The sequence below is a fragment of the Pan troglodytes genome, chromosome 11 (assembly GCF_028858775.2).
Source record: "Pan troglodytes isolate AG18354 chromosome 11, NHGRI_mPanTro3-v2.0_pri, whole genome shotgun sequence".
NCBI classification, from domain to species: Eukaryota; Metazoa; Chordata; class Mammalia; order Primates; family Hominidae; genus Pan; species Pan troglodytes.
Window position 1 is genome coordinate 90,461,776 of NC_072409.2, and position 72,089 is coordinate 90,533,864.

The 72,089-nt window shown below is 35.6% G+C and overlaps 1 long non-coding RNA gene across 2 annotated transcripts; it reads left to right on the forward strand.

The window, feature by feature from the left end:
- The first annotated feature begins 2,846 nt into the window (after positions 1 to 2,846).
- On the forward strand, positions 2,847 to 48,147 carry LOC104007833 (uncharacterized). Of its 2 annotated transcripts, none has more exons than XR_010148744.1 (4): positions 2,847 to 2,969; positions 44,794 to 44,870; positions 47,629 to 47,680; positions 48,014 to 48,147. It is a non-coding gene; the product is annotated as an uncharacterized LOC104007833 (long non-coding RNA). The 2 variants fall into 2 exon arrangements; XR_010148743.1 differs by lacking the exon at positions 2,847 to 2,969 and adding an exon at positions 4,789 to 4,916.
- Positions 48,148 to 72,089: the final 23,942 nt, after the last annotated feature.

Sequence of the window (72,089 nt, forward strand, 5' to 3'; positions counted from 1 at the left end):
GGAAGCAAAAAAGATCCCGAATAGCCAAACAACCTTAAGCCAAAAGAACAAAGCTGGAGCTCTCATTCTACCTGACTTCAAACCATAACACAAGGCTACAGTAACCAAAACAGCATGGTACTGGTACAAGAATAGACACATAGACCAATAGAACAGAATAGAACCCAGAAATAAAACTATACACTTACAACACTCTGATCTTCAACAAACCTGACAAAAACAAGCAATGGGGAAAGGATTCCTTATTTAATAAATGGTGCTGGGAGAACCGGCTAGCCATATGCAGAAAATTGAAACTGGACCCCTCCCTTGCACCATATACAAAAATCAACTCAAGATGGGTTAAATACTTAAATGTAAAACACAAAACTATATAAACCATAGAAGAAAACCTAGGCAATACCATTCAGGACATAAGCATGAACAAAGATTTCATGACAGAGATGCCAAAAGCAATTGTAACAAAAGCAAAAATTGACAAATGGGATCTAATGAAATGAAACAGCTTCCACACAACAAAAGAAACTATCATCAGAGTAAACAGACAACCTACAAAATGGGAGAAAATATTTGTAGTCTATCCATCTGACAAAGGTTTAATAACTAGCATCTACAAAGAACTTAAACAAATTTACAAGAAAACCAAACAACCCCATTGAAAAGTAGGCAAAGGCCATGAACAGACACTTCTTAAAAGAGGACATACATGCGGCCAACAGACATATAAAAAAAAGCTCAACATCACTGATCATTACAGAAATGCAAATCAAAACCACAACGGGATACCATCTCACACCAGTTAGAATGGCTATTATTAAAAAGTGTAAAAACAACAGACACTGGCAAGGTTATGGAGACAAAGGAACACTTTTACGCTGTTGATGGGAGTGTAAGTTAGTTCAACCATTGTGGAAGACAGTGTAGCAATTCTTCAAAGACTTGGAGAAACAACACTTGACCCAGCAATCTCATTACTGGGTATATACCCAAAGGAACATAAATCATTCTATTATAAAGATACATGTACACATATGTTCATTGCAGCAATATTCACAATAACAAAGACATAGAATCAACCTAAATGTCCATCAATGACAGACTGGATAAAGAAAATGTGGTGGGTATACACCATGGAATACTATGCAGCCATAAAAAGAAACAAAATCCTGTCCTTTGCAGGTTCATAGATGGAGCTGAAAGCCATTATCTTCAGCAAACAAAAGCAAGAAGAGAAAATCAAATTCCTCATATTCTCACTTATATTAATAATTAGGAACTGAATTATGAGAACAAATGGACACATAGGAGGGAGCAAGGGGGGTGAGAAGAGGGAGAGCATCAGGAACAATAGCTAATAGATGCTGTGCCTAATACATAGGTAGTGAAATGATCTGTGCAGCAAACCACTGAGGCAAACGTTTACCTGTGTAACAAATCTGCACATCCTGCACATGTACTCTGAACCTAAAATAAAAGTTGGAAATTAAAAAAAAGAAAAGAAAAATCAACTCAAGCTATTTAGAGGCAAAGAGAAAGCATCTATGCTTTCTATAGCTATTTTTGTGCATTTAAAGGTAACTAACAGAAAAAAATAAGAGTTAATAAATGATTGTGCAACATGAAATAAGCATATGATCTTAGTAATGCAAGAGCCCAGTAAAGAAAATATCTTTGTGTAAAAAGTTTTACAATAAAAAACCAAAGTAAATTTTGGACATTATGCTTACTACTCTCAAGGACGTTTAAAACAAAAACAAAATAGGATGTGATGTTGGGTAAGAAAGGTAAAATGACATGACAATTAGCTCATCAAAAGGAGTAAACAAAGTCAAAGAAAGAACATGAGGAAACAAAAGCAGAACAGTCATGAAAACACTTTTCAATGAATAAAGAACAGAAATGATGGTGTCGAGCAGGAGCTTCAAAGCTTAAGCAGAAACCATATGGAGTAGTAGAAAATGCAACTGGATAATACTGACCTGGACTGCAGATAGACTTCTAAGCTGGATAGCAAAGTCAATAACTTTGCAGAAAGAAAATCACAAGTTTAGCTGGATAACACTGAAAGGTGTTCAGTATAAAAGAAAAGTAATTAAAAGGCAAAACACCTGGGAAACATGATCTTATTTTGTATGAGGTTAATGTTTCTTGGCATGTTACTAAAAATCTCTAAGCAAATTTAGAGTCCCAGCAATCAAATTACATTATTTGTTTATACAGATTCATTTTATTGCACGGTGTATCACATGAAAAGATAAAACATTTACTAGCTTTTATAGTTTCCTAGGACTGCTGTAACAAATTACCATAAACTTTGTGGCTTATAAACAAAGGAAATTTATTTTCTTAAAATTTTGGAGGCCAAATGTCTGAATTCAAGGTGACATCCAGGCCATAGTACTGAAATCTCTAGGGGAAAATTCCACCTTATCTTTTCCGGCTTCTGGTGGCGTCAGGCACCACCTGCCACGTTGGCTTGTGGCTGCTTAACTCTTAATTTGTCACTCCTTTGCCTTCATACGGACTTCTCCTCCGTATCTCTCCTTTGTCTCTTATTCAGACATTTATCATTATATTTAGAGCTTGCCCAGATATCCAGAATCATCTCGTCTACAGATCCTTCATTTAATCAACAAAGGCTCTCTTTAAAAAATGAGGTCATATTCACAGATACAGTTGTTAATCTTTCTAGCTACTGACATGCTTTGGCTCTGTGTCCCCATCCAAATTGCACCTCAAATTTTAATCCTCACATTTTGAGAGAAGGACCTGGTGGTTGATCTGCTGATGAGGGTGGTTTCCCCTATGCTGTTCTCATGATAGTGAGGGAGTTCTCGTGAGATCTGGTGGTTTAGAAGTGGCAATTTCCCCTGTCCTCTCCCCTGCTGCCTTGTGAAAAAGGTACCTTCTCTTCTTTTGCCTTCTGCCATGATTGCAAGTTTCCTGAGACCTCCCCAGAATGCAGAATGGTGAGTCAATTAAACCTTTTTTGTTTATATATTACCCAGTCTCAGGCAGTTCTTTATAGTAGTGTGAAAACAGACTAGTACAGGAAATTGGTACTGGAAGTGGGGCACTGCTATAAAGATACTTGAAAATGTGGAAGCAACTTTGGAACTGGGTAATGGAGAGAGGATGGAATAGTCTGAAGGGCTCAGATGACAGGAAGATGTGGGAAAGTTTGGAACTTTCTAGAGATTTGTTGAATGGTTTTGACCAAAATGCTGATAGTGATTTGAATAATGAAGTCCAGGCTGAGGTGGTCTCAGACGGAGATGAGGAACTTATTGGGAACTGGAGTAAAAATCAATCTTGTTGGGCTTTAGCAAAAAGACTGGCAGCATTTTGTTCATGCTCTAGAGATCTGTGGAACACTGAACTTGGGAGAGATGATTTAGGATATCCAGCCGAAGAAATTTCTAAGTAGCCAAGCATTCAAGATGTGTGTTGGCTTTTTCTAAAAGTGTGCAGTCATATGCCTTCAAAGAGATTATCTGATATTAGAGCTTATATTTAAAAGAGAAGTAGAGCATAAAAGTTTGGAAAATTTTCAGCCTGACCATGAGGTAGAAAAGAAAAACCCATTTTCTGGGGAGAAATTCAAGCTGACTGTAGAAATTTGCATAAGTAATGAGGAGCTGAATGTTAAGTCAAGACAATGGGGAAAATGTCTCCAGGGCATGTAAGAAAAATTTGCAGCAGCCCCTCCCATCACAGACCCAGAGGGAGGGAAAAAATGGTTTCCTGGGCTGGCCCAGGGTCTTGCTGCTCTGTGCAGCCTCAGGACTTGGTGCTCTGAATTCCAGCTGCTCCTGCTCCAGCCATAGCTAAAAGGGGCCAAGGTACAGCACAGGCCATTGCTTCAGAGGGGGCAAGCCCCAAGTCTTGGCAGCTTCCACCTGATGTTAAGCCTGTGGGTGTGCAGAAGACAAGAGTTGAGCTTTGGGAACCTTAGCCTAGATTTTAGAGGTTGTATGGACATGCCTGGATGTCCAACAGAGGTCTGCTGCAGGGGCACAGCTCTTGTGGAGAACCTCTACTAGGGCAATGCAGAGGGGAAATGTGGGGTTGTAGGCCCCACTGGGGCATTGCCTAGTGGAGCTATGAGAAGAGTGCCACTGGCCTTCAGACCCCAGAATGGTAGACCCATCGACAACTTGCACTGTGTGCCTCAAAAAGCCACAGGCACTCAATGCCAGCCTGTGAAAACAGCCATGGGGTCTGTACCCTGCAGAACCACATTGGCATAGCTGCCCAAGGCTGTGGGAGCCTACCTCTTGCATCAGCATGGCCTACATGTGAGACATGGAATAAAAGGAGATTTTGGAGTTTTAAGATTTAATGACTGCCCAGTCAGGTTTTGGACTTGGCCAATATCTCCTATTTGGAATGGAAACATTTACCTAGTGCCTGTACCCCTGTTGTTTCTTGGAAGTAACTAACTTGTTTTTGATTTTACAGGATCATAGGTGGAAGAGACTTGCCTTGTCTCAGATGAGACTTTGGACTTGGACTTTTGATGCTCATTCCAGTTAATGCTGGAATGAGTTAAGACTTTCGGGGACTGTCAGGAAGGCATGATTGGTTTTGAAATGTGGAAAGCACATGAAATTTGGGAGGGGCCAGATGCAGAATCATATGGTTTGGCTCTGTGTCCTCACCCATATCTCATCTTGAATTGTAATCCCTACCTGTCAAGGGAGGAACCTGGTGAGAGGTGATTGGCTGATGGGGGCAGTTTCCCCCATGCCGTTCTCATGATAGTGAGGGAGTTCTCATGAGATATGATGCTTTAAATGTGGCAGTTTCCCCTGTGCCCTCTTTCTTTCCTGCTGCCTTGTGAAGAAGGTACTTGCTTCTCCTTCGCCTTCTGCCATGATTGTAAGTTTCCTGAGGCCTCCCCAGCCACGCGAACTGTGAGTCAATTAAACCTCTTTTATAAATTACCCAGTCTCATACAGTTATTTACAGCAGTGTGAAAACAGGCTAATACAGCTACCATTCAACTCACTACACCAGCTTCACTCTCTTAAACATCTAGGGTAAATATTCTATCCCATACTGTTATTTATCCAACAAGAGGTAATTTTTTTATTATGATAGGTTATGCTATATAGTAAAAGGACCCTGAGGTTTTGAACCCTAAGCTTAGAGTATTCTCCTTTTTTCTTTGTTGTCTAGGTAACTAAAATTTATTCTGAATGTCTGTGTGTGTGTGTGCATATATGTGTGTGCATTTTTTTTGTAGTGGGGAGAAAGATAGGAGTATTAGTTCTATTATATTTTATAATTCAAAATTACTTCCAGTAAAGGAGAATTGTTAACTGTTTGCCTGCGACATTCATGTTACTCTATGAGTCTCCTTGTGTACTAGCATTTGTAATAAATCACAGCTAGATTACTTTATTCATGCAGAAAATTTAACGCAATATTGTACTGGTAAGAAATTTTCTTTATGAACGTTTCCTCCAAAATAAACATATTTTAGTGTTTAAAATCTCATTCTTGCTCTGAGGATCATATTGTTTACATGCTAGCCTATGTTCTATATCTCATATCTATGTCCAATAATTAGACCCTGATGTCAAAAGCAATAAAATCTGACTTCATCTGTGTTAATAACATAGTACAAAATAATATTTATTGAATGTATGACAAATGAATGAATTATTTATTATAGGTTTGGGTAAATAATCAAAAAAGTCCAGGTAAGAGGTGCTTCAAAAAAGATCCAAATTTTCCACTCCCAGAGGAGAAACAAAGCAGATTCTAGTGTAGACTTTAAAAAGCTCAGAAATTCTAACACAATTATGATTAAGAAGACAAATGTCAGTGACAAGTCAGAACAACATTGTTGCAAGAGTCCTATGGTGAGCTGCTTAGTCATTTTGGAAACTTCTAGGAATTGCCCTGCAGATGCTACTCTCAGGTGTTGCAAGGGCTTTTTTTCTATATAAACTCTCAAATTCTATACTTCTATCCTCTCTACCTTCAACAGTCTTTAGGCAAAAACAGAAAATGTTTATTATATCACCTGTCTCCAGGAAAGAAGTCCATTTTGTTTAGAAAGGGAAGTAAACACAGATACATTGTTAGTCAAAGCCACACAGCAGGCTGGCACTGAATTATGACTCCGAACTATATCTTGTAGTTTCCAATAATTTCTACAGAAAATAATAGTGAAACCAACCATAAATGCAATGTGAATTTGTGCCTAATGATAACTGCTGCTGTACTGAAAATTTCCTTTCTCCCATAATGCACAGAATTGGCAAATGTACAGTCAGACCACAAAATATATTAAGGCCAGCGATTCATTAAGTGATGCCGCAGACTGAAGGAAAGATTATATTAAAGTTTATGAGAGGCTTGGGTCCAAGAAGATGCACACATCTAAATTCTGATGGTGCTCAAATGTTTCAGTGCCTTATTAATCTGCTCAGTCTATACTGTCTTTGAGACTGCAGCAAAGAAAAAATATGATTGATTGTCCCGCAAGATACGTGCTTTTTGCATTTCTGTTAACTATAAAACAAGCACCATTTTAATTAAGCTTCTTCCAAGCAATTCAGGTGCTCTATAAAAATATAATGAAGCAATTAAGATGTGTTAAAAGTGACTGAGATATCTTTTTCACTTGAAAATGTGCAAGTGGAAGTCAAGCGGGCTTTTTTTTTTTTTTTTTTTTTTGTCTTCCTCTACCCTCAAAGCAAGGCCATTTAACCTCAAGAAAAGGAACACTGGATTTAAGTAAAATGTAGGTTGATTTAATATATTAACCTTTCCTAAATTTAGTGCAAATCTAAGTACAAAATAACTTTTTATTATTATTCAAGGTTTGAAGATGTGTAGGTGCTGCAAATTATGTTAGGGCTATGAAAACACCCTATAAAAGTTTTATAGAAATATTGTGGCGCCTAAATAGAGAATCGTGAAATTTTTAAAAATCATGTATAAGAATTAAATTGAGACAATGACCCAGAGATTCTATTTACTTGAAAACTTAAGATAGTGAAGAAAACAGATGGGTTGGGATGTTTCTTATCTGATCCATTAATTTATTTGGGTGTGTCAGTATGACGTATGTATAGGATGATGTACTCTCTGCTTCCACAGAAACACATGAGCTTTCTGTTTCCATTGTAAAACTATTATTTATTAGGTGTTTCCTAATTTCATGTATTATGTCTGCCTCTCATTCAGTCAGTGGGCATCTGTTGTGCCAGATATGACGTTAGGTTCTAGGGATATAAAGGTGGTCAAAAAGCACTAAAATTGCCAATAGGAGGCTTATATTCTAGTGTGCAAGAACTACTAAAAGCAACAAAAAAGTGAAACAATTAAATAAAATAATAACACATTATGGTAACTCTTGAAAAATCAAATCATAGGCCTGTCACGGTGGCTCAATCCTGTAATCCCAGCACTCCGGGAGGCCAAGGTGGGAGCATCACTTGAGGTCAGAAGTTTGAGACCAGCCTGTCCAACATGGTGAAAACCTGTCTCCACTAAAAATACAAAAATTAGCTGGGCGTGGTTGCACATGCCTGCAGTCCCAGCTACTTAGGAGGCTAAGACATGGGAATTGCTTGAACCTGGGAGGCAGAGGTTGCATGAGCCAAAATCATGCCACTGCACTTCAGTCTGGGCAACAGAGTGAGACTCTGTCTCAAAAAAAAAAATAGTAATAACGATAAAAACATCAATACTGACTCTAGGATGCTAGTCAGGGAGGTCACGCTGAGGAGCGGATATTATATAGTCCTGGAAGAAATATCTTTATAGAGAAACTAGAAGAAAGATCAGGAAAAGTTGATATTTAAAATGATATGCAATGAAAAATGTATAATATGTGAAAAAAATCGCTACTTCATTTTGAAAATGTCACTATTATCAAACTCACCTATTTCCCTAGACTAAATGTACTATGCTGCAGGTTTAGGCTATTTCCATCTCAATGGAACTAGATAATTTTGTGTGATTTCCAAAGTATGCCATTTTTGTTGCAAGTCAGAGGAAATGAAGACTGAAACAAATACTGGGAACAATGTAAAGCCGGAAATTAGAAACACTACCACTGGTACAACAGATATTGTTCTTACAGATAAAAATATAGAAAGTGGTAAATTTAATTGAATTGTGTATTTTTTCAATGGTAGAAAGTAGCAGAATCAAGACAGAAAACTCCATGTAACTGACTACAAATCTTAGGTAGGGCGATATGAAGGTAGTTGGATAGATAGATAAACAGGTAGATTGACATTCAGTAGTTATATTGCCCTCTCTCATTCTTGTTATTTTTCTATTAGTGGCCCAGCATGAATGATAGCTCTAAAAACTAGAGTTGTTAATTACTGTTGTTCTATAATGCTTTACTTATAATTAATGTGCTAATTTTTTGGTTTATTCCCTGGGCATTTTTATAATGGATGCAATTTTATAAAGCAACCGAATAACTAAATATATGTTAAAGCTGCCTTCTAGCTAGCAGGCTGGTTCAGACAGAATTGAATATCATGTTCCTGAGTAACTTCTACGTGCCCAATGACAAGAAACTAAGCAAAGGCAGACTGAGATTTTAGTAACTTCATTTCAAGAATCCCCTAAAGGACCATTAGCTATGAAGATGACAAAGGCAGAGTAATGGCCAGTGGAGAGCAACACATCGGTTATTCTCCTGAAGAGGTCAAATGTGTAAACTCATAAGACTGGAATGTTCTATCCTGGATGAACAAGAGCCCTGTAGAATGGACTGCTGAAGGGGGCATTATGAATTGTGTAGGATGCTGGTGCTCTATTATTTAAATTCTACTACTACGGATTTTTTCCTCTAGCTGAGTTAAATTTTAACTATTGGATGAGAGGAACCAAAGAAAGAAGAAAAGTCATTGGCAAAGTGTGCGTGTGCGTGTGTGTGTGTGTGTGTGTGTGTGTTTGTAACAGAGAGAGGCTGCGAAGACCAAGAATAGGCTTCACCAAGAATTCAAGAATAATGGAAAAGAAGAGTAATATTATGCTGCCTCGCTCTATTAGTACTGTAGAAAAGAGGAAAAATTGAGATTTTCCTTTGTAGGTTCCTGTTTCCTACCTTCCTGTGCTACACTCTTTCATGCTGATCTCCTTTGTTGCTTATTATTGTTTATTTATTGTGTACATAGAACTATGCTAGTGTAAATATATTTATATAAGCTACCTCTTAAAATGAGCAAGAGCCAATTGTTAAAACATTAAGAAATTTTGCAAGGTAGTTATTAAACTGCTGGTAGCTTGAAATTGTCCAGGGAAGAGTATTTACACCACTAAAATAGTCCAACCACTAAAATAGTCAAACACACACACACAAAATCACTACTCTTTCTGTCTTTGTTTTTTTTTGTGGGGGGCAGAGCCAGTCCCCTAGCACACCACATGTATATTTACTCATGCAAGAGTGAGAGTGTGATGAGGGGAGCAGAGCATATAGGAGCTTCAAAAGTTCATGGAAGATGCATATTGTGGAAAAATTATGCATACATTTCAAATTTTTTTCCACCAAAATAAACTTGAACTAACTTGTTATGACATGTCTGCAAAGGGCCTAGCTTGAGGCACTAAGAAAGATAAGACATAAGTTTGAAAAGAGTCCCTGTTAGAGCAACATGAATTCTGCTAAAATTGAAACAATAACAAACATCAAATTTATGGTGAAGCTTAGATGGAAAAATGGTGAAATCACTGATGATTTATGAAAAGTTTATGGGGTCAAATTGCTTCAAATAAAATAGCAATTTACAATTGAATAACTTGTTTTGAGAAGGGACAAAATGATGTTGAAGATGAAGCCTGCAGCGGCAAACTATCCACACCAGTCTGTGAGGAAAAAATTTACCTTGTTTGTGCCCTAACTGAAGAAAACTGATTATTAACAATACAAACAATAGCTGATGCCACAGGTACCTCAGTTGGTTCAGCTTACACAATTTCGATGGGAAAACTTGAGCAAACTTCCCATTTGGTGACTGCCCAAACCATTGCACCCAGATCAAATTCAGACAAGAGCAGAGTTTTCAATGGAAATTGTACACAAGTGAGATAAATATCCTGAAGTATTTCTATGAAGAATTGTAACAAAAGATAAAACATAGCTTTACCAGTATAATCCTGAAGACAAAGCACATTCAAAACAATGGCAACCAGGAGGCAACCAGGAGGTGAAACTGGTCCAGTCAAAGCAAAAGTTAACTGGTCAAGATCAAAGCTCATAATAATAGTGTGTTGGTACACTTAATGTATTTTACTTGTTGACTTTCTGGAGGGCTCAAGCATATTAACATTTGCTTATTATGATAGTATTTGGAGAAACTTGGTTAAATCTTTAGCAGAAGAAAAGCCAGGACAGCTTCAACAGAGTTTTTCTTCACCATTACAAAGTTTCTGTTCATTCTTCTCATCAAACAAGAACAATTTTGTGAGAGATTTTTTTTTTTTTTGAAAGTCATTTGGCACCCACCTTACAGTCCTAATTTGGCTCCTTCTGAATTATTTTTGTTTCCTAATCTTAAAAACTATTGTAGAGGGCACCCATTTTTTTAGGTCGTAATGTAAAATGACTACATTGGCATGGTTAAATTACCAAGACTCTCAGTTCTTTAGGGATGGATTAAATGGTTGATTTCATTGCTTACAAAAATGTCTTGAACCTGATGAAGCTTATGTTGAAAAGTAAAGTTTATATTTTTTATTTTTATCTTTTAATTCAATTTTTTTCTTGAATTTTTTTAAGTTTCCACATATTTCCTTTACATTTGGATAGTTATAACCTAGGAGGTAAACTAAGTTGAGATTAAGGAGAACTACAGTATAAGACTGTGTAAGGTAACTTCTGTTTAGGGGTAAACTGTGAGTAAGGGAATGCAGCACATGGAGAATTTACATTCATTTGGTAAACAGGATATTAGAGAGTAGCTAATCGCTGAATTTGACCCTTTAGGACTAGTAGGATTTCAGTCTGTGGAGGCTTAGGAAGGAAGAAGCAGTGGGAGCAGTGACTGTCCACCAGGGTAAGAACAAATGAACAGAGTCCCTGAGGCAGGAAAAGAACCATTGAACTGGCTATTCATTTGGCTGGAGCATACATGATAAAGAGGGGATTTATGGTAGGATAGAGAGGTAGTTGGAAGGACTTAACTCATAATAGCTATGTAACAAGGTGATAATATTTTATAGTATTGGCTAAATCATTCATCTCAAAAAAAAGCAAAGTGGAAATCCATGACTCCACTAGATGGCTGATCCCCGTCACTATTTTTTTAAACTTCAGAGTCTGTATCTTCAGGTGTAAAACATTGATTACTTGTCTTATAGTTTTCCTAAAGAGTTACAAAGAAAATCTTAGCTTTAGTTTGGAAAGTAAGTTTCAAGCTTTAAATGCCATGATGTAGAAATAACTATGGCATTTATTGAGCACTCTCTGGGTTCCTCTAACTCTCAAGAAGGAACCATGTGCAAACGTTAACAGTGTAGAGAAGACCTGGTTTCTGTATTTATTTAGGGTATGTGATGACCTTAAGAAATATTATGGTCACTAGTTCAAATCTCTAACCCTTCCAAAATAAAACGATAATACACATGTGTGACAGAGTGTGTGTGTATTTTTTATATTTTGAAGAGTGGGGAAAGATAGGTAATCAGTAGAAATGCTGTTATTCAACAATTTAGAAAGAAGAAAAATATTCATTTTGTAAGGTTTCTTTACTTGACATAAGTTTGAGGCTTTCCTTCTGATGTAATGTTATTTGGATTTATATAGACAGTCCAATTAAATTAAGAGGTGCATGAACTAGTAAATACTGTTAAATGAGGAAATTCCTAATGAGGAAATCAGCTTTAATCTTAGCACTAAAACCATAAGTGATGTAGTTTGGAAGATAGAATGTGCAAAGAATTAACTGTTGATAAAGTCAGTGATGTAGGAACGATATTCCTTGAAGTGAAGTTACTCCCATTGACTCAAATTGGTTTTGGCAAGGAGTTGAAACTTCTTGTAATTTATATAGTGCCATTATGGATCCAGATTACAGCTAAGTGTAAAAATGCCCTCATAAATGTGCAAAGATCATCTACTAAACTTAATTTTGGATGTCTTCATCAGAATAAAATTGTGAGTGTGCTTCCTGAGGGTAGGAAGAGGCAATAAGATAATTTTCAAAGAACAGTCACTGGAATCAGACTCTGGCTTCAATACATGATTGGCTATTATCAGACAAGATGTTGGAAGAGTAATTTAACATATTTTTGCATTAATTTCCTCATATGAAAAATAGTATCTACCACTAGAGACATCTTAAAAGTTCCATGAGAATATGCAAGTGGAACACACAGTAAGTGCTATTCCACAAATATTTACTGAACTCCTCTTATGTTTCAGGTGCATCTTAGTCACTTGGAGCACACATGTGAATTAAGATAGATCTCTACCCTAGTGGGTCTTGTATTATACCACATTTTAGTTTATATTGTCATTATTTCTATTGCTATCTTTATTTTTATAAAACCTAGCACAGTGCCTGATTAGTAGATGCTAAAAAAATTTGCTTGAATGAATATTCAACTAAAACTGTGCTGATGATAAACAGCACCTGTGAGTGAACAGAATAAGGGTAAATGCTTTGGAAAGTTAGAAAATTCTACAAAAGAGACTAAACACAGGCAGAGCAGAGTTCTTCACTGTGAAGTACACCAGAAGAATCTGTTAGAATGAAAATTCTAGTTGTCGCTATAGGCAAATCCTACCTTCAAATCTTTCTTTTCTTAATGGTAAAAAATCTGACTAAAGGAAATTTCACATTGTTTATGAATAATTGTAGAAATATGTTGTCCTTTTAGCTTTATTGGTCTTTGAAATTTATCCAAACCATTCAAGAGTCACAGTTAGTAATTCCAATATCCGATACAGTAACAAATGAGACATTGGTTTATTTTTCACTAAACCACAGCTGATAGAAGCAGCTAAATAGATAAAACCCTAAATTTAAAAATATATTGGTATTAGTCATGTCAAAGCAGATATTTCAGGATGAATTAAGAAACTGTAGCTCATAGAGTTAAGTATGTCTAATACTATTAGGCAAAAGAGAGAAGCACTGCTTAATGGATCAATTCCATTAAGGAAAAGAAAAGCAAAAATTGCACGTGATTTCAGTTTAGAAAGATAACTATAAAAGTCAGTTACCTGACCACTGAAGTTCTTTTCTCCTCTTCAAATGCCATTTCTGTTCTGTCAGCATTGTCAGTTTATGCAGCTACGGTACTGTGGAAAGTAATTATATTATATGGCAGATAAAACAAGGAGGTATGCATCAGATTATAAATAACTTAATTTTGCAAAGGAATTTTACATCTTAATCTGCTGGACTATCACTTTCACTTAGGCTCTGAAACCAAATTATGTTATTGTGTTCTGTGATATAATTTAATAACTCACCCATAAGGAAATGTCAGGTCGCATTTGCAACAATCCAGGGGCCATTAAGCCAGATGGAAGGTCATTCTGTTTGGGGATTGTAAATGAACCTGTCCAACAAAGTTTTGGTTAGGAACAGCCAAGGACTCATTATGTAGTCAATTTACCCAACTGCTTGCAAGAACCACGCCAATGCCAAGGCTGTTCTGTCCTTTGAAGTTTGAAATGAATTTGAACATACAGGGATTTTTTACTTTCATCAAGCCAGAAAGAAAATTGCTTTTATAAAAGGCAGTCATTTCCATATATTGCTTAGAACATTAGAATAAAAATTAAATGTATTGTTGAAATATCACTGTGAAATTTTTGTTTCTTTCTTATTCATTTTCCTGTTTACCTTCTAAATTCTGCCTTTCCTTGGTAGTGAAAGACACACACACATCCACATACACACACATTAATAAAAAATAAACCACTCAAACAAGATAACAAAAAAGAAATTTATGCTTCTGGAAATAAAAATATTCACTTAAAATAATAATGTCTTCATTTAATGTTTTAGTTCCTTTAGTTTACAATGAAGTTAACAACTTTTGATTATCCATACTATGTGATTTAATATGAATACTCCAAAGTGGATAATTAAATGTCAGCTTTATTTAGTTTAAAAAAATGCAGTTTGAAGATCTGGATCCTTCTAATGATGTTTAAGTTATTCTCTAGAGCAGAGAATCAAAACTGCTTATTCTCGTAAAGCATTATTTTACAGTCAGTATATTTTCATTTTAGAAAATATCAGGTAGTTAACACATTTATTCATAATCCCATATTTATTATAAATTTTGACATTTCTGTCTATTTACATCTTTCAAAGCATGATATTTTACTAATTTGAATTTACTGACTTGTGTTTACTGACCATATATACAACTGATCCTCATTATTTGCAGATTCTATATTTGTGAATTTGCCTACTTGCTAAAATTTATTTATAATGTCAAAATCAATACTAGCAGTGCTTTTGCAGTCATTTGTGGACATGTACAGAAACAGAGAAACATTTGAGTCAGCTATTGGGCAAGTTCCAGCTAAGGAGGACCAAGGCCTTCTTGTCTCAGCTTTCATATAAAGATGACAAAAGGATGGAGAAGGTCACAGGTGGTGCAGTGTAGTGCACAAAGCTTTGGTCTCTGACCAGTTGGTCAGTGTTTAGATCCCCATTCTGGCACCTGTTAAGGGGCATGGTTTTATGCAAGTCACTTCATACTTTTGAATCTTGTTTTCTCCTTGGTAAAATAAAGAAAATAAACTATTCCATTTTTTTTTTTTTTTTGAGGCAGAGTTTCGCTGTTCTTGTTGCCCAGGCTGGAGTGCAATAGTGCAATCTCGGCTCACTGCAACCTCCGCCTCCCGGGTTCAGGTGACTCTCCTGCCTCAGCCTCCCAAATAGCTAGGATTACAGGTATGCACTACCCTGCCTGGCTACTTTTGTAGAGATGGGGTTTCACCATGTTGGCCAGGCTGGTCTTGAACTCCTGACCTCATGTGATCTGCCCGCCTCGGCCTCCCAAATGTTGGCATTTCAGGCAGGAGCCACCATGCCTGGCCGGGATTTGTTGTTTTTAAGATTTAAGATGATAATCTATGAGAAATGAGTGTGTATATACATACATACATGTATATATATATGCAGATATATATATATATACACACATACAATTTCTCCTAGGAACAAAAATTTAGTATTTAATTTAGTGTTCATAATGGCTTTATAAAACATGATTACCATGAATAATGAAGATCAGCTGTATATGTGTATTTATATACATATATATAAATTGCCAATCTAAATTGTGATAAATATCCATATGCTTAAATTATTGCATTTTTAAACTCATTTGAAGAAGCAAACATTTTACTCTGTTGGATATATCATAATTATTTAGTAGGTTAGATGATATAATCATAGTATTTTTCTATTTCCAAATTTATGAACACTGTTTTTAGGCATATTTTCCCTGCAGATCAGGAAGAAGGTAACATGATTCTTCTTTTGGTGCGGAACCAGAGTTCAGCTGGAGTTCAGTGTAATAATGCAAGGAGAACCTTGGGATTTTATCTAGAACAACTGTGTGTGTGTGTGTGTGTGTGTGTGTGTGTGTGTGTGTGCACGCGCCTTGTATCAGAGAATGGAAAAAACAAGAAATGCATAGGCTTTCCAATCTGGTCTAAGAAGAGCAGCAAGGATGGATGAGGAAAGCTCCTCCCTACTTTGGGAATTCGGAGCTCTGCTGCAAACTAGCTAATGGGGATCTTTACTATGACATACTTATTCATACACCTGTAAGGGATTGGTCTTAGAAAATCAACTAGAGTTAATGCTTGCATAGGATGCAGGCCAGTCATTTCACACTCTCAGAACCTGGAACAGCACCTAGAAGGTAGGCACATCAGCTAGATGCCCTAGTAAAAGGAAACCCAACATTGTATTGTAGCCCAAAAACTGGCCAGTTAGTCCTGGGTTCTGTTCCTAATTCTGAAAATTGCTAATTGGCTGAAGTTGAGCTGAATGACTGAATATTTGGATTTAATGTTAATTTTAGAGATTTCCTTTATGTTATTTTTAAAAGTATATTTCTTTGTAAAGTGTGAGATAATGCACGTCTTTAATCGAAAAGGGCTTAAAACAAAATTTATCTCAATGTGAGTTAGTCAACTATTTTATCTTGTTTTCTTATTTCATTTATCCCTTACACCATGAAACAAAGAGCAGTATCTTCATGTCAAAGCAGTTAAGGTTAATATGCCCTCTTACTATGTAGCTTGCTGCATGTTTTTTCCCCTGGTTCCCATCTTAGCCATTTGAGAGAGGTCACTAAATCGTCCTGGATCAAATACTTCCTGCGGAGTCTGTACAGTGGAGTCAAATAAAATAAGATAATTAATAGATTGATAATGTCACAAGGACCTTGAAAGCATGGTTGGTAGTTACCATGCCTGCAGAAAATGGAAATATAAGTATATAATCAAATTAGTATTCGGCTCTATTATGTTATTTATAGTGTTCAATACATAAATTGACAATTCCCTCCTAAATTATGAAATGAAACAATAAACCTGCACTATTACAATGTAAACAATAACAAAATAATTATCTTTCTGATTAATGATAGATAATATTTTGTAACAGAAACAAGCAATGTGTTAAATATATGTTGAAACTTAGATACTAACTCCATCTAGGATTTGAAACTATGATATTGAAAGATGCATTTATTGAAAAATAGTTGATGGGTTAACAGGCTGTATGTTGTTGTTAATGCTATCACCTTTGTTATATATATGATAACAAAGATATCTCTTGACTAGAAATCTTTCTTAACAATGCTTATATTTGTCAGGGTTTGATCGGAGAAGCAGAATTAGTAGGATGGATATATCTATCTATCTCCGCATATTTACCCAAACATATATATTTTGGGGTAAATATGTGAGGATATATACATGTAAACAAATCTGAAATCTTTAGAGCAGACAACCGAGATGGGAAATTACAAGTGGGATGGAGTCCCAATCTAAAATGTGTTGTTTACAGGCAGTGTTCTCTTAACTCAGAGAAGGCCTAAGCCCTCTTTTAAAGCCTGCACAACTGATTAACTTATAGTTAATTGATCAAATACTTTAATCACATCTGCAAAACTCTCTTTAAAGTAGCAACTAGTTTATTGTTTTATTGAATAACTAGAAGAAGGTATATGCATGCTACAAAATGACGGCTTCCTTCCAATATTCAACTTTTGCAAGAGAACATCCCTTGAAGCTCAGTTTAACTGTAAAAGTAGTAGAAAGGGAACTCTGGAAACTATAGTATAGAAGAGCAAATTTGATACATCAAAAGCCACTGCAGTTCACCTTTTCTCAACTTGACATCTATAAACATATCTTAAAACCTCACTGAATCTCCAAATACAGACAGTAACAGAGTTATACTTCTGCAAAATATGATACAACTATCTCATGTTCAGTCAAAAATAGGCTAAGCTGTTCTCCAGAAAAGTATATGAAGTCTTTGAGTGGTTACTACTCTTCTCCTTTGATATCCTGTAAATTAAATACTGAGATAAATAATAAGAAAATCAGAGAGGTGATAAAACAACAATATTTTGTATATATATATATATACGCACACACGTATATATATATATATAAACATATTCATGTCAAAACAAACAAAAAATACTCATGACTATTACAGTCCTCTTTCCTGAAACTGGTCACATGGTTGCACCTTGTAAATAACTATCTTCTTTCAATCTATTTCATATTTCCTTCACACTCAGCACACACCTCAGCTGGTTGTGGTTCTTTGCTCAGTGGAATGACTCAAACATTCATTCCTGAAGGGTCTGAGTCATTAGTACTGCTGAACATGTAGGAGAATGAAGAGCACTCACATTTCTTTCCTTGGGAGATACTCTTCCCTCGTGTATATTTTGTCACTATATAACCTGTAGTGATAATCTGCATATTTATTTATTTTCACATAAATAAGAACTTAGACCAGGTCTATACTATTGTAGGAAAATAAATACTGAAAACAATTGAGCTGATTATACTTCCTAATACCAGGTTTTATTTCTTATTTTCACAAACTTAAAACATGACTAATTACACAAACGACGATAGGAGTTACCATTAATTCTACTATGTAGTATACAGTATAATTTAGTATATAAACTATTTAGTATATTGCCTCCTAATTTTTGTATGAACTTGTATATATATCTTTTCATAACTAAAACCATATAAATATAAATGTTTTATATACTAATTTTTCTCACATGAAGTATTGGTGGGGTCATATGAAATTAACGTTTGGCCACATACTGAAATTCTAAATAACTTTTACAGAATAACCTGTTGTTCTCTGTAAAGTTTATGAGGGTAAGACATATGATAGAGAAAAGTGACCAGCAAAAGCACAGTCTTTATTCCTACGAGGCTGTTGGCCTCAAGACTGTGTGAACTCATTTGGGCCAGGTAGAGATTGCCCTTTGCCAAGCTAATGATAGAGCAGTAGTCAGACAATATAAATTGCAAAAAATGTACCACAGCATATGTATATTTATTAACATGTACTTTAAAGATATACTATTGTACTGACATTAAAAATGCTAAAGCATTTAATAACAGAAATTTAAATGTAACAATGAAATACTATTTTAAAATTTTTGTCTCTACAAAATTGTTAATATATTATAAATTATAACAGTACCATTAAATAGCAATGAAATTATTGCTTCAATATTTTGTGATATAGCAATCTGCTTCTAAGTTGTTTATTTAACTACATTGTTTGAATGGCTATCATAGCCAAAATAGGTATTTTACAAAGAAATATGGTTCCAGAAGGGAGGCTTGCATCACTGACTGCATTTCTAAATCATAACACTCACTACTCAAATCCATTGTCCAGTTATTCAATTGTTCAGGCATACTGTACAGTTTTTTAAAAAAATATTAATTGTTTGTGTTTTTAAATAAATCTGAAAGTGTCATGTTTTTATATGTGATGAACAAGTTCATGACTCCATAAAATCATTTAATTTAAAGGATACTAAAATTTCAAAAATCATATTTCCTATTTCTAATGTACAGATATGACTATATAAGGCTAGTCTATTAGTTTGAGCATCAAATCATATAATGGCAGAAAAACTTCAAAATGCTAGTCTTCAAAATGTACAGTCCATAATATGATATTCTTTCAAAAACAATTACTACTTGCTTACTATTAAAATATTGCCTTTATCTGTTAAGTGGCTAGCATATTACTGGCAGTGCTTGTCATCAGAGAAAAGTAAATTTGAAACACTTGATTTTTGAAAAAGAACACATACCTTATTCTAAAGATCAGCAACTCTTTTAAGATCTCTGCTGTTTGAATAGATCTGTTTTGATAATTATGTTGTTGATCTGTTTTGATAATTATGTTGACTTTTGATAATTATGTTGAATTTTATAATACACTTATTTAAAGAGTTAACTACATTTAAAGCACCTTATTTTGATTAAAGAATTAAAACTAATGATAGTTTGTAGCACTTTATATTTCTGGCTTAAAATCTCTGCTACGAAAGTTTTCCTGGGCATGATACAGTGAATGAATTCAACTGAAGTGCTAACTCTGCAACATATCACAATGGTTTTCTTTTATTTTTAGTCATATAAAAGCAGCTACAGCACAGTTTTACTATTGTTTTCATTAAGTTATTTCTTAGGGAAATAGTATCTTTCTTTGAGTGCTCATAAAGAGTAGTTTATTTATGTTATAATTGAAAAAAATAATATCTAGCGTAATTCAAAGTGTGTAGAAACTTCCTTACTTTGATCCTGCTGTACTGCAAACCTTTCACCCTACATAATTCGCTGTAAGACTGGTTTCTTTAAATCTTCAGCAATAAGGCTTCCACCTCTTTCAACATTATTTACTGACAAAGAACACATCACAATACACTACCATATTGTTTTCCATACATTATTTTAGCCATTTTCAGCATACCAAGATGGATGAATATTTCTCACATGGTATGTGGCTTTAGCCTTCTGCTTTCATAAACCCTCACAAAGTCTTTTAAAAACTTAATCAACTTCAATGTTATTTATAAAGTACTTGATTAAATTTTAGATGACTTAAAACATTAATTAAAACATTGAAGAGGTTTCACTTCATGAAAGCTTGGCAAGGCATATAATACAGTAATCACTAATTTACAATTTTGATTAGTTTTTACTTATTTCTTTTAAAGCGTGGTTAGTTTTTGCTGCTATGTTAATTGTTAATAAACAGATTTTTTTCTGTTGTTTTTACTAAGATTGCAAACTTTTTATATTCCTTGAAAACACTGTTTTTAATAACTGGATAATGTTCATTTTAGTGAACATGCCATTGTTTACTTTGCTGTTGTAATTTTTTTAACATTTAAATATTTTATTTAAAATAGAAACAGAATAAAATTGGAATAAATGCCTCATACTAAATTTTAGTGCAATATTTTTTAGTACATCTTTAGGATAAAGGCAAGATTTCTGTAGAGTTATGGATAGTCTTGTCAAATTATATCCCAGACAATTTATGCCAACTTGTATTTCCACCAACAGTGAATAAATGGAGTGTTTTGTTTAATGTTTTCTAATAATATATATTTCTTATTTAAAAAAATTTACTGAATTAATGTTTGAAAATGATATTTCATGGTTAAAATTATCATTCATTTGGTTATTAGTGAGGTTGATTTTTTTGTGTTATTTTCCTTTTGTTTTGACTATTCTTTTCTTATAATCTTATTTTTAATCTGTTTGTTTTAATTTTTTGTACAGTAAGGCTATTAATTTCTTATTATATTTGTCACATATAGTTCTCCCAGACTTTTGTCTTTTTCTCTTTGGATATTTTTGATTAAAAGAAATTTTTTACTTTTTATGAATGCAAATGCAACAATTTATGTTTTCTTTGTATGATGAGATAAGCCTCATTGGCTTTATTATTAAATTAAAATTACTCTTTTAAAATGTCAAAAAGTAAAAAAATAGAAATGACCAAAAACAACTATTAGCAATTTGACATATCCTTGGGTATATCTTCTATGTAATATTTACCAATTTGAAAGTATATTAATAATTTCATATCCTATCCCATTCACAAAATATTATGACCACATCGTATGTCTGTAAGAAGTCTTTGAACCTCTTTGTTTATATGATGAGGAGAGAGTATAATTTATAAAACAAACCATCTTACAAAGTTGTGAATTTTAAAAAATCTATACAGTAGAAGCATGTTTGGATATGCCTTTGTTACATATCAGACTGTTTATTTTTAAAAAGTTTTCAAATTACATTTTTTGTCTCAAGATATGAAAAATAATTTTTAATGATTAAAAATTTAAAAAATTAAAGTTTTTCCTCTGTTAAAATTTATTGCTATGATAAGTCATCCTACTGACTTTTTTTTTTTTTTGAGACGGAGTTTCACTCTTGTTGCCCAGGCCGGAGTGCAATGGCGTGATCTCGGCTCACCGCAACCTCTGCCTCCCGGGTTCAAGCGATTCTTCTGCCTCAGCTTCCTGAGTAGATGGGATTACACGCACGGGCCACCACGCCCGGCTAATTTTGTATTTTTGGTAGAGACGGGGTTTCTCCATGTTGGTCAGGCTGGTCTCGAACTCCTGACCTGAGGTGATCCCCCAGCCTCGGCCTCCCAAAGTGCTGGGATTACAGGCGTGAGCCACCACACCCGGCAATCCTACTTACTTTTAAGAACTAATAATATTTATCAATTAAATTGTTTTAGACTTAGCTGGATTTTGTTTTCGCTTAAGTTATCCCTTTCAAACAGATCACACTCTTCACACACTTAATCATGAGTTGTTCAAGAAAAAGTCTTCTCTTCCTTCATCGATCTTTACATCTAGTTTGTGTGGTATATGAAAACTAACAAGGAAACTTAATGTAATTCAGTTCTAATTTTAACCCTAATATTATTGAGTTGCAAATTCAGTGACATAAATTATTTTCCATACCTCAGCCTGATTGCGTCTTTATGTCATCTTGACAAATCATTAAGTTTAAAATGTAAAGCAAGTAATCTCCTATTACAACTTTCTTTCCATCCACAAGTATGTCATATTCAAACTCTGCCTCTGAAATACTAAAATTTTGAATAATTTTTGTTCCAAACACTTTCTAATTATTGCTTAGTGTTACAGTTATCTATAATTGCACAGCAAAATCCCACAGCAGTTCTTAAAATTGTACACTACTTAAGCTTATATTATGTCTAGATTCTAGATCTGTGCTTTCCAATGGTCATTACTCAGTACATGTGGTATTAAGCATTGAAATGATACCAGTTCACACTAAGATATGCTGTAAGTCTAAAATACCTGTCTGATTCTTTTCACTTTTCTGAAACATAGCTACTAAAAATTTTTAAATTATATATGTGGTTCATATTATATTTTTATTGGATGACACTGCTGTAGGTGAAAAATTTATTTGACAGTTGCTCCTAACTACCATGTTCATCTTAGTTTTTAAAATGTTCAATTTTGTCTAGAAGATTAAGTTAAATCCTATTTATACATACAGTTTAAATATGTATGCTATAAATCTTTCTTTCCAGTTTTCTGATTTTTCAATATAGAATAAAAGGTTGAGAACAGATGTAAAGTATAAAAAACAAGGCGAATTTTAACTGGATAAGCTAATTAATAAATTAGGTCTCTTTGTCAATACACACAACCTGAAGCAGCACCCTGGAAGTCAGGTGTTTGGGTCCTAGTATCTTAACAAAAATTCAAGGCAAGACCTATCACAGAAATACTTAAGGCAGCTGCTGACTCTAGATGCATGCACTTATTTCTCAGAGCAGCTATAAAGTCCTAGTTGACAATTTTCCCTGGAAGTTTCTGACAAATAGCACACACTGTTGTTTACATTTTTGTGATTTAACATTTCACTTAAATTACGCAGGTGCACATAAATGTGTTCATTTGATCACAGTAATTCTACTGCCACTCACATTAGTAAGTAACTCAATATCAGAAACAAGCTAGTATTAAATTTATTACTCTTCTCCATGGCTAATGTACTTAAATAAAGCTATAGTGATTGGCAGTTACAGTTAATATCACATTTCAGTCTTGGAAGGAAGAAGAGCTGTACAATGCTTCTTTAAGTGGTTTCCTTTTATTTTTTGTTTTATTAATTTTGTTCAGTTCTTTTTCTCCCTACATCTTTCTCATATTTTTACACTAAGTGCATTCCTAAATAGCTACATTCAGTAGTTATGCATCTTTTTCCCCCTTTTTTACAACATACCAACAGATGCCATATAATTTATGTTTTAAAATCATCGGCAATGATATCCTTTCATATGCACATCAAACATTCACTAATAAGAAAAGAGATATGATACTGAATGTTTAAAACCATTTTGGGGAAAATACGTAAAAGCATTAATCAAGAACCCCATACCCTGGTGTATTTTGCTTATATGTATATATTAATATATAAAAATACTAGTGCTTTATTGTAGCACTGTGAAATTAAAAAAAAAACACCATAAACAGGTGTTTCTAAGCCATAAATTCATGGAATATCAGTTACTGAAATACTAAAATAAAATCATATATGAAAATTTTACCCACGGAGATGTAGCACCTCAAGGCAAGATGGAATACTAAGAAGGAAGGAAGGAAGGAAGGAAGGAAGGAAGGAAGGAAGGAAGGAAGGAAGGAAGGGAGGGAGGGAGGGAGGGAGGGAAGGAGGGAGGGAAGGAGGGAGGGAGGAAAGGAGGGAGGGAGGGAGGAAAGGAGGGAGGGAGGGAGGGAGGAAAAGAAGGAGAGAGGGAGGGAGGGAGGAAGGAAGGAAGGAAGGAAAGAAGGTCACCTGAAGTTGTGATCACCATGAGTATTTATTGGACTCACTGCTATGTTTAACTCTCATAATATCTCATTATATTCATTTTACATATAGGAAGAGTAAAGCTAACTGGAAGAGGTGAAGTAACTGGACTATGTTTCCATGGTTAGCACTATAAAGACTTGGCTACCAGGGATTCAAGTACTCTTTTGTGGTCCGTTATCAAGGTGGCAGTTTGAGAAGCGATCCTAAAACAAACACATATATTAAAAAAATTATATGCTGAAGCAAGAAGATCCCTGATGACAAAGCCACAAAACTATAACTGGTTAAAAGCATTGCTGAGAAGAACATGGAAAAAGATAGAGCATCTGTAATATTAATTACAGATTAGATAGTCCATATGTGCTTCTAAACATCATTTATTTCATCCTCCTAAAAATCCTGTGACATTGATATTATTATCACCAATTTACTCATGCTCCTAAAATTTGAATAGTTTACTCAAATGCAAACAAGTGGTAAATGTTAAAGCAAGGAATTTCTGACTCTCAAATTAGTTCTATAAACCACTATGCTATGCTGTTTCTGAATTAGTTTGTTGTTATCATAAAAAACAACAAGAATAAACCCAAAGAATTACACAGAGGTGAAATATTTCTTGGCTGCCTTAGTCTAGAAATTCAAAGAAAATACTATGTGTATGGGAGTGGAAACTATAAAAATTAATAAGATGTATTTCCTGAAAAACAAATACTGAATCAGGGTTTAACTGCTGATTATATTTTATAGAGGTTCACTCCCAGCCCAGCAAAAATGAAGAAAAGTAGGAGGGTAAGGTATGGAAAAACAGCAAGCAAAGCCAGAAGCTATATTACTATACAAGTCAATGATTTACAACGAGCCACAAGGAGACACAGCCAGAACCATTCCTTAAGCAGTCTACCAGGAGGAGTAACAGGAAATTTACCTACGTGGATCTCATTCATTCTGCCCCTGCCCCTCCACCGTTTTTAAAAGTTTGTCCCACAAACTTTGAAAACTGCTCTGCATTTTAGAGTTGCCTCGTCCATTGTAGCACTTCACTAGCGTCCAGAAGTGACAGAAAAAGGGACCAGGGACTTTGGAAAGTGACTGACTGAGCTCAAAACATTCATGTAGTTGATTGGCTGTGGCTGCAGTGGAGTCAGAGCATGTAGTTGAAGATTTGAGCAGTTGAGACTGAGAAAACTTGTGGAGTAGGACAAGTGGTCTGACACGTGATGTGTCTAAGAAAATTAAACAGATCTGGGCATGGTGGCTCAAGCCTGTAATCCCAGCATTTTGGGAGGCCGAGGCGGATGGATCACCTGAGGTCACGAGTTCGAGACCAACCTAACGAATATGGTGAAACCGTGTCTCTACTAAAAATACAAAAATTAGAAAATTAGCCAGGCGTGGTGGTGCACGCCTGTAATCCCAGCTACTCGGGAGGCTGAGACAGAAGAATTGCTTGAACCCAGGAGATGGAGGTTGCAGTGAGCTGAGATTGCACCCCTGCACTCCTGCCTGGGCAACAGAGCAAGACTGTGTCTCAAAAAAAAAAAAGGAGAGAAAAGAAGATGGAGAGGGTAAGAAGGGAGAAATTAAGGTAAGGGAAAGGCATCCAGAGAATGGAAATTATAAGGCCAGGGATAATATAATTCATTTTATTCTGCATTTTAAAATTAATCTTCATTTTGAGATTATTGTAGATTCACATGTAGTTGTAAAAAATAATGAAGAGAGATCCCATGGTACCCTTTAGTTTCTTGTAATTATAAAATCTTGCAAAAGTGTTGTATGAGAGCACAATGAGGATATTAACATTGATAAAGTCAAGTTATAGAACATTGTCATCACCATAAGGATCCCTTATGTTGTCTTTCTATAGTCACACTCCCATCCTTCCCCCTTCATTCCATTCTTAATGTTTGGTAACTGCTATTTTTTTCTTCATTTTATAACTTTTGTCATCTCAGTAATATTATATAAGTGGAATCATGCAGTATATAACCTTTCAGTATTGGATTTTTTATTTAGTATGATTCTCTTGTTGTGTGTATGCATCATTAGTTTGTTTTCTTTTTATTTCTGAGTACTACTCCATGGTAAGTAGGTACCAGGAATTTTTTACTCCTTCATCTGTAGAAGGACATCCAGGTTGTTTCTAATCATTGACTATGGTGAATAAAGGTGCTATAAACTGTCACATACAGATTTTTGTGTGAATATAAATTTTCATTTTTTTCTGCATTAAATGCCCAAGAGTACAATTGCTGATTCATAGGGTAGTTGCAAGTTCTTTCTTTTTTAAGAAATTGTTTCTTGTCCAGAGTGCCTGAACCATTTACAATCTCACCAGCAATGTATGAGTGATCCAGTATTCCCCCGTCATCACTATCATTTGGTGTTCTCCATATTATTTCTTTTTGCCATTATGATAGGTATGTAATTATATTGCATTGTGATGTTGATCATCTTTTCATGTGCTTATTTGGCATCTGTATATCCACTTCAGTGAAATGACTGTTCATATCTTTTGCCCATTTTCAAGTTGGCTCGCTCTCTCTTTTTAAATTATTGAAGTTTGGGATTGCTTTCTATATCCTGGATACTATCCCTTTCTTGCATATTTAATTCGCAAATATTTTCTCTAAGTCTTCAGCTTGTCTTTGATTCTATTACAAGATATTTCAAGCAACAAAGTTTTTTATTTCGATGACCTTCTATTTACCAATATTTCCTTACATAGGTTATACTTTTGGTGTCAAGCATAAGAATTCTGTTTGGTTCTAAATTCTGATTTTTTTTTACATTTTCTTCTATCCATTTTATAGTTTTTTATATCACATTTAAGTCAATGATCCATTTTGGGTTAATTTTTGTAAAACCTATGAGATTTCGGATGATGTTCAGTGTTTGGCTTATGGATATCCAATTAATTGCCTGATTGCCATTTGCTTAAATGGCATTCTTCCATTCATTTAATTGATTTTGCACCTTTGTCAAACATTACTTGTGCACATTTGTGTAGGGATGGGAATATTTCAGGTTGCCCTATTCTGTTTCATTGATACATGTCTATCTCTCCTCCAACACTACAGAGTATTAATTACTGTAATTGTAAGTCTTGAAATCAGGTAGACTAATTCCTCTCACTCTCTTCTTTTTATAAAAAATGTTTTAGCTAATATAGTTCCTTTGTGTTTCCATACAAACTTTAGAAAACTCTTGTATTAATATAAAATTTTTGCTGTATTTTGGTAAAAATTGTGTTAAACTTTATGTCAATTTGGGGAGAATTGACATCTTTGAGTCTTCCAATCCACAAAAACAATATGTCTCTCCATTTATTTCAATCTTCTTTGATTTATCACCAGATTATGGATATCAGCATGTAAGACGATAGAAACTTTATTAGACTTACACCTAATTAGTTCACATTTTTGAGCAATTATAAATGCTATTGCATTTAATTTCTGTGTCTATGTGTTTCTTGCTAGTTTGTAGAAATACAATTTATTTCTGTATGTTTATATTTCATTCTGTGACATTGTTTTACTCATCTATTCATTTTAGGAGATTTATTTTTAGATTCCATGTAGTTTTCTACACAGAATATTATGTCATCTGCAAATAAGAACAGTTTAATTTTTTACACTCTGATCTGTATGCCTTTATTCAGATACTTTCTTATTGTACTTGCTAGAATTTCCAGCACTGTGTTGAATAAGAGTGCTGAGAACAGGCAAACTTGCATTGATCCTGCTTTTAAATGGTCATTCACCATTAACAATCATGTTAATTGAGATGTATTGTACATATCCTTTATAAAGCTGAGGAAGTTCTCCTTTACTTCCACTTTTCTGAGAGTATCTAACATAAATAGGTGTTCATTTTTTAACAGTTTTCTGCATTGATTTATATAATCAGATGATTTTTCTTCTTTAGTCACTCAATATGGTAAACAATACTGATTAATTTTCAAAAATTGAATCAGCTCCAATTTTTGGAATACACTCAATTTTGTCATAGTATATCCTTGTTTTTATTTGCTACTGAATTCTCTTTGATCATATTTTAAAAAAATATTTGCATGTATATTTATAAAGGATGTTGCTTTGTAGTTTTCTTTTGTTGTTTCATTTATTTCTAGTTTTGGTTTCAAGATAATACCAGCTTCATAAAATAAAATGGGAAATTCTCCCTCCTCTTCTATTTTCTGGAAGAGATAATAAAGAATTTGCAATGGTTAATATTGAGTGTCAATTTGATTGGAATGAAGGATGCAAAATGTTGTTCCTATATGCGTCTGTGAGGGTGTTGCCAGAGGAGATTAACATTAACATTTGAGTCCGAGGACTAGGAGAGGCAGACCCACCCTCAATATGGGTGGGCATCATCTAATTAGCTACCAGCGTGGCTAGAATAAAGCAGGCAGGAGAAGATGGAAGAGCAGACTTGCTGAGTCTTCCGGCCTTCATCTTTCTCCCACACTGGATGCTTCTTGCCCTCGAACATCAGACTCCAAATTATTCAGCTTTTGGACTCCTGAACTTACACCAGTGATTTGCCAGGGGCTCCAGGGCCTTTGGCCACAGACTGAAGGCTTCAGTTGGCTTCCCTACCTTTGAGGTTTTGGGACTCTGACTGGTCTACCACTGGCTTCCTTGCAAACGGCCTATCGTGGGACTTTACTTTGTGACTGTGTGAGTCAATTCTCCTTAATAAACTCGCTTTCATATTTCCATATATCCTATTATTCTGTCCCTCTAGAGAACCCTAATACAGAATTGGTATTAACAGTTCTTTAGAACAAAGGTTCTTCAAACCTTTGTTAGAATTCTCCAGTAAAGCCATCTGTGCTTATAGAGCTTCATTTAGGAAATTTTATATTATGAATTCAAATTTAATTAACAGTTATATAGCTATTTAAATGGTCTATTTCACATTGGATGCATTGTTGGGTGTGTTCTTCCTGAAGTTGGTTCTTTTCATCTAACTTTTCAAATTTCTGTGTGCAGAATTCTTCGTAGTATTCCATTTTTATTCTTTAGGTACCTGCAGGGTCTGTAGTGATAGCCGCTATTTTCTTCCTGATGCCAAAATGTTGTATATTCTCTCTTTTATTCTTTTTCAGTCTTAGTAGACATTTGTCAATTTTATGGATATTTTCGAAGAGGTAGCTTTTTATTTCATTGTTTTTTCTCTAATATCTATTTTCATCTTCACATGTTTCTTCTCTTATCTTTATTATTCCATTCAAGTAGATTTGTGTTTATTTTACTCTTCTTTTTCTAGATGTTTGAAGAGAAAACTTATATTATTGATTTGGACTTTTCCTTTTTTTTCTAATGTAAACATTTAGTGGTTTAAATTTCTCTCACAAAACTGTCTTAACACTATCTCACAAATTTTGATATGCTATGATTTCATTTTTATTTAGTGCCATGCATTTTTTATTCCCCTTCAGATTTTCTTTTTGATCCAAGAATTATTTAGAAATGTGTTATGAGTTTCTAATTATTTGAAAATTTTTCTGTTATCTTTTTGTTACTGCTTTTTAGGTTAATTCCACTGTGGCCAGAGAGCAAACTTTGTATGATTTCAGGTTTTTGGGGGATTTGTTGAGGTGAGTTTTATGCTCAGGATTTCATCCTTCTATCTTGGTATATGTTACATGTGCAGTCAGAGACTCTGTTCTGTTGTTGGGTGCCATGTTATATTAATATTGATGAATATTATTTTCTTTTGTTGTTTCATTTATTTCTAGTTTTGGTTTCAAGATAATAACAGGATATTTGGTTTCAAGATAATACTTTCATCTGAGATTGTCATGATGTTCCTTTATTACTGAAGCATATTTTCAGTGGATATATCAGTGGATATAGTATTGTTGAGTTCTACATTCTTGTTGATTTCTGTCTAGTTCTATCTGTTGTTGAGAGAAGGATGTTGAATTCTTCAAGTTTAATAGTACGTTTGTCTAATTCTCTTTTCATTATCATCAGTGTCTGCTTCACATAATATGCAGCTCTTTTGTCTGGTGTTTAAACATTTAGGATTGCAATGACTTCTTAGGGGGTTGATCATTTTATCAATATATCCTGTTTTTCTGTGTATCCAGTAATTTTATTTGCTCTGAAGTCTATTTTATCTAATATTAATACAGGCACTTCTCTTTTCTTTGGATTAATGATTGTGTGATATATCTTTTTCCATCCTTTAACTCTCGATCTGCTTGTATGGTTTTATTTGCTGTGAGTTTCTAGTAAATAGCATAAAATTGGGTACTATTTTTAAAACTAATCTCCCAATCCCTGTCTTTTAATGGATGGGATTAGACAACCTCCATGTACATTAATTATTGATATGTTAGATCTTAAGCCTACAATTTTAACTTTTGCTTTCTGTTTTGCTCTTTTTCTTTTTTGTTTCTGTGTTTTCTTTTCCTGCCTTCCTGTGGGCTTCTTAAATATATTTGATAATTACATTTTCATTTACCTATAGTTTTTTTATAATTTTCTTCCTAAATTTTTAATTGACAAGTAAAAATGTATATATTTATTATGTATAATATGATGTTTTGAAATACATATACATTGTGGAATGGTTCAATTTATATAGTAATTAATATACACATTACCTCATATACTTATTTTTTGTGGTGAGAATACTTAAAATCTACTCTCCTGGTAATTTTCAAGTATACTATACATCCTTATTAACTATAGTCGCCATGTTGTATAAGAGATCTCTTGAGCTTATTCTTTTTGTGTAACTGAAATTTCGTGTTCTTTGACCAATATCTTCCCAATTCATCTCCTCCCATCAGCCCCTAGCAACCACCATTCTAGTCTGTTTTTATTAGTTGAGTTTTTTTGGATTTCATATCAAAGTGAGATCATGTGGTATTTGTCTTTTCATGCCTGGCTTTTTTCACTTTATGTAATGTCCTCCAAGTACAACCATGTTGCTGACAATGACAGGACTTTTTTTTTTCTTTTCTTAAGGCTAAATAGCATTCTATTGTGTATATGAGTATATTTGATGGTCGCTGTAACTATTATATTACATCTACATAACTTATCACAGTCTACTGGTGTTATTGTTTTGCTATTTTGAGTAAAGTGTGGAAATCTTACCTCCATTTTCTTCCTTTTATCCTCCTTCTATTGTAACATAATCATCTTAAATATTTCCTTCATATAAAGAACACATTAAACAGTGTGATATTTGTTGCTTTAATTATGAAGCAGAGCATTAGAAACATTAGAGGAAAAGGTATTATATTTATCATATTTTTCTCTTATCTTTGGTCCTTCCTGATGTTCCAAGAATCCTTCTTTTATCTTTTCAGTTTAGAAAATTTTTTCTAGCCATTTTTTAGGTATTTTGACAACAAGTTATCTTGGTCCTCCTTCATCTGAGATGGTCATGAAGTTCCTTTATTACTGAAGCATATTTTCAGTGGATATATCCTTCAGAAGGATATAGGGTTCTGAGCTAACAGTTATTTTCTTTCAACACTTGAAAAATATTGTGCCATTATCTTCTGGTCATTATAGTTGCTAATAAAATATTTGCTACCTTTAGAATTATTTTTCTTTCTATAGATAATATTTTGTTTCCTTCTCATTTCTTTTAAGATGTTTGTTATTTTTGTCTTTATTTTTGAGAAATTTATGATGTATCTTGGTGGGAAATTCTTTGAGTTCAGTCTGCTGTTTGCTCAACTGTAGGTTTATGTTTTTGACAAACTGGACAAATCTAATATTCTCTGTCTTTCACTCTTTCTCTTCTCCATGTGGAATTCCAATGACATGGATATAGATTTATTTTTAATAGTTTCACAGGTCCCTGAGACTGTTCCTTTTTCCAATCTAATTTTTCAGTCTTACTCATATTGGCAAGTTTTTATTGCTCTATATTCAAGTTTATGGGTTCTTCTTTCCGATCTCTGCATTCAGATGTTGAGCACATCCATCAATTTTTTTTTTAAGTTGGCTAATATAATTTTTGGTTCTAAATTTTCCATCTGGTTCTCCTTTATATATTTTATATTTTTGCTAAGGTTTTTGATGTGGTCTCGCTCTGTGTCCCCACCCAAATCTCATCTTGAACTGTAATCTGAATTGCAATCCCCATGTGTTGGGGGAGGGACCTCGTGGGAGGTGATTGGATCATGGGGGCGGTTCCCCTATGCTGTTCTCGTGATGGTGAGTGAGTTCTTACAAGATCTGATGATTTTATAAGGGGCTCTGCCCCCTTCACTCTGCACTTGTCCCTCCTGCTGCCTGTGAAGAAGGACGTGCTTCCTTCCTCTTCCAACGTGATTGTACGTTTCCTGAGGCCTCCCCAGCCATGCAGAACGGTGACTCAATTAAATCTCTTTCATTTATAAATTACCCAGTCTCGGGTAGTTGTTTAGAGCGGTGTGCGAACAGACTAATATAGTTAGTTCTCTATTTGTTAATGCTTTTGTTTTCATTTCTTCAAGTGCATTAATGATTGTTTCTCAAAACATTTTTATAATGACTAAGTTAAAATCCTTTTCAGAAAAATTCTAATACCTCTGCTATGTTAGTGTTAGAATCTATTAAATATTATATTTTTATTTTATTTACTTAGATGTCTTTCTTTTTTAAAATAAAACTTGTTATTCTAAGCACTATGCTATGAGATTCTGGGTTTTATTTAAGCCTTCTGTTTTAGCTAGCTTCCTCTGACACTGCTCCAGCAAGAGAAAGTGGTGGTATAGAAGTACAGGTTCCCTGCCTGGCCTCTGTTGACATCTGAGATGAGGGTGCCTTGTTACCCTTGAGTGAGGATATTAATTCTAGTTCTCCTCCACTAGGCCGCTACTAGTACCTTCCTTTCTGGTGAGAGTAGGAATATCCCATTATTGTCCACATTTGACCTTCACTGACAGTAGAAGAAAGTTTGGAGTGAAAAAAAAAACGATGTCTTCATTATCACTGCGTGGTGGTCAAAAGTCTGAATCTCCTTAGGATCTTCTCAAATACCTCCCTCATAAGGTACAGAAGGGGCACCTCATTACTACTGGATGGCAGTACTGAATAGACATCAAGTCTCACTATGTAGCCTCACTGACACTGCAGGTCTGGGGGCCTAATTACTACCCAGTAAGGTTGAAAGTTTCAGTTTCCTTCTAGGTTTTCTCTGACATGAGACCAGTTGTTAGTGGGGTGGGCCTGAGGGGGAAAGTGTTCAAAGTATTTTATTGGACTTTGTACAAATTAAAGTCCAGTATCCCTTCCTGGTTCTCAATGGTGTGGGTGTGGGTATGGGCCTTTTTGTGTATGTAATGCTTGGATGGAGAAAACAAGTATAGTATGGACTGAATGCGAGAAAACCAGTTTAGTATGGACTGAACGCTTACACCTTCCTAAAATTTATTAGTTGAAGCCATAACCCCCAATGGGTTGATATTTAGAGACACAGCCTTTTTGAGGTAATTAGCTTAGACTAGGTAATGAGGGTTTGATATAATTTGGCTCTGTGCTCCCTCTCAAATTCCAACTCCAGTTGCACTCCCTATGTGTCAAGGGAGGGACTTGATGAGAAGTGATTGGATCATAGGGGCAGTTTTCACCATGCTGTTCTCATGATAGTGAGTTATCATGAGTTCTGATAGTTAAAAAGTGGCAGTTTTCCTGATCTCTATCTCTCTCCTGTTGCCCTGTAAGACATGCTTTTCTTGTCCTTCACCTTCTGCCATGATTGTCAATTTCCTGAGGACTCCCTCAGCCATGCAGAACTGTGAGTCAATTAAACCCTTTTGTTAACAAATTATCCAGTCTTAGTTAATATCTTTATAGTACTGTGAGAATGGACTAATATAGAGAATTGGTACTGAGACTGCAGTACTGATACAAAGATACCTAACAATGTGGAAGCAAATTTGGAACTGGGTAACAGGCAGAGGTTGAAACAGTTTGGAGGTATCAGAAAAAAACATGAAGGTGTGGGAAAATTTAGAACTTCCTAGAGACTTGTTGAATGGTTTTGACCCAAATACTGATAGTGATATGGACAATGAAATCCAGGCTGAGGTGGGTCTCAGATGGAGATGAGGAACTTATAGGAACTGGAGTATAGGTCACTCATACTATGTGTTAACAAAGAGACAGGTGGCATTTTGCTTCTGCCCTAGAGATCTGTGGAATTTCGAACTTGAGAAAGATGGTCTAGGGTATCTTGTGGAAGAAATTACTAAGAAATAAAGCTTTCAAGAGGTAACCTGGCTGATTCTGGAAGCATTCAGTTGCATTCATTGACAAAGAGATTATCTGAAACTGGAACTTTTAGTTAAAATCAAAATAGAGCACAAAAGTTTGGAAAATTTGCAGCCTGACCATGATGTAGAAAAAGAAAAAAAAATTTGGGGGGAGAAATTCAAGCTGGCTGCAGAAATATGTGTAAGTAAAGAGGAGTTGAAAGTTAATAGCCAAGACAAAGGGGAAAATGTCTCCATGTCACATAGAGATTTTTGAGGCAGCCCTGCCCATCACAGGCCTGAAGGCGTAGGAGAGAAAAATGGTTTCTTGGGACATGCTCGGGACCCTGCAGCTCAGTGCAGCCTTGGGACTTGGTGCTCTGTGTCCCAGCCACTCCAGCTCCAGCTGTGGCTAAAAGGGTCCAAGGAATGGTTTGGGCCATTGTTTCAGAGGTTGCAAGCCCCAAGCTTTGGTGGCTTCCATGTGGTGTCGGGACTGCAGGTCTGCAGTAGACAAAAGTTGAGCTTTGGGAGCCTCCATCTAGAATTCAGAGGATGTATGGAAATGCATGCATGTCCAGACAGAAATCTGCCACAGAGGCAGAGCCCTCATAGAGAAACTTTACTCAGGCAATGAAGAGGGGAAATGTGGGGTTGGACCGCTGACAGAGTCCCCACTAGGGTACTGCCTAGTGTAACTGTGAGAAAACGGCAACTGTTCTACAGACCCTAGAATGGTAGATCCACTGACAGTTTGCACCATGCACCTGGAAATGCTGCAGGCACTCAATGCCAGACCATGAAAGTAGCTGCAGGGGCTGTATCCTGCAGATCCACAGGGGCAGAGCTGCCCAAGGCCTTGGGAGCCCACCTCTTGCACAGGGATGCCCTGGATGTAAGACATAGAGTCAAAGGAGATTCTTTTGGAATTTTAAGATTTGATGGCTGCCCTGTTGGCTTCTGGACTTCCATGGGGCCTACAGCTTCCTTGTTTTGGCCAATTTTTCCCACTTGGAATAGGACTGTTATTGTTCTCTTTGTAGAGCTCTTTTACCTCCCTGGTTAGTTGTATTCTTAGGTATTGTATTCGTTTTGTGGTAATTGTGATTAGGATTGAGTTCCTGATTTGGCTTTTGGCTTGACTATTGTTGTGTATACAGGAATGCTAGTAATTTTTTTAATGTTGCTTTGGTGTTGTGAGACTTTGCTGAAGTTATTAGCTAAAGGAACTTTTGGATAGAGACTATGGGGTTTTCTAGATACAGAATTATGTCATCTGCAAACGGGGATAGTTTATCTTCCTCTCTTCCTATTTGAATGCCTTTTTTTTTTTTCATGCCTGGTTGCCCTGGCCAGTACTTCTAATACTGTGTTGAATAGGATGAGAGAGGGCATTCTTGTCTTGTGCCGATTTTCAAGGGGAAATGCTTCCAGTTTTTCCCATTCAGTATGATGTTGGCTGTGGGTATGTCATATATGGCTCTTATTATTTTGAGGTATGTTCCTTCAATGCCTACATTATTGAGCATTTTCAACAATAAGGGGTGTCTTAAATTTTATTGAAAGCCTTTTCTGCATCTATTGAGATAATCATGTGGTTTTTGACCTCAGGTCTGTTTATGTGATGGGTCACATTTATTGATTTGCATATGTTGAACTAACCTGCATCCCAGGGATAAAGCTTACTTGATCATGGTGGATAAACTTTTTGATTTGCTGCTGGATTTGGTTTGCCAGATGTTTTTATGAGGATTTTTGCATCAATCTTCAATAAGGATATTGGCCTGAAATTTTCTTTTTTTGTTGTTGTGTCTCTGCCAGACTTTGGTATCAGGATGATGCTGGCCTCATAAAATAAGTTAGGGAGGAGTCCCCCTCCTCAGTTTTTTGAAATGGTTTCAGTAGGAATGGTGTCATCTCTTCTTTATACATCTGGTAGAATTGAGCTTTGAATCCTTCCATCAGGGCTTTTTTTTTTTTTTTTTTTTTTTTGATTAGTAGGCTATTTATTACTGCTTCCATTTTAGAGCTCATTACTGTCTGTTGAAGGATTCAATTTCTTCCACGTTCAGTTTTGGGAGGGTGTAAGTGTCCAGAAATTTATCCATTTCTTCTAGAGTTTATAGTTTGTGTATATACAGGTATTCATAATAGTTTCTGATAATTATTTGTATTCCTGTAGGGTCAGTGGTAATATCCCCCTCTACATATCTGGTTATTCTTATTTGGATCATATTTCTTCCTTTTTAGCCTAGCTAGCAATCTATCCTTTTTATTAATTTTTTTCAAAAAACCACCTCCTGGCTGGGGTGTATGTATCCATTCCTTCTAGATTTTCTAGTTTCTAGTGAGCATAGTGGTGTTCACAATATTCTAGTTTCTAGTGAGCATAGTGATGTTCATAATATCCATTTCATCTAGATTTTCTAGCGTTTAGTGAGCACAGTGATGTTCATAATATTCTCTGATGGTTATTTGTATTTCTGTGGGGCCAGTGGCAATGTATCTTTTGTCATTTCCAGTTGTGTTTATCTGGATCTTCTCTTCTCCTTTTTATTAGTCTAGCTAGCAGCCTCTTTATTAGTTTATTCAAAAAAAAAAAAACAACTCCTGATTTTGTGGATCTTTTGAATGTTTTTCCATGTCTCAACCTCCTTCAGTTCAGCTCTGATTTTGATTACTTCTTGTCTTCTGCTAGCTTTGGGACTGGTTTGCTCTTGGTTCTCTAGTTCTTTTAGTTATGATATTGGATGGTTAAATTGAGATCTTTCTAATGTTTGATGTGGATATTTAGTGCTATACATATTCCTCTTAACACTGCCTTCCCTGTGTCCCAGAGATTCTGGTATGTTGCATCTTTGTTCTCACTAGTTTCAAAAAACTTCTTAATTTCTGCTCTACTTTCATTATTTATCCCAAAGTCATTCAGAAACAGATTATTTAATTTTCATTTAATTGTATGGTTTTCTGTGATTTTCTTAGTCTTGATTTCTAATTGTACTGTGCTATAGTCTTAGAGAGTGCTTGTTATGATATTAGCTCTTTTCGTTTGCTGTAGATTGTTTTATGTCCAATTCTGTGGTCAATTTTAGAGTATGTGCCATGTGGTGATGAGAACAATGTATATTCTGATTTTGAGGTGGAGAGTTCTGTAGATGTCTATCCGGTTTATTTAATCCAGTGCTGAGTTCAGTTCCTGAATATATTTATTAATTTTCTGCCTTGATAGTCTATCTAACATTGTCAATAAGGTTTGAGTCTCCCACAATTGTTGTGTGGGAATCTAAGTCCCTTTGAAAGATCCTAAGAACTTGTTTTATTAATCTGGGTGCTCCTGTGTTGGGTGTATATATATTTAGGAAAATAATGTCTTGTTGAATTGAAACCTTTACCATTATGTAATGCCCTTCTTTGTCCTTTCTGACCTTGGTTGGTTTAAAGTCTTTTTTGTCTGAAATTGGGATTGCAACCCCTGCCTTTTTCTGTTTTCTATTTGCTTGTTAGATTTTTCTTCATCCCTTTATTTTGAGCCTATGGTTGTCATTTCGTATGAGGTGGGCCTCTTGAAGAGGGCATACTGTTGGGTCTCAGTTCTTTCTTCAGTTTGCCACTCTGTGCTTTTTAATTTGGGCATTTAGCCTTTTTATACTCAAGGTTATTATTGATATTTGTGGATTTGATCCTGTCATCATTATGTTAACTGGTTATTATGCAGACTTGTTTATATGGTTGCTTTAAAGTATCACTGATCTGTGTACTTCTGTGTGTTTTTGTAGTTGCTGGTAACAGTCTTTCCTTCCCATATTTACTTCTTCTTTCAGGGGCTCTTGTAAGAAAGGTCTGGTAGTAACAAATTACCTCAGCATTTGCTTGTCTAAAAAGGATCTTATTTCTCCTTTGCTTATAAATCATAGTTTGACAGAATATGACATTCTTGATTGGGATTTCTTTTCTTTAAGAATGTTGAATATATGCCTTCAATCTCTGTTGGCTTGTAGGGTTTCTTATGAGAGGTCTGTTGGTCTGATGGACTTCCCTTTGTAGGTGACTGAATCTTTCCCTCTAGCTGTGTCTGCATTTTTTCTTTCATTTCAACCTTGGAGAAACTGATCATTATGTTTCTTGGGGATGATTTTCTTGTGAAGTATCTCTCTGGGGTTCTCTGAATTTTCTGAATTTGAATATTGGCCTTTCTAGCGTGGTTGGGGAAGTTCGCATGGGCGATATCCTGAAATATGCTTTCCACGTTACTTCCATTCTCCTCATCTTTTTCAGGGACACTGATATGTCATAGATTTGGTCTCTACATTGTCCCGTATTTCTCAGAGGTTTTCCTCATTCCTTTTCCTTCTTTTTTCTCTATTTTTGCCTGGCTTTCTTATTTCTGAAAGCCAGTCTTCAAGCTCTGAGATTCTTTCCTCAGCTTGGTTTATTCTGCTATTAAAAGTTCTAATTGCATTACGAAATTTTTTTAGTGTCAGCTCTATGTGGTTGGTTGTATTCTTTTCTATACTGGCTATTTTGTCTGTCAACTCTTCTATCATTATATTGTGATTCTTAGCTTCCTTGGATTGGATTTCAATGTACTCCAGCATCTCTATGATCTTTGTTTCTGTCCATATTCTGAATTCTATTTCTGTCATTTCAGCCATCTCAGCCTGGTTCAAAACACTTGCTGGAGAACTAGTGCAGTCATTTAGAGGAAAGATGGCACTCTGGCTTTTTGAGTTGTCAAGGTTCGTGTGCTGATTCTTTATCATATTTGTGGGCTGATGATTCTTCAATCTTTTAAGTTGCTGTCCTTTAGATGGAATTTATTTTTTAATCCTATTTGATGACCTTGAGCATTGATTGTAGTATAAGGTGGGTTCAGTCAACTGACTGAGGATTTCTGGAGGATTTTAGGGGGACATGGCTCAGCTCACAATTCCTGGACTACATTCTCTAAATCTGGGTGACTGTTATCGGACCCCAGCTTTGTTCTCTGCCTCCTAGAGGTTAGGAACCAACCGTGCTGGGTTGGGGGCTGAGCTGTTCCTAGACTGCTGGTCACAGCACTCTGATGAGTGGTATTATCCGGAGCATTTCATGGGATCTATCCTTGTTTTCACATGCTAGCAGAAGTGGCAGTGGCAGCACAGTGGGGTACATGCTCATCAGCTGCTAGCTGGTGCCAGGGTGCTGGCCTCCATGCAGGTGTTCACAGCAGCTGCAGAGGCAGCATAGCTGGGGGGATGGGTGGTCCCTGCTGATGTCTGTGCATATGGTTGCCCTGGTAGTGGTGTTAGCATGGGGGCAGAGTGCTGGTGGGCAGAGGACCGTATGCTTCCTCTGTGTACATTTATGCAAGCAGAAGTGGTCACTCAGGGCAGGGGAGGGTCTGCTGTTCTCCATGCCTAGTTTCACTCCAGCATCAGTGTTGGTGCAGGGGCAGGGAGCTGGCAGGGGCTTGACTGGTAAGTTCTGTACTCTCTGTGCTCACAAAGGCTCCCACTGCAATGGCAGGTAGTTGGGGAAGGGTGGGGGGGGGGGGTGCGTAGAGTACACTTGCATCCGCAGCAGTGGCAGGGCAGGGGGCATGTGCACAGATGCATTGGTGAGGCAGGGAAGGCAAAATCCTCCCATGGACACACATGCCAGTAAAGCAATGTAGGTGGTGACCATGGGCCCATGGGAAGCTACAGTTAGGGGAGGGAATGGGCAGACTGGTGTGTGGTCATCAGGGCCAACCCACTGCAGTTCTCTATTGGTCATATGTGGTCCACCAGTGCAGAAGCTATGATGCAGACCCTCAGTACTCCTAATGGTATATTGCAAGCAGGCACGGCAGAGGCTGGGGCCCCAGGGAAAGACAGGAGATCAAGGGATGCTCAGGTCAGACCGGCCCCATCTGATGGACAAGACCACCCTGCTGAGCTCAGCTCCAATAGTTCCCCTAGGACTAAAGTCTCTTATGAGAGCAAGTCAAGCCTAGGCGGATAGGTGTTCCTGGCCATGCTCCTCTACGACACTCTCACACCAAACCCTCTGGACTTTACACTGGCTGGCATGCTGTCTCTACCATTTCTTTAAGCAGATTTCCTTGCTAACTCAAGTATCCATGTGGTTGAGGGGTCTCATTCTGCCTGGGATTCCAGAAGCCTGTGGAGAGAATTGCTTTTTGTTAGTTCAACTCATCCTTTTTCCTAGAATCACTGTGGGCCAGGAATGAGTCCCAGTATGAAGTAGCCCCATACAGGTTTCCCAGCTTTCTCCCCCTTCATCCCAGCTTGTGTGTCTTCCCTCTGTCCACACTCAGTGCCTTCCCTCTAAAGATCTGTTAATAATGTGCCAGTCATCTTAGTTCATTAGTTCCAGCTCTTTCACGTGGCTATCTCTAGTCAGCCTTCTTGCCCAGTTCCTGTTTTGTTTTGCGTTGTTTTGTTTTAATGTCTCTCTCATTGATGTTTCCAGCTTGCTGGCTTCTTCAGCCCCATTTATAGATATTTGAGGCAAAAAAAAAAAAAAAAAAAAAAAAAAAGTAAACCAGGAGGAAGCTCATCATTATGTAGTGTATTAATCAATTTTTGCATTACTAAAAGAAATGCCTGAGGCTTGGTTATTTGGCTGACGGTTCTGTAGGGTATATGTGAAATGTTATGCCAGTATCTGCTTTTGGTCAGGGCTTTAGGAAGCTGACAATCATGGCAGAAGGCAAAGGAGAGCCAACACATTACATGGTGAGATCAGGAGCAGCAAAAAAGGAGGAGGTGCCACACTCGTTTCGATAACCAGATCTCATGAGAACGCACCCACCATCTTGAGGACACCACCAAGACATTTATGAGGGATCTGTCTCTATGCCACAAACATCTCACACCAGGTCCCACCTCCAGCTTTGGGGATTGCGTTTTAACATAAGATTTAGAGGGGACAAACATTCACACCATATTATTCTGCCTCTGTGCCCTCAAATCTCATGTCATTCTCACATTGTAAAATACAATCACACCCTGCCAATAGTTCCCCAAAGGCTTAACTTTTTCCAGCCTCAAGTCAAACATCCAAAGTTTTAACTGGAGATGAGTTTCTTTCACCTGTGAGTTAAAGAACTGAGTTATTTACTTCTAAGACACAATGCCTATATAGGCATTGGTTAAATATTATCATCCCACAAGGAAGAACTTGGTCAAAAGAAAGGGATAACAGACCCCAGGCAAGTCTGAAATCCAGCAGAAAATTAATTAAATATGAAAGCTCCAAAATACTCATTATGTCCCTCATCCAAGGCACACTGGCGCAAGGGGTGGGCTCCCAAGATCTTCGGCAGCTCTGCTTCTGTGGATTTGCAGGGTACAGCTCCCATGGCTGCTGTCACAAGTTTGAGTTGAGTGCCTGCAGCTTTATCAGATGCAGGGAACAAACTACTGCTGAATCTACCCTTCTGGTGTCTGTAGGGTGGCAGCTGCCTTCCCATAGCTCCACGAGGCAGTGCACAAATGGGGACTTTGTGTAGGGACTCCAACTCCACATTTCCCTTTGGGATTGCCTTACTAGAGGTTCTCTATGAGGGCTCCACCCCTCTAACAGGCTTCTGCCTGTGCATCCAAGCTTTTCCACACATTCTCTAAAATATAAGTGGAAGCCACGAAGCCTCCTTCATGTTTGCATTCTGAGCATTTATAGATTTAACACCATGTGGAAGCCACCAAGGCTTATTGCTCACAATCTCTGGAGTGGTGGCCCAAGCTGTACTTAGTCCCCTTTTGAGCCAAGGCTGAACCCTGAGTTACCAAGATGTAGGGATCAGTGTCCTGAGGCTGCACTAGGCAGCAAGGCCTTGGCCCTTGCCCCAGAAACCCCTTCTTTCCTCTGGGGCCTCTGAAACTGTGATGGGAGGGGCTATCTCAAAGACTTCTTAAATGCTTTTCAGGTATTTTTTTTTTCATTGTGTTGGATATAAGTACTTGGCTCCCTTTTAGACATGCTGATCTCTCTAGTGGGTGGTTTCTCCAAAGTCTGTTTGGATTGTTTCTCTGCCATATGGCCAGGGTACATATTTTCCAAACTTTTATGCTCTGCTTCCCTTTAAGTTCCAACTTAAAGTCAATTATTTGCTCCCACATCTAAGCACAGGTTGATAGAGCAGCCAGTCCACAACTTGAATGCTTTGCTGCTTAGAAATTTCTTCCACCAGATACTTTAGCTCATCACTCTTAAGTTCAACCTTGTACAAAAGCCTAAGGCATGGACACAATACAGCCAAGTTTTTCACTAGGGTGTAATACAGGTAATTATTACTCCAATTCCTAATAACCTCCTTATTTCCATCTGAGACCTCATCAGCCTAGACTTCACCGTCTATGTCTCTATCAGCATTTTTGTCACAAACATTTAACTAGTTTCTAAGAAGCTCCAAACTTACCCCTTTTTCCTGTCTTCTTCTGAGCTCTACAAAATCTTCTAACTTCTGCCCATTATCCAGTCCCAAACTTGCTTCTACATATTCAAGTGTCTTTACATCAACTCCCTACTCCTGGTACCAATTTTCTATATTAGTCAGTTTTCACATTACTATAAATAAATACTGGAAGTGAGTTAATTTGTAAAGAAAAATTTTTAATTGGCTCACAGTTCTTCAGGTTGTACATGAAGTACAGTGTCAGCATCTGCTTATGGAGAGGGATTCAGGAAACTTACCATCATGGCAAAAGGCAAATGAGGAGCCAGCGCATCACATGACTAAATAAGGAGCAGGAGAGAGAGAAGGGGGAGGTGCCAAGCTTTCTTAAACAATCAGGTCTCATGAGAACTCACTCACTATCACAAGGACAGCACCAATCCATTCATGAGGAATCATCTTTATGACCTAAACATCTTTCACCAGGCCCCACCTCCAACACTGGGGATTACATTTTAATGTAAGATTTGGAGAAGACAAACATTCAAACTATATCATGAGGTTTCTTGAATTCCAAAGTCCCTAGCTGGTATGACTTTTTCTCTCTCTGTTTTAGTATTCTTACTTTTGTTTCATATAACTTTCACGGTTTTTAGTTGTACTTGCAGGGAGAAATAGGGAAAAGTACATCTATTCAATCTTCCCTGAAGTCATCTTCAGTATTCTAATTTTCAGATAATTATAATTTGACAAATAAAATATAACTATTGACTAGAGTATATACTTAACCAGAATATTCCATTTACCATACTAGATAATGAGTTTATTAAGTAATGGAAGCATCGCCATACTGAATAACAAGGTAATATTAATATTTAATGAGTGTTCCTTGCATGTTAGGTATTCTGATACATTTTTTATGTGAATTGTTTAATTTATAGTATTTTATAATAACCCTAAATGGTAGAAACCTTCGTTTTTCTTATTTTAAAGATAAGAAATCTAAGGCTTATGGAGGGTATGTAGCCTTCTTAAGGTATTTCATCTAATCTAGAAAAAGGGACAAACATCCCTTGAACCCAAAGAATCTAACTTCAGAGCTAGTGTTTCAAACCATTATGTTTGTTTACATGTGTTTCCTCTGCCAAGAAAGTTTGATTCCCTTTTCTCCACTTTAAAATCTCATCCTTAAATGATTTCCTTTTAAAACTCAGCCCAAATGTTGTGTTCCTTATGAAATCTTTCTTAAATTCAACCTGGTTCTTTTATCCTTTGTTCTCCTACAACTCTTTATCTACATCATTTCTATGTTCAGACATTTTCATTATACGTTTGGTCTGTTTGCCTGTTTCTCCCATTTCACTAGGATTCCTTGATGGGAGGCATTGTAGCTCATTCATGTTTATGCCCTCATTATCTGACAGTATTGTAGTAGGCACTCAATGACAATTTGAATAAATAAACAAGCCATACATTTATCAAACAAAACTTAGCAAAGTGCACAATAGTCTTGTGTTATAGAAAAGGGACCTATGACTAGTGAATTCTGCTCTGACAGTAGAATATAATAATTTGCATAAATGTACAATAAAGATTTACATTGCATATTAAGCACTTTGAAAACGGAAATAATGTGTAATATAAAGTATACTCTGTTCAATGAGTCTGAGATCTGTATGAAAAGCATGGTATAGTCGAAAACAATCGAAAGCTTTGAAATCAGATATTCCTTGGTTCAAATTCTTACTCTTTCATACTCTAGCTCTGTAAACTTGGCACAGTCATTGAAAATCTATGAGCCCCAGGTTCTTCATCTGGAAAAATAGGAATATTTTCTTTCTCAATTTAATTATAAGGATTAAATGAGTTCATTGTGTGAGAAATCATTCTTTCAAAGCAACTTGTCATCTGTTTTCCCACTGATGGTTTTGCAGCCCTAAATTTGTAAGCCAAAGGGCATTTGCTCCAGAAGAATTTTCTATGAAATCTGATAACAACATCAATAGCAATAACAATTTTCAGTTATAGTAGTTGTACTAGTTGTAGTATTGCATTTTCCAGTGAGGAGACCTAATGAGACTTAATTGGGCTCATTACTCATCTCAACTTGGTAAGTGGTCCTCTCATTTTTAATCACTTTGAATTGGATCACATCCAAATGGTAACCTGTGAGTTCAACAGTTTTGTATTCCACATATAAGTGAGGGTACGTAGTATTTGTCTTTCTATGCCTGTTTTATTTCACTTCACATAATAAATTGCTATTTTTTCTTTTTTTTTTTTCAGAGTTTTTTTCTTGGAGTCTTCCAGGTTTTCAGGATTACACCTATAGAAAGATGGAAACTGAGAAGGCTAAAAGACAGGTAGAGAGCAGAGCAAACAACTCTTTGTATTCTTCTGGCTCCTACTTACAAACGTGATACCCTAAGCTCTGCAATACTAATCGGCATTTATGGTTCAAGCATCTCTGTTGACAGAGAGAAATGGCAAAAATGCTATTACACACTGTTTGCTTTTGATGTTGTATTGGTTTCAGGAAGTCTCTTATTTCTACAGGTTCCTGACTAGATAATTGCCACAGGAGATACAAAAGAATAGAGGTCAGACTTTAAGACATTTTATTAGCATTATTTCTCTCTAAAACGAAATTAAATTGCTTTGAGTGAGTTAGTAACCTATGCTTGCATGCTAGCAAATGCCAGAAGGGTCAAGAATAAAATAACAGGTAGCTCATAAGTAAACAGAAATACATTTCCTAGAGCAATTTCCAGGACTGAAAACCAAATGAATTCAACCACTCCGATAGTACTATTACCCTCTAAGGAATTTATGTCCTGTGGTTTACATTACTCTTTTAAGAAATAAATATAATGTAAAAATAAGAATTTCTTCCAGATACCAACTATCATGAAGCATTTCAAATAAAATCTGTACAAAATCAAACATATTTTTTACATACCTATTTCTTCTCCAGGAATCCTCACATGCTATGGATTGAATATTTGTGTTCCTCCCAAAAATTTGTACATTAAAATCCTAACCACTAAGGTAATGTGATTAGGAAGTGGGATCTTTGAGAGGTGGTTAGGTCATGAGAGTGGGGCCCTAAAGAATGGGATTAGTGTCCTTGTAAACACAACCTAACTTCCTTGTCCACATTATGCCCTAGAAGATTGCCATCAATAAGGAAGCTAGCTCTAATCAGACACCAAATCACCTGGCATCATGATGTTGATCTTTCCGGCCTTCAGAACTGTGAAAGACAAATTTCTTTTGTTTATGAGTCACTCAGTCTATGGTATTTGGTTATAGCAGCCCTAACAGACTAAGACATTATCTCGCCTAATGACCTTGTCATAAAATCACTTTCAAGTCAAAATCTCAAATTAGATGCATTTTTTAATCATCCTGTAGATCTAACTGTTCACCAAATCTGGCTGATTTCCTTTGTAAACCTTGCTTAAATTTACATGCTATCCTCTACCTGTAGAAACAGCAATTGAGATCAGGAATACAGCAAACCTCACCTGGACTAGTCTCTGAGTGAGAATCAAATAGTTGTCCTCAATATCATTTTTCTTTCTCCCTCAGCAACAGAAACTGAATTTTAGCTGGGTATGTAGCCACACAAAATAAAATGTTCATTTTCTAGCTTCGCTGACAGCTAGATGAAGCCAAATTCTTGAAGCCAAATTCTTGACAAAAAAAGATATAATTAGAAATGGTGTAAGCAAATTTTGGGACATGTCCTTAAAGGGGAGGTGACATACTTTTCTCATTCTTTCTTTCTACTGGCTAGAATACACATATGATGGATGGAAATGGAACAACAATCTTGGATCTTAACATAAATGACAAGTGTCAAGGATGATAATCTAACGATACAGAAAAAGTCTAAGTCTTTGTTGGTTGAGGAACCACTTTGATAACCCTAGACTAAAAATGTTTAAACTTCTTTTTGTTTAAATTACTGTTTATATTTAAACTTTTTCATTGGTAGCTAAACAAAATTGTACAAATCAGAGCCCCTTGATAGTTTTCTCTGCTTCACTCTTATTTCTCTCCTGGAGAGAGAAATGCTGCCATAGCCTGTGATTTCTGAAATATAAATGTGATCATGCTACTCTTCGGTTTAACATGTATCACCTGCAAAAAAGTCCACAATTATTATCAAAGAGATAAAGGTCCACTGTAACATAGTTCCTATCTCTTTTGCCAATCTCACTCCCACTACAGCACACTCATACCCTTCCCTTGGCCACTCTTTGTTTTCTAAACATACTATGCTCTTTCTTTATCCCCACCTTTTCTTAACCCTGCAGCAAGATAATCCTGTTGAAACTTAACTTAGATTCTGTCACTCTTGACTTCAAAATGTCCAGTGTCCTCCCATCTCACTTAGAGTAAAAGTAAAAGTACTTGCAAAGGCCCTCACCTTAAGCCTTCTCTAATTTAGGAGTCCATTATATCTTCTTCAGCTTGTTTGCCTACTCTCTTCTAGGTGCTCTTTGCCATCTTTCTGTTCTTTGAACATGCAAGATACTCTCCAACTCCAGGGTCTTTGTACTGCTAGTTCTTTCATCTAGAATGCTCTTTCTTAGATATGTTTCCTGTCATATCACCTGTTAAGCAAGGTTTTCCCTGGCTACCTTATCCGAAATTATGATCTCCCTTCCCTTAACCAACTCAAGTACTCCTTATCTCACTTCATTATTTCCAGCACATATCACTTTATCATCCCATGTAATTTACATTGTTCGTGATCTAACTCTTTCAACCCTTCCAAATATAAGCCTCATTATAAAAACAGATTTTGCCTCTTTTGTTCTGTGTTGCTTCTTCTAGAAAAATGTCTGCCACATAGTAAGTGCTCAATAAATATTCATTACTATTGACTAACTTTCCCATATTTATGATGAATTCTTGCCTTGAATATTGAATAACTCTATGAAGACTACTCATAACTATGTCCCACTTCGACAAAAATTCATAAACACAGTGCTTCCATAACACTTGGTATGTATTCAATATATATTTTAGCAAAAACAGATTATCAGATGATAAGTGAAATTTAAAATCATATACAATTTCTAACAAAATACTTATTATTTTTCTCAACAGAGATCTGTGAGAATTAATTCATCTTTCTATGTAATAATCTCCTATGCAAATGGTGAGTACCCTCATGTTCATTGAGGGTAATGTTTTTGTATTCATTGCCACTTCTGCTTCTGAAAGCCATTGAATGTGCATTTCATGTCTGATACTGGGCAAGCTATGGTCTGAAATTCTCCTGAATAGTGGCTTCTTTCATGTTCTGCCTGCGGTAGGAACAATGTGATAGGTGAGTGTTGGTTGTATGAGGGTGGAAAACATCTTCAATGACATTTATCTTATTGTTTTTCTAATTATGTATGTATCTTTATGTGATTTTTATATGTGTATATAATAAAATATATCAATTTTATCTGTGTAATAATGTATATATCTATTTGTTCCCTTATAGTATAAGCTCCTCGGGAGCAGAAATTTTGTTTTTTCTGAATATCTGCAATACACAGCAAAAATCATGTGCATTTAGGATCCGTTTAACTACAAATGGCAGAAAACATAGCTACAAATTGGCTTAACTAATAAAAGGTAAGATGGATTCCAGATATGTGATGCTCTGCAAATAAGTGGGCTAAGTGGTGTCATCTAAGATCCAGCATTTTTCCATCTATATATATTTTCTTATGTTTGGAACAGCTTTATACTGAAGCTGACTCATCTAGTAGTTGCAACACAACTGCCAGTAACATTCAGATTACTAAGATTCCTCGTCCCTCTCCTCTAGGAGAGAGAGCTAGATATGCTCATAGATGAAGAAAAGAACATTCAGAGAGAAAATAATACTCTCCTCACCCAGCAAAGAAAATCAACCCATCCCTTCACTCTAATTGGTAAACTTAAATTACAATCTGAGCCCTGGACCAAAGGGAATGACATAACCTGTTTAATCAACATATTTTCTACAAATGGACAAGGCATAAACATCTGAAAAATTGGTGTTCTTGAAAGAAAAGAACAATGATAAATGTCGGAAAAATCAACATTAATTAAGCAATCAGGAATGCTCACTAAGCATATAGGGGAATTCAGTTCTATTTGTTAGATGAATGCTCATTGAATACTGCTTGCTCTCAACTTGTACATATTTAAGGGCTTTGTGGAAATTTCTCAAATAATACTGATATTATATAACAGCATATTTCAAAATTATCTCTGATTTTCTTTTATGTCCATTTATTTTAATATTCTTTTGAAACCATCATAGGTTACTTTAATACTGTGTTACCTCTTTCTGATTACTTTTATATAGAATACACCACATCACATCTTCAAATTAATGTTTAACCTATAAAATGTATATTTATAATTTTGTCTTTTTTCTTTGTAGAAAACTAAATAATGAAATCCATTTGAAACTTCTGTCTTCCCTAACGTCTTAACATGAATTCTAAACAGTATCCCCAATTTTCAGTAACTCTTCACATTTGAGCCACTGAAGCTCCTACAATGCCATTGTTGGGTTATTTTGCAACATCAAATCTTTTCACATAGAACCTATTTCATCCTTGGCAAAGCCTCACCGTCTTGAAGATTCCAGTACCTGCTATAGCTGACTTGCTTGTTTTTAAGCTATTCATACATAAACTTAGGAACATACTGCCCTCTACCCAGGAACTATAATGCGTTTTGCATGTTCCATGTTTACATGGTTACGTGGTTGTTGCTGCCTTACCTGTCCTGAATCCACATCTCAAGATAATATCAGACTCCACTTAACCCTATGTTATTAGGACTTCATCTTGACTCCGTTTACCTAGAGAATCCATATGGTGCTATCTTTCCTTGGAATTGAACTATGAAATGATTAATCCTTTTTTTTTAGTAATATCTACAATTAAAAATAACTGTTGCAGTCAAGTAAAATGATCCCATAAAGATCCATATCACATACAAAGGACATAAAACAAAATTTTTTTCCTTTTATGCATACAGAAATAACCTCTAATCTACCTATCAAAAATAACTGTGTGGGGGAATATTATACCTGAACAATCAATATTACTAAGCAAAGCATCTCTATAATTCAATATTAGAATACAGAATGATAAAATAAAAGACATAGATGTATGAGACAAAAAAAGCCTAGGTTTAAATCCAGGTGATGACTCCTGTAGTTATGTGTCCTCACGACTTATTTCGCCTTCAGGAGTTCTTATATTAAAGTAGGAATATAGTTATTCTACTGAATGGCTGTGGTAAAGGTTAGAAATATGTCTTTTGGAGGACATAAAATGGGTCCTGACACAGAGTAGGGAGAATCAAAGAATTTAGAAACCTCAGCTATCACCATAGTTATTATGATCAAGGTTATATCAAGCTCTTATCAGAATTTACCTAAGGTATTATTGATACAGTAGAGAAGCTTCTCTAGCATAATCCTTTAGATTTCTATCATAGATATCTTCCCACGATAAATCACATAATTTGTACCTTATGAAAAAATTATAACACAAATTATTTTACTTTGAATGAAAACACCATGACATTCACAATGCTAAGTACTACTAAAGTATTTTTAAAGTTTTAGAAGATAAAGTTTGAAATAAATGTAATAAAAAATAAAAATAAACCAGAAACATCATATGTGGGGAAAATTTAAGACTAAAGGTATACCAGTAACAAGTCATAATTTTTCATTGAAATAGTGATTAATTATCAATAAGGAGTTCAATGTTTCAGACTAAAGCTGGGAATAAAATAACAATTTCTTAATGAGTAGGACTCAAAATAGTTCAGTTTAGAAATAATGATGGCAATATTGCCTGTTTCTTGGGATCCATCTACATGCCAATGGCATTTTACTGAGTCTTTCATGTTCATCACTTTCATAGTGCAACTGTGAGACAGGTGCTGTCATCACCAGTGTACGGAAGACCGTGAGTCTTGGGAAATTTAAGTGGCTTGTAAGGTCTAACAAGTGGTTGGTGTTTGGTTGGAAATCAGGAAAACGTGGTTACTTTTAGTTACTGCACTTCACCTTTTCAGGTCAAATAACTGAACCAGTCATAGGTGGTTAACATAGGTAGGTTAGGATGCTTGGACAAGCTACCAAGCCAGATCAAATTTTTTATACATTATTTATATGAGGTAAATAATATGTGCATATGTGCATGGTCTCTCTCTTTGAAATGCCTATATGCTCTCTAAAGACATATTTTATAATTAAAAGTAGGCTGTCTTATCTTAGGCCAAATATAGGGATAAAACAATAATTACTAATTAATATAATTTTCTAATAGAATTTTTTACGTTGTTTGCCCATGAGTTGTGTGATCTGCGTTTGCAAGTTTTGCCTGGATATAAAAGCATATGAGTGGAGAAGTGGTAGGATGGCTTGCAGGGAATCAGAATCAAGGATACTTTATTTCTAGCGGATCTAAGTTTGTTCAAAGGAAGTTATGGACAAACAATTGAGGAGAAAAGAAAACTAGTTAAAAATACATTATTTATAATCCACAAAGGAACAAAGCTAGACAAAAACAAAACAAAACAAATACAACATGGGCATAAGCAGGAAGAATTAGAAGTCTTTTCATTTTTTCCTTTTCTCTCCTCATACTACTATTAAGCAGTGAGTTTCTGTTCAAATTCAACACTCTTTCAAAAAACAAATGGTGTATTTCAGGTTTGCTCTTTATTCTTCCTTTTTCATTAAAATAGCACACATTCATTGAATGTCTTTTTTTTTTTTTTAAACTTCCTGAAATCAAGGCCAAGGGTTGACATTTACAGCAATAAGTGATCCAAGTGCTACATTAGCATCTATTTATTAAAGATGATCTTTCCTGTACAGTACAGCTAGGACATTTGGCCTAATTTACTATACTAACATTTCCAATTTGGCTTTGAGTAGGGAGTTGTGCCAACAGAGCTCTGTCCTATGGTGAAATAGTGCCTAATCAGTATTTATGAATAGGGTTTTAGAAGTCACTAAAGAGCACAGGAAGAGATTTTACCTTCTTAAAGCACAAATAATGCTGAGCTCTGGGAATCTGTATAGCACATTAGGATGGAATAGCTTTCTTTTAAAAAAAATTGCAGTTAAAATGTGTAATGTAATACTGTCAGTAATTTAAATGGAGTGCACCTCTTTCTTTCAGACATTAATGCTATTTGTTAAACTTTGTAATTATTATGCAAATGAAGTGCTGTACTTAACAAATGGCAGTGCCAAGAGTACAACAGAGAAAAACAGTTTGAAATTCAAACTAATACAAAATAACCTTCAAGCCTTGTAGAACTCAAATATTGTAATTTTTTCCTCCTTTGAATGCAGCATTTGGGTGAAAGCAATGAGGACTTGTCTTTGTTCTTAATACGTAGATAGCAAAAGGCTTAGAGCCAGATATTTGAAAGCTCTGAGACATATTAGCTCCCTGATCTTCACAACAGGTGGCTGATATTTTTATCCCTCTTTTAAAGATAAAAAAGCCAAGTCCCAGAGATGCTTAACTCATTTGCTTGGGGTCACTTAAGCAAGCCAGTGACAGCCAGGGAAGGATCTGACTACTCCCCAACTTACGGCTGCTATGAGAATCCCCAGACAGCAATCACTTGAAAGAAACAGCATTTATGGCTAAAATTATGATTTCAGAATATTAAACACTGAAGTAGTGCAATCTAGTTTCATTTTATGTCAGGTAGATATTTTTGGAAGAAAAGGAGTTTGGTTTCCAGAGAATTAGCTCCTGACAGGTAAATGTCTGTGAGCTGCCGAGCAGCCTATACATGAAGAAAGCAAACGTTATGAAGAAAGTGACAATTTTACACATATTTTTATCTCCAGCACCTGTTTCTATGCCTGACAGCATACGCAGTCAAAAATATTTGTTGAATCAAGGATTGAATGAATGCGTGGCCATTTGTCACTTACTTTCCACTCACATTGTCTCATTTTCCTTTCAGTTACTTTCTCCACCATGACTTCCCAGGTCTGCAAAACAGATAATTGAACAACAAAAACAGTTTTACCTTCCTCTAGAAATTATTCTTTCCCAGACTATTTTCTTACACTTAAACCTGAACCAACATTTTTTTTTTATATTTCATCTTTACAGCTTTGATTTTTGCTTGAGATAATCTTACAAAGAAACTAAGGATTTGGCCTGCTGATAGCAGTGTGTTGTCCTCTTTAGGTGATTCTCTTTGCATTTTAAAAGGAAACCTATCTGTTCTTAATGCAAAAGAGTAAGAAACAAAAACTCAAATGCATTGTTGACATTTCTCAGAGACAGTGGGAGAACTGGTAATGACCAGCATTTTTGAGCTTTGGTGAAAGACAATGACAGTCAATATATGACAATAGAAGCTGAAAATGTCAGCGTCTTGATATCCCAGTGCTCATTGTGGCTAGAGTATGGATGTGTGACATTGGTTCAACAAGACACTCCTTACCCCACTTTAACGTCAACTTAGGAAATATGAAGCAAAGAATCAGAGACACTGAGAGGCTCATATTAGTGGAAGGCTGCAGTTGAAGAGGCAGCTATCTGAGTTTTCAGGGTAGCAATGGCCAAAAGCAAAGACAGTGTTCAATGCCAGTGGTCATGGAAAGGATGCAAGCTCCGTCATCAAGTGGTTGATGATAGCAGCAATGTTATCTTCACAGGACTAGTTCTGTGGCATAATTGTGCCTAGGGTCTTGGGAGCTGTTTTTGTTCCTGCTGTTTTTCCATGGCTCAGTCTGCAGACTTCCTAATGATTCTTTGAGGTATCTCATATCCTTTAAAATAAATTTAATTAGTCAGTTTCTGCTGCTTACAATCAAGAATCTGTGCACCATATCAAAGCCAGTAGGGAAGTGAGGTATGGGCTGTATTATTGCGTTTGAGATACTCTGGGGGAAGATCAGGAATATTGATGCATTTGCAAAAGACTTTAAATGTTGGTTTCAGATTCTTGACGCTGCCAATTTACCACTAGTGTGATCTTGTTGAGAAAGTTACTAAACCTTACCCTTCTCACAGATGCAAATGGAAATAATACTATCTATAGTGAAGGCCAGTTGTAAAGACTGAGAAAATGTGTAACGTGATCCAGAACCAGGGCTGGCATATGGGGGACAATGAAGAATCTTTTTTATCTTTATTATTTCATCATATATGTAAATTGCCTATACTCTCCCACCTACGACGTGAGCTTTCTGGCCTAGACGCTACGAGATATAAAGACAAAAGGAGTATACAGAAATTAACTCCACATGTTTCTAAAAAGGCAAATAGAAAGAAACCAAATATATGCACATGGGACGTTGGGTTACAGGCTAAACTTATGATTATGGACATTTACTGCTCACATTAGCTATAAGATGAGGTATTACACAATAAAATCCAGAGACGAGGTCTTAAACATGATACGCTTTACTTCATCTCAGGAGTATTATTTCAGTTGTTTAAAGAAGAAAAATAGGAGGCCAACACTTGCTAGTTTGATTAGGAAAGCTTGTATTCTCAAAAGGTATCTAACTGACAAATAGCAGCAGCTTAAAATAAAGGCCCTGAACTATTGTTTCATGTCCATTATTGCTCCAATGGCATGATTGTGACTTTCCTGATATGGAGGAATTTTGTTTGGTTCTTTTGCTGGATTTTCTGCATAACCCTAGTTACACTGTCTTCTGAGACCGCACAGAATTGTTGAAGGCTCAGGCATCACTAGTGTGTCACTGGGAAAGTAATTAACTCTTTCAGGGCTCCATTCTTTTCACTGCTAAAATGGGCATTATGTTTTCTCTCTCTTGGGTTATCATGAGAATTAAATGAGATCATGCATACAAAGTTCCGGGTATGTCTGGCACACTTTTTAAAAAACAGCTGCACTCACAAAGTGAGATGCTCCCTTCACTTTTAGTCCAATAAAATGCATATTCATAGAGAATCAGGTCACATTATTTCTGCATGACAGGTTTCTGCAGGGACATGGGTTTGCCAAATTCACCAGCTGTCTTCACATCTTCCCATTCCCATGAGATTTCTGCACATTTTTCCTGTCCTTTTAGTGGCTCCCCAGAGACAGGCTTCCTTAGGGAGGAATCAGGGTGTAGGCGAATGCTCCATTAATTTTCTTGTTGGCATTTTACAGCCAGTGGTGTGGATGACCCAAGAGCAGCCAGGATGGGAGACAGCTAGACAGAGCCTGCAAGCCCCTCTGGAATACTTTCACTATCAGAACACAATGAATGACAAACCTTTAAAAACTCCTATGAGTTACAGAGAAAGCTTCCAGTGAAGATGGTGGTATTGGCTGAGTCTAGGAAATGGAAGAAGGGAAAAACAGAACAGCAGGAGCAAAAAAATAAAGGCAACATTCTAGCATGTTAACTATGTGTGTCCTTATTTCTTTCATCTTAAAATTCTAATTTTAAAATGTTAAAATGATAAATACTATATAACATTATAGGATGTTTAAGAAATGTAATAAATAAATATCACGCACCTCACTACCAAAACACATCATTCATTTTAATTTTGCATATCTCTTCAAGTATTCATTCTTCTACTTTATTTTATTTTATTTTATTTTATTTTATTTTATTTTATTTTATTTTTTTAGACAGAGTATTGCTCTGTCGCCCAGGCTGGAGTGCAGTGGCACAGTCTCGGCTCACTGCAACCTCTGTCTCTGGGTTCAAGTGATTCTCCTGCCTCAGCCTCCCCAAGTAGCTGGGACTACAGGAACACACCACCATGCCTGGCTAACTTTTTTATTTTTAGTAGAGACGGGGTTTCACCATGTTGGCCAGGCTGGTCTCGAACTGCTAACCTCAGGTGATCTGCCCACCTTGGCCCCCCAAAGTGCTGGGATTACAGGTGTGAGCCACTGCGCCAGGCCCTAGTATTCATTCTTATAGAACACATAATTTGGGTATTAGTTAATAGTGTTCATTTTTACTTTATGTAATACTAAGTAATTTTCAATGATGTCACCTTATTTTATTATCATTACTTTTAATAGCTCAAAATTATGTATCAATTAAACATATTTCTATTATTTATATATCAAATATCATAGACAGCTTGCTTTCATGTGTTTTATTGTAAATTATTCTTAAAAGAATATCTTTGTTCATTGACTATAGTACATTCTATCTTTTGGATAATTCCTTTAAGACAAATTGCTTAGGATGGTATTAGTCAATCTGAGAATAGGAATATTTTTAATCTATATGGAATATGACATGACGAGATTATTCTGATTTCCTACATGTTCAATTTTCTTTTGAAATGCTTTAGAAGTATGAATAAATTTTACAAGTCTCTAAGGTACTCTTGGGAGATAAAGACATAGCAGGTATATAATTTCTGCCTTGTACAAATGGAGAGATTAAAGTATAGAATGTTTAAGTGATTTGCTTGAAGTAACACCTCCAAGGCACTTCGTGTAATGTCCCAGGGCTATGCCAAGCATCCATTAGTTGCAGATCACTTCATTTGCCTTGATCCCAAAGACAGCTTTGCAAACAACTTAATTTCACTGCTCAGAAGTCATCCACAGGATGCTCATTGCTGCCCCATCATACACTGCAACATCCAAACCCTGTAGTGGTCCTTACCCTGGAAATACTTTTAATGGATCTTTGTGAAAGAAAAACTCCACATTTTCTTCTTGCTTAACTAACAAATAAATAGAAAGCCTAGGAAAATTAGTTCAAAGGTGACTGCTATTTAGCAGCCCACATCTGGTTAGCAAATTCACATTGGTTTCTACTGCAAAGTAAACTGTATCTTCTTGTCAATGTATTAACTCAAATTTGCAAAATGAGGAAACAATTAAGGAATTAATAAGAAAACATGTTTTTATTTGGCATGCTCCCAATTTGATCAATGTCACTGAGATTATATAAACGGTAACTGTTTCAGTTAACATTTTGTTTTTTATTATCTGATAGAGATATGCAAATTATTACAGATTTTAGTCCTTTATGACCTCCAGCAACTCCTTGTGCTGACTGTGATTCAGTTTCTTTCTAAAATTTGTTGCTGAAGGTATTTTTAACATGAGAGGAGGACTCATTCTTAAATATAGGGCAGTTCTTTACAGAACTTTCTCTGTTATGCAAACGCTTCTGTCTCAGAAAGGTAGAACCTTTCAACTGGGCATGATTTGCAGCTGTAAACTCTTGCTAAGTAATTTCTTATGATTTCAAATTCTGGGTGATTTGTTATTAATTTGCAGACAGAGTCTCAGGGAACTCTTCTGGAATACAAAAGTTAGTTTGACTTATGCTTTCAGAACAGCATTGAACACCCAATGCCTGGAGAGGTTTTACCTTGAGATAGCATGACAGTGCTTTCCATGTAAGACAGAAAACCTATTGATGACTTAGAGTAATTGCGAGTACTGTTTTTCCTGGGCATAAAGGGAGGGTATGTTGTTCAAATCAGAACCTATGTTTTCATTTCTACAACTGTTACAGCCAAAATATTAAACATATTTTACCTAATCTCCATTCTTTTATTGGCATATGCAATGCAGGAGATTCAGTGACATCTAGGCTAACAAACTGTCCTTTGTGGAATCCCCTTATGCTGCTCTTGGTGTGGTAGGCCTGAAAATGGTCACCAAAGATATCCACATCCTAGACCCTGTAAATATATCACTTTACATGGCAAAAGCAGCCTTGTAGAGGTGATTTAAATTAAAGATCTTGAATTGAGGAGATTATTCTAGATTAGTTGGGTGGGCCTAATGTAATCACATGGGTCCTTGTAAGAGGGAGGAAGGAGAAACAAAAGAGGAAAAGGCAATATGACAATGGAAGAAGAGGCTAAAGTTCTACAGCCACAAGCCAAGCTATCCTAGCAGCCTCTAGAACATGGAAGAGGCAAGGAATGGTCTCTTCTCTAAAGGCTTCATGAGAAACCAGCTCTGCTGACATCTTGATTGCTTGATTATAGCCTCATAAGACTCTTTTGGCATTCTGACCTCCAGATCTGTAAGACAATACATTTGTGTGTGTTCATCCACTGATGTGATTTTTTTACAGCAGCAATAGGAAACTATTATGATAGCTTTTGAAAAGTCTGGTCAATAACTACATGGTACTGTCCCATCATGTACTACAAAATTCAAACCTAAATGTGGTGCTTACTCTGAAATACTCTTAATGGATCTCTGTAAGTATCACTTGTTCTCTGCAGTAGTAAATGTAACACATTTTAAATTGTGTAGCATTGTACAAGTATAAGGTTTTTATTGTTAGGGAAGAAATAATTATGAAAAATTAAGAACACAGACTTAAAAATCAATTTTCCAAATTTCAAATCTCAGCTATTACATATATAGTCCTGTGACCTGAGTATGTTACTAAACCTCTCAATACCCTAGTTTTACTCATGTTATATACTGATTAGAAGTGCTTCCTATAAATACAAATTTATTAGCGATATCCTGGGCTGAAAAATTAAACTTTTCACGACAAAGGTCATGGAAACTGTATATTTCATAAGTACTCAAGTAATTCCTATTATCAAAGAAGTTGGGGAAAACACCAGTGCTGATTTTATCCTTTGCTACACATATTATATCGTTAGCTTCAAAAAAGTTACACAGAAGAGAGAGGCCAGTGATTCTCTCTTACTTCAATGATTGAACAGAGCACTCTGTTGACAATTGTTATATTCCACAGCTCATTTATTTTATTTATATATTTATTCACTCATTAATTAACATATCCTTTTCTTTATTCTTTTCTTTTTCAAGTGATTTATTAACCATCTACTATACACTAGACTCTGCACTAAATGTATGGGATGTAAAGATGAATAAAGTAGTCCTGTCCTCAGAGAAGGTGCTAAGGGAAGTAGGCAAACAAGTTAATATAAGATTACAATTCACTGCTGGATATAAAATGCCAGAGGAGGCTAAAGAGTGACAGATAAGAGATAAAAAGAAGAGATAGTAGAAGTGAAGAACACAAAAACAACTTGCCAGCTGTAACTGCGGATAATGCTAAATTGTTTCCCAAGTATTCCATATTCACATTCTCCCAACACAACTATAATATAAGTATCAACTCTCATTTTGTAAATGAGGAAACCAATATCAGGGGGCATAGAGATGCCAAAATTCACATCGAGAATCAAATGTGAGTGTTGGCATTGGAAACACATTCTAACTTCAGAAATCTTTCCATTATACCATGTTGCTTGTCATAGAATTATTTCTTTAGAAAATATGCTTAGCCATGTAGGGTTATGAGAAGGCAGAGGTATGTCACATATTCTAGAAACCATGGTGGTTTCTAGACTTTATTGAGACTTTATTCCTTTTACAAAGGTGCCTCAAGTGTCTATACGCTATTCATCTTTGGATCTTTAAAACCAGCACGGGATTTTGCATAAAGTGTCAACACAACATATGCCACAATATGAATGGGATTGCTGTTTATTCATTCTTTCAAAAATTTTTATCTTACATCTTCATTGTATCAGTGGTAAGAATATCATGTCCTCGGGGATTTAGAAATATAAAAAAGAAAGAAACTTAAGAAAAAATCTAATACATTATTCTCTTCTAGACTAAATATTCTTTTGGAAGCTCTCCAATGATTATGAAATTGTTTCACTCTGATATTGAGGAGAAGCTATCCACCCATCTGTGGGTTACTCTTACTCACAAATCCAACAAACAAGTGAATTAGAAAACATTAGCCAAGTTAAAATATTGGATTACACAGCAGTAAGTTTGTATGAATATATACCTTTGTTATTTATTGTGCTAACTCTATTATCATCATTTTCTTAACAACATAAAGTTTTTACAGTATTGCCATTTGATCTATATTTTATTTCTTCATTTAACAAATGTCAAAAAACAACTACCACATGCCAAAACCTAGACCCTATTGAATTCTATATCTCTAATGTCCATCACAACACCTAACATTAAAATTCAATTCAGTTTCTTGTTTTCTTCAAAGTGTAGAAAGTAGACATATATTGAATGCCCACTCCTCAAAATGATTGACAGAAAAACTTATCAAGGAAAGCAAAGTCTCTCTGACTAGCTGCAGTAAGAAAGAATACTATCCTGATAGGGTCTTAATAATGTGAGAGAGGAGGGAAGTCAGTGGAGAATATGGATAGGGCTTTAGGACCTGAGTTGGATGATTTCAAGGTGTGTATTGCAAAAGGGGAGTTAGCTGAGATTGGGAAGTGTCTGTGACATAATAGCTTTAATAGCTTGTATTGGTGGACACAAGAAAGTAAAGATCTTGAAGTCACTTTTAGCAGTGAGCTCTTAATTTTGATAAATAAGATCTTGTATTTAATTAACAATCACATTTCTCAGGCACACGTATTTTCTGGGACAAGTAACAAACTGACTTTTGCTTTCCTGTATTATTTAACTTAGGAACAGGAAAGTTCAGGCATAACTCAGAGATATTGTGAGTTCAGTTCAGACTGCCATGATAAAGCAAGTCACACTAACTTTTTGTTTTTTCAGTGCATATAAAAATGATTTTTACACTATACTGTAGTATATTATGTATGCAATAACATTATGTCTAAAAACAATGTACAGATCTTAATTTTAAACTACTTTGTTGCTGGAAAATTCTAATGATCATTTGAGTCTTCAATAAGTCATAATCTTCTAGCTGGTGGAGGGTCTTGCCTGGATGTTGATGACTGCTGACTAATGGGGTGGTGGTTTCTGAAAGTTGGGGTGGCTATAGCAGTTTTTAAAAATAAGACAACAATGAAGTTTGCTGCATAAATTGACTTTTTTTTTTCTTTTTTTTTTGAAACAGGGTCTTACTCTGTCACCAAGGCTGGAGTGCAGTGGAGCAATCACAACTCACTGCAGCCTTGACCTCCTGAGCTCACGTGCTCCTCCTACCTCAGCCTCCTGAATACTTGGGACTACAAGCACACCACCACACTTGGCTATATATATATTATATAATATATAATATATATTATATAATATATATATAATAAATTATATATATAATATATATTATATAATATATATATAATAAATTATATATATAATATATATTATATAATATATATATAATAAATTATATATATATTATATATATATATTTTTTTTTTGTAGGAACGGACTCTTGCCATGGTGCCCAGGCTGGTCTGAAACTCCTGAGCTCGAGCGATCCTCCCACGCTGGCTTCCCAAAGTGTGGGATTACAAATGTGAGCCACCACACCCAGCCCACTCTTCTTTTCAGGAAAGGTTTCTCTCTAGCATGTGATGCTGTTTGATAGCATTTACCCACAGTAGAACGTCCAAAATTGGAGCTGATCCTCTTACATACTGCCACTGCATTGTTAACTAAGTTTATGTAATATTCTAAATTATTTGTTGTCTTTTCAACAATGTTCACGGTATCTTCAACAGGAGTAGATTTTCTTTCAAGAAGCCACTTTCTTTGCTTATCCATAAGAAGCAAAAGTTTTAAATATTATGAAAATTAACAAAATGTGACACAGAGACAAACAGTGAGCACTGCTGTTGGAAAAATGGAGCCAAGAGACTTACTAAACACAGGATTGTCACAAAATTTCAACTTATAAAAAATACAGTTAATCTGCTAAGTGCAATAAAGCAAAGCACATTAAAATGAAGTATGCCCATATATCTAAACACACGAAAATGAAATTATGTTTGTTTCATTTCTCAGATGAAAGGTCAGGCTCACATCATGTGATTTGCATTGGCCAATGAAATGTGACTCATGGTGACACCTATCACTTCTGGGTAGAAGCTTTAAGAGACATGTATGCCTGACCATATTACCTTTCCATTCTACCACAACATCTAGCATGTTGTAGCTATAGTGACTGCTTTATCAGCCTGGATCCCAAAGGGAAAGTGGCATGACACTGAGCAGAGATCATAATCATCCTGTTACCAATAAGAAAAGTGTATAGGAAATATGCCTTTTGTGTTGTTTTAAGTCAATAAGATAAGTGTTATTTGTTCCGGCAGAAAGATCTAGTCTATTCTGAACAAAAGACATAGGCGTATATCTGGTAAATACATAATAGATAAATGAATTAATGTTTATTAGGTAATGCATTATAGACAAACTTCTCAGATTTTCTATTTACATCTCATACAAATGTGCTGCATTTTAAATAAAATTTGACATATAGAATTCTGAACTTAAAATTAAATAAGGGCATGATTATTTATTTACACTATAAAACATCCCTCCCCACTCGAATTCTTTTAAAATAATAAATCCTTGACCTTTCATTCACATGCTTATGACATACAGCAAAGCACATTTACATCCAAATTTGTGTCCTCTCTTTTCTTCGTCAGAATTACGCTGCAAATATCTGCTACAATTACTTGTTTAGAAATAACTTTATGCAGCAATTGTTATTGCTATGTAGGTTGTGTTATTTTCTAGATAACTTCTATAGGTAGACTTTTTGGATAGCAATTGAGGTGACTAATTCATTGATGATGAAGTTTAGAATAAGATAAATTTCTATCTTTCCTCTTTTGTAATAGGAATCCTAACATTTATTTGACATTATAATATTACAGAAAATTACTACCATAATTATGCACCATGCTAATGTCTGTACAATTCTAGAATGAATTAATAGTAATACTGCACTAGAAGATTGATTGAAAAATTCTGAGCGTTATTCGTGTCTCTGCCAGCATATTCTTCAGCTAATCATGACAGAACTAGTACAATAGTTTGTCATCTGTAATTGTTTGCTGAATAGTAGGCACACCTCATAATGAAAAAAAAAATGTAGAGGAAAAGAAAAAGTACAGAAAGAGTAAAAGAAAGCAAGCCCTCAGTGTCATCTTTCATTGTGCTCAGTACACACATTGCTTAGCAGACTTCTGTGGGCCGATATTACTATGAAAGAATGAGATGCGTGGCTATATTTTTCTCTATAGTTTTATATTTATGATTTTCAAAAGTTATGACTTCTACATGAGTTTAATTTAATTCGTAGTGAGAAATGGTTATCAAGTAAACCAAATTACACATCTATTATATAACACAGCCATTATGCCACCCTGCCCCTTACCTCATCTCTATACTGAGCACCCACAAATCACACATTTTTATAACATTTTGCTGCACTAGTAAAGATGGTAGTTAAAGACCTTGAAGAAGTGGAGCCTATATCTTATTGCATACAAATGTGAGTTGCAGATTTTATTACAGCCAAAATAAATTATAAAAAAGTAAAGACTTCCTGTAATATCAACATATACGCATGCTATGCAAAATTCCTGATTTAAAGCCTTACTCATAAGAAATTTGCCATATGTGAAATGTAGACTTGGTAAATTTACCGTGAGGAGCTTACCTTTTGTAGTACCCTCACATCCACATTTAAGCACACCGCATTAACTGTGTAAGATGTTGTAATTAACCTCTTTGTTTGTAATTTGCTTTGAATTATAAATAAGGCAAAACCCATTATGAGGTATGTGAAGTCATGTGATTATGTATACATCCACTGACCTGATTTTCCTACATACTGCATTGATTTTGAATAAAATGCATTTCAAGAGAGGTAAGAGCTGGGAAATTAACTCAACTCATTTATTTAGCATCAGTTTTATAGGTTAAAAAACAGAGATCTAGAGAGACAATTACTTAAAGTTACAAAGTGAGGTTTTGTTTTTTTAATACTCCACTGAGTTGCCTTTAATTAAAAACATATTTGAGAAATCCAAGTTTCCTTTATATTCCTCAGGGGGCTATCATCAAGTCTCAAAGGTAGGGTCATATGCCAAATATCATACCCATCCTGAGATGAACTTTTTGTTGTTTGCCAAACAGTCAGTTATTTTGCATAAAGCCCTCACTAGTGAAATCACTTACCATGTTGTACCCTGCTTCTCTGTATTATAGCCAGTGTATGTCCTAAAACCTGGCCAAATAATGTCTTATACTTACAAACTATGTTTCCGTTTGGCAGGTCAGCCAGATAGATAATAAGGAGATGGGTGCCGTCTCTTTCTAGAGAACTATTCACTAAGGCCCATCTTCTTTCACAGTTTTCACATGGTTTAATCAGTGCATTTCTTTTACGATTAGACAAGTATTCCTGAAAAGTAGAAAGACTGGAGCCTTTGACTACATCTTATCAACCTACTCCATTCCATCCCATTGTGTGATGATGATGGTAATAGGGATGTGAGGAAGGTTGTATAAAGCCTTCAAATGAGTACCCCATGTAAATGGATCAGACAACTCCTTTTTCTAAATACTTGTCATTTGCTTCCTGCAGTCACTTTTACACCACCTGAGTAAGTAATGAGGGCATATATTCTTGGCAACCGAAAAAGCTAGCCATATCTGAGAGTAGAAAAAGGAACTAAGAGAGAAAAATTAGTTAAATCCCATATTGGGGTTTGCTCACTCATTAAAATTGCATTGTGGAAGGCATCAAATAGCTCATGAAATTGAACAAATTAAGGTGGGAGTCATAATTCTATCCCACGCTTTTTACTGGCCCATGCTTCATTATATAAAAACTGTAGCAGGAAAATCCTGCAAAATCAGAATTTTGGCCTGAGAGAGGTAGGAAAAGCAAAAAGTTGAGAGGCTTCTATCTGTTTAATAAACACTTTGAATTCACATAAATAAATAAAACCTAGAAAGAGAATTGATTGACTGCACTTTTCAGGGGCATGAACATAATATCTCCTAAGTTTTCTGATACCTTGACCTCTGGGGTTTTATCTGTCTATGTATGTATGTATGTATGTATGTATATATGTATGTATGTATGTATGTATCTATCTATCTATCTATCTATCTATCTATCTATCCATCTATCTATCTGGCATGTTTATTCATATTTCTAAGCCCAGCAACAACATTCTTACCTTTTTAAAGAAACAAATTTACTTTAGTGTGATCACTATTTCTGAGTTTCACTTTAAACCTGGAACTGGAGCACTCATGAATACTAGGGTGATGAGAGAGAAAGAGAGAACACAAGGAACAAAATTTTTAAAATAGATAAAGTGGACGACATCAAAATTTAAAACTTGTACACATCAAATGATACAATCAACTGAAGGAAAGGCAACCTATAGAATGGGTGAACACTCTGAAAACCATATGTTTGTTAAGGGTTGATACCTGAACATATAAATAACTCTTATACATCAACAACTAAACAAATGACCCAATTTAAATATGAGCAAAGGACTTGAATAGACATTTCTCCAAAGAAGATATGCAAATGAACAATATGCACATAAAATAATGTTTAGCATTACTAATCATTAGGGAAGCAGAAATCAAAACCATGAGATACCATCTTGCACTCATTAGGATATCTGCTATACAAAATCAGAAAATTACAACTATTGGCAAAGATGTGGAGAAATTACAACTCTTGTGCACTGATGATGGGAATGTAAAACTGTGTGTCCACTGTGAAAAACATTATGTCAGTTTCTTGACAAATTAAAAATACAAGGAACTTATGATCCAGCAATTCCACTTCTGTATATGTATCCAAAATAATTGAAATCCAGGTTTCAAAGAAATATTCGTATACTCTTATCACAGCAGCATTATTCACATAGCTAAAATGTGGAAGCAACTCAAGTATCTGTTAAAAGATAAGTAGATAAACAAAATGTGGTATATACATAACACTGAAATACTATTCAGCTTTAAAATGGAAGAAAATCCTATCACACTCTACAACATGGATAAACCTTGAGGACATTATGCTAATTACATAAGCCAATCACAATAAGATAAATACTGTATGATTCACTTATATAGGTACCTGGAGTAGTCTAATTCAAAGACAAAATGTAGAATAATGGATGCTAAGAAATGGGGGCAAAATGGAATGTGTAGTTTTTTAGTGGGTACAGAGCTCTTAGCTTTGCAAAATATAAAGATTTTTGAATGTACTTAACACCACTGAACTATACACTTAAAAATGGTTAAGATGGTAAACACTGACTACAATTTTAGCTCAATTAAAAATAAAAATATTTTTAAAAGAGAAAAAAATGAACTAGGGAAATCATTAAGTTCTTTGGATAACAAATTTGACAGGAATTTTTTCCCTTTTATTGTTATTATTATTATTTTGAATTTGGAGCTGGAGCCTAACTTCACATAATTACTAGCTATAAAATGAACCTTCTTAGCAGTGCTAGTAAGTTACCTGAAAAAGGGATTAGTAATCTTGGAACCTAAAATCACTTGTATTCCAAAGACATCTCTACCTTTACCATGATATTCTTACTCTGTGAAGGACTGATGGATCTCCTTGTATTAGTTTTCTATGCTGTACAACAAATCATCATAGACCGAGTGACTTAGAACACCCCCTTGTTATCTTTAGCCAGGAGAGCAAGTTGGCCAGCAAGACAAAGTCTTACACAGCATGAGTTATTCATGGAATGATATATCCTCTCACCTTTACTGTTCTCTGTTGTTAGAAGCAAGTCATGAGTCTCAGATACAATAAAGGGAAGAAGATTGTGCAAGAGAACATCAGAAATTAGGGACTGTTAAAGCCTGCTTAACTCCTCTACCTATATTTTCATCTCATTCACATTTTTTATATAAACATGGAGTATTCCCATGAATAACACCCCTTGGTTAAACTGAAAGATGTTTACAATTAATCTCTTACCGATGTCGGGGATCTAAACATGTCCATTTTATTGTTTCTACTTCCAGTGTACAACTTTATAAAACTCTCCTCAAGTTTTGGGCCCTTGAATAATCCATAAAGCTGCTGTTTATTTTATTTACCAGTGGATATTAAGCCCAGGACACTAGTTGCCAGAAAATCAGTATTCTATTGTCCTCACTTTCAGCTTTTCACATCGGATCACAGAGTTTAATTTTAATATAAATTTACATCAATTATTAGGCTGTACTCAAATGTATTCTTTGAAATAATATGTGATTTTTCAAAATCTTAGTTTAGAAACTTTATTGTTGTAACACATCATGGGTACTTCAATACCTTGAAATAGATTGGCACTCAAAGATCTAGCAAGTTTTGTTTTGTTTTAAATTCTGCCTGTCCAGTGCTTCTGGTGACCCCTTTCTAATGAAGGTAAGCCCTTCCATCATAGTCACATGTGTTAGGGAGTTGCCCTAGTTTTTTGACTTTTCATCTACTTAATCCTGTGCTAAAATCTCTAAAACTTTTTTATGAAAACCTTTTTCTTTCCTGTGGAAAACTGTTCCACTGGGCTTGGTTTCTTTTACGATGATGATGATAATAATATATTATTGGAGACATGGTCCCACTCCGTCACCCAGGCTGGAGTGCAGTGGCGTGATCACTGCTCACTGCAACCTCCATCTCATGGGGCCAAACAATCTTGCCAAGTAGCTGGGACTACAGGCACACGTCACCACACATGGCTATTTTTTAAGTGTTTTGTAGAGATGGGGTCTCACCATGTTGCCAAGACTGGTCTTGAACTCCTGGGTTCAAGCAACCCTCCCTCCTCAGCCTCCCAAAGTGCTAGGATTATAGCACCATGCCTGGCCATCTCCTATTAATTCCTTCTTTATAGGTTTCTCAACAAATGCAATCTATGTTGCCATTCAAAAAATGTGTATTTATGACAACTCTTTGTTAAGCTCAATGAGGGTCTTCCCTTGTTTCCTCAAATACTCTCAATCAGTTTTCTGGGCAAAATTCAGGTCTTTACTTTTCTTCTGTCCTACATATTTACTACAAGCTTCTACTTGCTAGACATTTATGGACCATTTTAAACGCAATGGTTTACGTAGTTTTCTATGAACCCTCCTGTGGCTCTAACTAAAGAAAAAAAATCTGGTTCTGATATATTTGCTCTCTAAAACAGAGTAACTTTTTAATAAAAGGATTGTATCTCTTTCTAGTTAGAAGGTCACCAGAAACAATTTCTTTTTTATCACCTTCAAACAAAATGTAATAGGATTTTATTATTTGTGGTGTCTGTTGCCCAGGCTAGAGTGCAGTGGCGCGATCTCGGCTCACGGCAAGCTCCGCCTCCTGGGTTCACGCCATTCTCCGCCTCAGCCTCCCAAGTAGCTGAGACTACAGGCACCCACCACCACGGCCGGCTAATTTTTTGTATTTTTAGTGGAGATGGGGTTTCACCGTGTTAGCCAGGATGGTCTCGATCTCCTGACCTTGTGATCCGCCCGTCTCAGAATAACCAAATGAAAATTTTGTCAATTTCTGATTTCTCTCTGTTTCTTATTTTCATAAGATATCTTATAAATTTTCACACGAAGCTTCAGCATGTTTGGTCAGTGCTATGGTTTGAATGTCCCTTCCAAAATTCATGTTGAAATTAAACTGCCAATGTAAGGTATTAAGATGTGGGATATTTGACAGGTGTTTAGGTCATGACAGCTCTACCGTTATGAATGGATGAATGCTGCTATAGCAGAAGTGGGTTTATTATCTTGAGAGTGAGCTCCTAATAAAAGGATAAGTTTGGTCCCCTTTTTCTCTCTGTCTTGTATGCTTTCTCACTTCTCACCATGTGATACTTTCTGCCACATTAAAAGCCAAAAGAAGACCCTCACCAGATATAGCTCCTTGATCTTGGACTTCCCAGCCTCTTGAACTATAAGCTAAATAAATTTCTGTAGTATTCTGTTACAGAGTAGAAAACAAGCTGAGACACTCGGGTTTTAATACAGTATTTTTTTAAGTAGGTGAGTCTATAAAGATAATATTATTTTCCTTAGTGACTAATAAAGGTTGGTCATGCTATATACCACAGACATTTGTTGCTTCATCTTATCCAGGAGAGGATATGGATTTCATTAAAATTTGTTTATATTTATTTAATAGGTAATAAAAGGAGGCTGTAAGATATTGGAAAATTATACAAATTTTTATACTGATTTAAAGAGTTGAGCTGGAACTTGAATCCAGATCTATCTAAACTTATACTCAAGCTTTTGTCATGGAAAATCATAATGCTGCCTTAAAATGAGGCTTTTTTCTTTCTGTAATATGCAAACCTTAAAGATTAGAATTAGATTCCACTCTCTTCAAACAAGTGTATATATGGAGTATTAAAGCCATTTTTCCCATCTAAATGGCTGTAGTGACTACTCTTTTCATGCAAATTTAATTCAAATTAAATTGAATTAAAAAATAAAACTATTAAATTATTAAATTAGTTTTTAATATGTGAAAGACATGGCAGAAGATAAATTTTTTAACAATGTAATCTTTAGTTGCAAACTTTACTTTCTCTTTTTTTATAACTTTAAATTTTTAGAAAGTAGGAAATTTTCTCAACAACTTCATTTGTTTAGTTTATTGGTAAATATAAGTTTTTTTTAAAAAACATGTCTTTATAGAGGTTACAGTCATTTGATTTCTACACTATCCTTTATGGAATCTAATATTAATTCTATTAATCTAGAATGTCAAAATTAAAGCAAGTGACTACCAAGTTGCTTTGGAAATTATCATAGCTCTTCTTTGACTTAAATTCATTTCCAGTTACATAAAATCTAACATCACTTGTTTTACATCTTGTATTTCTAGTTTTCTAAATTGAGGGAAAAATTCACTAGCAATATAGCTACCTTCAGTGATTGAGAAAATGAAATCCATTTATGGACAGCTGCATGGGAAATCTGCATGAAAATTATAGTGCAGCTGAATGTCCAGGAAGAAAAGGTTGCAGGTCTGGTTCACATAGCAGATTTTACCATAAACACCTAGAAAGTACTCGGGATTTTACATAATTCATGCAAAGAAAATAATTAGAATACTTATACACATTATTTCACTTAATTCTCAAAAAAAATTCTGTCCCTATTTTACAAATAAGAACAAATTGAAGCTTAGGGGTGGTTAAATGAATTGCTCAAACATCAGAGAAAGTAGAGGTAAAGTTACAATTCAAATCCAACGTTTTAAAGTCCCAAAGCTCACTTCTTTTTCTCTTTCTTATTGTGCTTAAGACAAAAGCTGCCATTGTCACCATTGTGACTAGGACAAAGCTCATATTCAGGCTATTTACATACTCCTAAGGCTTGGAATCTATTCTCAGGCATCCAGAAAAAAAAAAAAAATGAGGACCTGCACACGGTTTAGCTTGAGGCATGGATTTGGTGTGTCATTAATTGCAGAGAAGGATAGAACAATTATAGGAAATTAAGGAAGGAAGTAAATCATTTTGTAAAGAATGTTGCTCATATATGATCTATGACTTGATAAAGGAAAGAATATATATGGCATAGGGTCAAAGGGGTTAGACGTCCTTATAAGCTTACATAGCATGTAGACAAGTCTTTACTCAGCAGTTCTCAAAAAATGTTGTGGTATTGATACACAATGAAGGCAGAGCATAAGTTGAGATAAACTCAGATATAGTGAGTAATAGATTGGGAGGACAGAGCAGTAGAAAGGAGAACATGAAAGTGGAACGAGGTAGGATCCCAGGGCTCTTCCAACAGAAAATACATCATCTCAAAGTTATCAACTTGTTGATGAAAAGAGTCAAAATCTGAAAATATTTGCAGACATTTGTTCTGAGCCAATTATGAGTGACCAATGGCATGCAATACAGCCCCCAGAGATTCTGAGAACCTGTGGCCAAGGTAGCTGGGCTACAGCTTGGTTTTATACATTTTAGGGAGACATAAGACATTAATCAATACATGTAAGATGTAAATTGGTTCGGTCCAGAAAGGCAGGACAACTGGAAGCAGGAGCTTCCAGGTCACAGGTGGATTCAAAGACTTTCTGATTGGCAATTGGTTATTAACTGAAGACCTAGAATCAATAGAAAGGAATGTCTGAGTTATGATAAAGGGTTGTGGAAATCAAGGTTTTATCATGCAGATGTAGCCTCCAGGTAGCAGATTTAAGAGAGAATAGATTGTAAACTTAACAGACTTAAAGAGTCTGTTCTATCAGTCTTAAGGCCTTTGTTTTAATGTTAATGCTATCAGCTGTGCCTGAATTCCAAAAGGAGAAGGGTATAATGAAGCCCGTCTGATCCCCACTTCCCATCATGGCCTGAGCTAGTTTTTCAGGCTAACTTTGGAATGCCCTTAGCCAAGGGGTGTGTCCATCAGTCAGTAAGAATTTTATTTTTGGCTACAAACTCATTTTGGGTAGATTACTAGTCATTTCTTGGATAACACTGCATGAGCTCAGTATTACACCTACCCTCCTCACCCCATGTCCAACTTAAATGTGGCAACTGGCCACACAAAATTCAAGGAAAGCAATCTGGATACATACCCAATAGATAAGGTTTTAACGAATTCAGACCAGCTTCCACCCTTATACTTTATGACTGAATTTAAAGCCTACTTATTTGAAAATTACTTGCCAATTTAAGTTAATCTAATTTTCTTATACCTTGATCTAACAGCTAATCAACATTCTACCAAGCCACTATGGTGAATGAGAAAGGCAGCCATCAAATAGAACAACTAATTCTGATATGTTGACTAGCACTATGTGAAGGACAGACTGGACAATAAATCAATGGAATTGGGTGCTTTTTGTCCTAAGCCCACAAATTCATTTACAAATTCCAACTTCATATTTCATGTCTGATAAACAATTCCTTATGCATTGAGAAAATATGTCTGTGAGTATTCATAGGGGGAGAGGTGTGAAATTCAATTGTTGAGAGTTTACCATTCAAGAAAAACTTTACATATACCATAGCAATTAATTTCACACTAACTGTACAAGGCTTTAATATCAGCTCCACTTTACAGAAAATGATTCTGATGTTCAGGGAAGTTAAATACACGTTCCAGGACACAGAGGTGGTAAGTGGCATATCAGATTCCAGAATCTGTACCCTTTTTCTTACAGGTATTAACCAATTGTGGTGATCATATTTGCAATATTCTCTCAAGTATTTTTATGTTCTCAGATTTCTAAAGGCAAGTTTCTTTAAACATACCAATTGATATTTAAAATTAAATGTATCTTTCGAAGGACATGCTATTTTAGATTTACAATTCAGTATACAATTTTAACCTAATTAAAAGATGTTGTTATGCAAGCAGAATATTTTAAATTATTTATTAACAATTAATACTTAAATATTTACTTTCTCTCTCTTGAGTATTCTGTTGCTTAGTGTGTAAAAGTTAAAGTTTTAAAAATATAGATGATTTTAAGAGATACATATTTTGAACTGGAACTCCCTAAATAACTTGAAGCTTATCCAGTAAGGACAAATACCACCCCCAGGTTATCCACCCATTTCAGACAGATCACTGGTCACTTCATAGACATAACTGCATATATCCAGCATCACACTCACCCTCCCCACAGTTAAGATATTTGGGTAAGATGAAGGAAATTAACATAATTTACCCCAAAATATATTTGTTTGACGTATTTTGAAATGGCTGCTACTTGGCCATCCTGATAAAAATGGCCTTGCATAGCTGTCTTAAGTGGGGAAAATTTGCATCTGTAGATAATCTCTATTAATTCAGCCATGACCCAGGATCTGAGAGAG